The sequence below is a fragment of the Sinohyriopsis cumingii genome, chromosome 14 (assembly GCF_028554795.1).
Source record: "Sinohyriopsis cumingii isolate HCF-2022 chromosome 14, ASM2855479v2, whole genome shotgun sequence".
Taxonomy (NCBI): domain Eukaryota; kingdom Metazoa; phylum Mollusca; class Bivalvia; order Unionida; family Unionidae; genus Sinohyriopsis; species Sinohyriopsis cumingii.
In genome coordinates, this window is record NC_142974.1 from 114,257,603 (window position 1) to 114,329,691 (window position 72,089).

Consider the following 72,089-nt stretch of genomic DNA (forward strand, 5'->3'; position numbering starts at 1 on the left):
TTCCTTTCATTATGTCCACGCTATTTAGGAGAATATATAAATACAGTACATATACGATTGTACTTATCTACCCTACTATAAATACAGTATTACTTACAAGACACGCACACATCTGTCCTACAATAAATACAATTATTCATAAAACACTTGCTCAACTGCACTACAATAAATACAGTAATGCATACCAAACATGTACACACCTACCCAACAATAAATACAATTATTCATAACACACGTGCTCAACTGCACTACCATAAAAACAGTAATGCATACGAAACATGTACGCACCTACCCAACAATAAATACAATAATTCATAAAACACGTGCTCAACTGCACTACTATAAATACAGTAATGTATACGAAACATGTACACATCTACCCTACTATAAATACAGTATTACTTACTAGACACGCACACATCTGTCCTACAATAAATACAATTATTCATAAAACACTTGCTCAACTGCACTACTATAAATACAGTAATGCATACGAAACATGTACACACCTACCCAACAATAAATACAATTATTCATAACACACGTGCTCAACTGCACTACCATTAATACAGTAATGCATACGAAACTGTATGCACCTACCCAACAATAAACACAATTATTCATAAAACACGTGCTCAACTTCACTAGCATAAATACAGTAATGCATATGAAACACGTATACATCTACCATGCAGTAAGTACATTAATTCATTAAACATGTACTCATCCACATTACTATATAGACATTAATGCACAGGAAACACACTACACTATATTACTCTAAATACATTCATGCATACAAAAAACATACACTTCTACCCAACAATAAGTGCAATTATTCATAAAACGTTTACTCATCTACACTACTATAAAAACAGTAATGTAGACGAAGCATGTATTCATATTCCTTATACCTTACAATATATTCTTCCTTAAATACACTAACGCATATGAAACACGTATTAATTTACTCTACAATAAATACAGCAATACATACTACCCTATTGACGACGTAAACATTACGGTTGTTAAAGAATTTGATAAAGTAACTAGATATAAACGAATTACAACTTTTGAATGAAATTGTGCCAAACCGAATGGGGTAAAAACATTCTACGCAAACGGTCTTACGCCTAAAGAAAACCGTCTTACCCTTAAAGAAAACAGTCTTACGCCAAATAAAGTGAGTATAAGTATCTTAGTTTGATAACATAAGTATATTAAACTTGACAATAATGGGTTTCATATGAATCAATTGACTATACAACACATTAACTTTAATGCAAATCATTTATTTTCTATCCACCTTTCTGACATTAGGCATTACATGCGTTGGAAGGGGCTTCCCAAGAGACACTATGAAACCTAACAATTTTAATCTGCATTAAGATATATATTGTTGTGTATAAGTATAGGCCGCAAAACGAAATATTGTCATATAGTTACAATTCTCACTATTGTACATTAATACCGTCATATCAAGATTTGAAATTTCACCATTGCCCGGTCTAAATTCGCAGGTCAGTGTCACAAAGGATAACTAGAAAAATATCTATCTTGAACTGCAACGGTTACAATGCACCTAATGTTTCCCGTTTTTTCTTTAGACATTAGTTATTTCTTATCTGAGTCTCACGAGCACGGGAAGTCGGATGCAATAGTCGTTCGTGTGAATCTGAACACATTTACATTGCTGCATGTAAACGACGAAAGTTAATGTTTGTTATGATGGAACGAAACTGCATTATATTCAGAAGACAAAATCATGTATATCGTCTAAAATATGCAGCTTATTAAAAGTTCCGAGTTGATATATATATATATATATATATATATCTGTGTGTGTTAAGAGAGAGATATAGAGATTTGTTCGAATATGTGTTTGTAATTTCATAATGAAAAGACATGACCATTTATCATCAGCTTTGTTGCTGCCTTTACAGTGAAAGATAATCAACTAAAAAAGCAGTTTTGACTCCATTGGGATTTGTTAGCTACATTCGACAACTGCGCATGGACAACAAAAGTATATGAATTATATATGGATAACAACTCTACTGCTTACAGCCTGAGCGAGACAGGGGGAGTTACATTATATCGTCCTAAATGACTGGTGGGGTTTTTAAATTCTGATTGGCACGTTTTGGTGTGTGTTGTGCTTCCTTTGTGTATCGAGCGCTGTAACTGGTTGACTAAATCTAAACGATCAGGTCAAATATAAATTGGTATTGAAACTGATGACCGAACTATATCTACCACTTTGCAGATGACGGTTGGATGATCTCAGTCAAGAACAAACGCGATGATTTGTCTGCGGTATTATATTCTCCTCTTTAATTTAGGGTGCTTTCTCTTTGGTAGCTCATATGCCAATTGCATGGAATTCATTGCTGAGAAACGTCAACGTGAGGGTATTATGGCGAAGCTCACGCCCATTACTGTTGACGGGTGTGTAGAAGTATGTGAGCACATAAACACTTGCTATGCTGTTAATTACTTCAGGCTGAATGCTACTTGCCAACTTCTAAATCAGACTATGCCAGAATCCAAACTAATCAAGGCGACCAAATGTTTTTATAAGGCTGTCAGAAGTCCGCCACAGGTAAGCATTCCAAAATTATTATTTCCGTATTATTTATTTTAGAGAGAGAAACTTCTGATATTTTAATTATTTCGTCGTTTGGATGAATTTCTGCTACTGTGATTAAGAAAAATATTCTTGTAAAGAATTCCTATTTCAACACCTCTCTTGGAGTTCTCAAAAGATAAGTGAAAGCTGTTTATGCAATGTTCACCAAATCAAAATTGAAAATGCTCATGCGAATGACACAGGAGAGGAAATTTTAATTCGTATATGCTAAAGTCATACAGCTTTACATATGATGCAAAGAGTGATTCGAAATAAGTCTGGAGAACATAAACCTCTGACTAGACCATCAAATTGTGTTTCAGTTAATGACAAGTTTCAGCATTAACGACACCTTGTTCTTTAGTTCAACTTCCAAGAATATATGTGTTTTGTATTTCCATGCTTTGGATCAAAACCCGCCTAACTTGTATTATATAACTAAAGGCTTATATTATGTTATAATGTATGTTTGGTTGAACATAAGATAGGTTTCGCATAATTTAGTTTTACCTTATGTTCAAGCAGATTTGTTACATTGAAGACCTAATACATGTTCTTAAAACTGTGCAAAATGCAGCTTTACGTCTATATTGCTAAAACAGCGTTATTGTGTATTAATTAGCCGACATGATCAACTCAAGTGGTGCAAGACCGTGCTCAATACAAATTATTCACCAGCCATACAGCTGGCGTCTATTAGACCTCAATGTCCGCCAAACATACCATTATGACTCTTAATTCCTACCACTTATACTGGCGAAGGTATTAGTCAGTGGTATCTGGGCACCATGTGGCACCAGTTTGGCTTTGCGCGAGGCGACATTTGATAATAACTAAAGTCCCAAATTTTATATCATAAATTGGTCATGATGGAAAAGTACGAATATGGCCTATTACAATGACAATATGACTGTCAGTAGCTTACAATAATATCGAACCTGGGTATCGTTAATATCAGCTGGTTTTCCAAAATTAGCGATTTTAAAAACTGAAAAATACTGAGAGAAAAAAAAGCAGTTAACAAGATAAACCTTAAGTAAACAAAATGTCCGCATTTTTGCAATACATTTCAATGTACTATACTTTAATCGATTATCATACTTGTCAAATGCGTTAAATACGTCCAAATATGCATTATTTCACAATTCACTGATCTGTTTCAGTACTTAAGCTCATTCCTTTAAATATTAACACAATACTTGCTTCGAAATTCAATTAGGCAAAACTTAAAATGGTTGATGTAGAATCAAACCTGAGCAAACTCTTGATTTAATTTGGATAGCAGGAATAACATTGCTACATCATCGACTGAAAGATAGACGATGATTCAAATGAGTATAGAAGTTCGTAATGCATTATATTATCTCCTATACAACCAGCGATTTCGGAAATAAGGTCATTGCCACTTGATGACAATGAATGAATCAAGTGAAGACATTTAACGTATTGCAATGTACAAATATAGCAATTATATTCAGTTTTTATAACAAACTGCATTACTTAACTTTTTCATAGAATGCATCTCTCTCCCTCGCTTTATCTCTCTCTCTCACTATATGTATGTATGTATGTATGTATGTATGTATGTATGTATCTATGTACGTACGAATGTATGTATGTATGTATGTAGGTAGGTAGGTATGTAGGTAGGTAGGTAGTAGGTATATATATATATATATATATATATATATATATATATATATATATATATATATATATATATATATATATATATATATCATACATCAATTATCTTCAGACATATGCTCATTAATAATATATCATTTAGCCATCTATCATGGAAATAAATTCTGAATAATCCCTTATTTGATGCAATTAAGCCATTATTTAAAACGAAAATACGTACCTCTACCTAGCTCTCTAGAACAAAGTATTTATTAAATGTATGCTTGTCTTCTATAAATATAAAACATTATTTCAGATATATCCAAGCCATGACATCTACCTGTCTCTATATTATAATTATCATAACAATTATGGTACTAAGGACAGGTAAGACATGTCCGGTGATGTAACCAATCCATGGTTCACTCATGGAATAAAAAATAAATAAATGCAGTGAAAATATAACTCACTCTAAGATGATGTGATAAAGCAGAATTATAAAGATCAATTAGAATGACACATACCATAAATGCCACCTTGTTTTGCTTTTAAAATTGTTTAATATGCAGATAATCGTTTTACTACAGGAATCCACTGAAAATGACCCCTGCTACAGGAAAACGTGTCCTTGGGATGAAATATGCATGCACAACAAATCGTCTAATTCGGCCGAATGTTACCCTTGTAAGTAAATACACAAACATGCATATATCTAAGTATGCAATGAGTGAAGAATATGTCAGCCTGTCCGTCTATATTATCCAAATAAAACTACTTTATATCACATATAAGTGTTTTCACCGACATAATGATTGAATAATGCATACAGGGATCGGACCCCTAATGAATTACAATATAATTTAGCATCAACACATTAAAACATAAACTTATGTTTTTCATTCAACAAGCTAGAGAATTGTATAGTAATATAAAACAGGTGGACTGCAATAATTTGTTCTAAGTTGTGCCGTTAAACAGATACATTTCCTGGTCTGCACATACTACTATAGATTCAGAACAAGAGTTCAATATAGTTTGATCAGCGTAAAATTAAATACAAAACAGCCAAATAAAAACTAACATTTGATTGCAAAATCTATCTATCTATCTATCTATCTATATATATATATATATATATATATCTACGGAAATGTATGAAACTGTTAATGGAAACAAAATAATTTCATTTACTAGCCCTTTGTTGCATCTGAAACTATGTAATACATCTATTCACCGACTAGTGGACTGATCAATGGCTTCAAAATAAATATTTGTTCGGCACCTTTATTTAACAAAGGTTTATATATTGACATAGTTTTCTATCGGAGGGCTCTCAATCCCTGCTCATCTTTAGAATTTTCTTTTCAACCTTATGTGGCGTATCGGTACACAGTCGTTGTGCATGTTATTAGAAGGGGATTATACAACACTGGTACTTGAAAAACCACAAGCATGCACTGCACGTTTTCTGTCATGCAATTATATGTGTACCATGCCTTACGAATAATATTTTTCGGAGCCTCTGTGATGCCTCAGTGCATACCCCAGACCACCGGTAGTACAATATTTTAGTTCGCAGGATGATAAATGGTTTGCACTAATGTTTTCTAAACGAATGGGGTTGATATTTGTGATGAGGATGGCATCTAGTGTATGATACTGCGTGAATCCGTTATTAAGACATCTAGGCATAACAATGGGGCTTGTAACTTGAGTGTGAAGTAGAGCTTATTGCCTATCGTCTGCGCTGTATTTCCTGGTAAGTTCGACACTGGAGATTATAAAAGAGCTTATAGCAAGTGTTTTTCGTAATTGTTTGGTTGGCATGGTAATGGCCGTCGATGTTAAAATGGACCTCGTTTACAGTTTAGTCGGCCCTCGATTTAGTCTTCCTCTACCCCATCAATAAGGCAGAGGTGTGGCCAACAAGGCATTCTCTGCTTGCGATTCATTTATTCCGCGTCGACTGTTCTGCGCCATACGTTCACTAGAGTCATCTCCATCGTGTGTGAAGTCTGTCAGGAGATATGTAGCTTCAAATCATGTTAAGAACACATCACAAGTCAATTGTGGAGTGCAGAGCTTAATGCATACAGGAAAGTCTTCGGTATTTCTGCTATCATCGGTAACCAAGAAAAGATACTTTTTTACAATCAGCATGAGTATGCATGACAAAACAAAATTGTACTGTTAAACCCCAAGGAGGAACAACATATGACTTCCCAACAAAATCTAGGAACTGAGTAAACATGTGCTTCTAGCCCAAAACTCTTCAAGAAATGTGTATGAAAAACTAAAATGTTTTGTATGTTCCCATCAAATTAGGGAATTACAGGTATGCGTTTCTGGACCAGTACTCCCTAGTAATTATTAGTTCTACTGAGACTGTTTTGTGCCGCGAGAAATTCTGAAAGATACGCGTATTCGCAAAAGATGCTGTAACGAAATTATTTTAGCAGCGCCGTCTGTGGCATCGGTTACAATAGACATGCCTCCAGCAAGTGTTATAATTTATGTGCCTTTATTAGGTAACGCAGTCGTGATTCGCGCCAAGCTACACAATATGGCCAACAGTGATAGCTGCGGTATATCCAAAAACAGAATTAACGACTACACACATTCGTTTTTATTTTTTTATTACCTCGGTTCTCTTGGTGATTTCGTCTCGCAGTTGTTTTTCCTCTTTTAATAGTTTTTTCTTTTCTGTATCTTTCAGGGTCTATGAGAGTTCTTCTGCAAAGAAAGTAATCCCCATTTACAATTGCTGGACATGGTGGCTGTTATGTGCTATACACATTTGCACTTCTTACCAAATATTGTATATGCTGGTCCATGCAATCATAGCCAGTATATACTTGCATTTTACTATTATCTTGTTTCTTTAGGTAATTTCATCACGCATCTGTTTTTCGTCTTGAAATAGTTGTTTTCCTCGGTAATATCAAAGTTTTATCATAGTTTCGTCTGCAAATAAATGTGATCGCGAAGTACAATTATTAGTGGCCTTCATTTGCTATGCTAATTTGCACTTCTAACCAATTATTATAGTCGCTAGTACAACTGTAATGCAATAATATAGAGGATTTACATGGATGAATATTTCTGGTGTTTGTGATTTCTTAGGGCATGCCACTGACTAATATACGGCCTTTCTGATTTCCGAAAGGACCTTTCTTGTCATCAAGCAAACTCTCTTAAACAGACAAGTGCGAATGTGTTGAATAATATTCATGATTTTTCTCTTCTTACCTGGGTAATGCTGGCGATACAAAATCAACGCGTATTACAACCAGGTGTATATATTGGTGAACTCAACTTCATCATTCTAGAAACAATCCTTTAGTCTTTTAATCAACGGTACTGCATTCTCTAATGTTGTGATTTCACTTGCAAATGTCGTTACTCTTAGGACAAGAAAACATTATGATATGTAGACGAATTTCCATGTCAAAATTGCCTTTTCAGCTATTAAATCAGGTCGTTACGTGTCTCTATATGCATTAGCCTCGTAAACGTGACAGACCTTCAGGCCATAGTAGGCCGCCGCAAGTCGCGTAAGGTTTTCTTCGGCGTAGGATCTTGAGTCCCGAAGTAAATGGCAGCGCGCGCAAGACCCATTTCATGGCATAGTACTGATCAATGCTATCATCATTCATCTTTTTTACTGGTCGGATCTGGATCCGGTCACAGTTAACTGGGATACCTCTGGTTTATTGGTGTGAATGGTCAAATCCAGCCAGCTACCTGAATTAATGTGCCTTGCAGAGATAAACGTCATAAAACTAATTAGTATATCATTTGTTCATATCGCAGGGCTTGAAGATAAGGTCCTCTTCTACATCTGTGAGACGTAATCCGAGCTGCATGCAAAAGGTAACCGCAGAAAAGTCTTTCCCGCCTGGGCGTCTCGCAGAAAATTCCAGGAAGCAAATGCAATATTTGTTTCAATGGTTGCGCTATGCTGATGCCCAAGGCAGTCGAACGAAATGATCCCTTATGCATCTTGCGATTAGTCTCTGAGAAAGTAGAACTGGTTCGAGCGTAGGGTGGTTTGCAACAAAATGATATGTCAACACAGAAACTTTCATACAATAAATTAAATTTCATGTTCTCCACAAGAACATATGCTCCTTGCAATGTAGATATACTTCTCTCCAAAGTATGTGATGCAAAAATGATTCAGATCAAACAAACAAAAGATGGCACATAGCATTCAGATCAGCATTATTTATATTACGAAATCAATTTAATATCAATAATCCTACATCTTTATGAGAAACCTTAGATGATATACACAAACACACAGAGACATATATATATATATATATATATATATATATATATATATATATATATATATATATAGATAGATATAGAGAGAGAGAGACAGACAGACAGAGAGAGAGACACACACACAGAGGGAGAGACAGAAACACAGAGAGAAAAAGAGAGACACAGAGGGAGAGACAGAGAGAGAGAATATATGTATAGTATGTGCGATGTATCAATTATTGCTACTAATCTAGGCTCTTAGAAAAAGTAACACTTTTTAATATTTAACAAATAGATGTTTTCCTATAATATCAAATGAGAAAAGAGAAAGGAGAACTTACAATTGTATGAATCAAATCCAAAAATAATCTGAGAACTGAAGAAGAAAAAAGTCCTAGTATATCATTGATACAGGGTACATACTGTACGTATATTTTATTTATATCACATACTGTACGTATATTTTATTTATATCAAATAAAAATACATATATGTGCACTTTGAACGAAGCTTAAGATTAATCTTAGGCAAACGGTGTATTTTTGCCGTGTGAATGATCTCCCCACACTTCGGATGTTTCCCCTACAAAAATGTAGTTCTATGCATTTCGTTGCTATTAACAGTCACATTTCCATATTGATAAGTTGATTGTTTTCTTTTCTGAGTTTATATTTTTATTCACATTGATTAAAGGAATATAAAACACACTTATGATCTAAATATGAAAGATGATTTTAATGAAAAAGAGAAGAGCACTACAACACATCGTTAGCTACGCCATTCACATGAACGCTGCCATTCACGTACCGGAGCGTGGACATTAGTGTGGACTAGAATCTAAGCGATATGATGAAGAGGTAATTAAAATATTATAATATATTTATAGTTGATGTAAGACATTATTATATTTTAAAAACAGTAATACAGACCATAAAACTCTCTCTGTCTCTCTCTGTCTCCCTTGGTAGGTTTGACTTAAAAAACGGTCTGTCTGTCTGTCTTTCTCTCTCATCATTTAGTTGGGTTGACTTAACTTTTACCATCATTCATAAGTCCAGATACATCGTGGCATGACAAGCAAAAATTCTGCACGCTCATTTTTTCGTGGATTATCGCCCTTATCTTACTGCGATGGTCCGGAAAGAAAGATGCAAGCGCAGAGAGAGAGAGAGAGAGAGAGAGAGAGAGAGAGAGAGAGAGAAGAGGCGGCCTTTGGACATTTTCATATTTAATTAATAATAATCGTTTTGTAACATTACGAAAGGTTTAAGAAACAACAACAACATCAACTAAACATTAAAGACATTACATTATATGTACCGCGTAACCGATACATGTACCGGATAATGTCAACAGGGTTAGCAACATTGTATCATTAATGATATAATTACTATAGATACATACGAGCCATATTTGTGTACGTTAATTGGTGTAAGTTAAATTTCAAGCTTTTTAATCGAACCTAAATTCTTGTTTTCTCTCACTTCACCTTTCTGCGTATTTTGTGCCTTATTCTTTAGATGGGAGAGGAACGGAAAGCACAAATGGCTCCGATGAAATTGTGTCCATATTAAATTAATTTAAGAAACGTGGATTATTAATACTTTTTATCCTTATTTTCATACGTCACTAACGATTAATGAGTGGACAGCACACAGTTGCATGGGCGCCGTTGCAAAAATGTTTATATTTGCACATTATTGCACCATGGGGAGATCACGATTTGATATACCATTAATATGTTATTTTCATTGAATGTGGTATAAATATCTGGCGATGATTCATTGCCAAATTATGTATATTGCCTCTAATGGCACCAGCCTGCCGGATACATAATTAGAGTAGGGATCAAATAAAGGAGTTCCACATACTGTACCCCTTTACTGCGTGTTGTATGGTGCACTGCGAAGGTTAGTATCATATCTAGTTCCATTTCAAGTAGGACTAATTAAAAGTCTTCCTGATAGTGTGATATAACGTGCCTGTGTAATACATGAATATCCCATGCTTATTCGGGTAATTCGGTTCGTACGTTTCGCACGTGTCTTCTTCTTCGACATTGTTATGCCCTTCACTTTCGTAGTAGAGTATGTTTCACATGTATAACACAATTCCGTTATCCATTAATGGATGTGCACGGTTCCAGAAAAAAATCATCGAAACCTATGAAGTTTCTACCAAGACTGCACTGTCCTTTGATTCCAGGTATATATTCTTTTTCAGTTCTTATCAATGGTTGAAACATTTTTTCTAACAATGCTGGATTCGCTCATACATGCCTTGAAAATTCGATGTTTTACACTGAATTGCTTCTGCGAATCTATATGATTCTCATAACCTGAATTTATGTCTTTACTGCAGTATCCAAATGCGAGAGCTTTACCACTGATATTATAAAACAACACAATACATTACACCGTCTGATTGAGAAGGTCACAAAACTTCATACATGTCTCTGTGTAGCACTATGTTTCAAACTATCCTTACTGCTACTACAGACGCATTGGCTATACTAACAGGCCTTGCTATTTCATCCAGGGAAGACGTCACAAATTGAATTTCAGGAGGCGACTGGGATAAGCCTTTGAACAGTTACATTGTCTTGACCCGTGGGCTAGGTCAATCCCAATTCTTCTTTGTCTGCTTTCAAAATAGACACCAACAAATTATAATTGGGTTGAACCATACGTGCGATAAGTTTCGCACATAAAGCTCCAATATAATGAACGCCCTTCCATCCTTTTCTCCATTACCTCCGCCAGGATGTCATCAGGCTTCGTGGTCCACTTCTAAGATGCTTAAGCTTCTATAAGTCTTGCAACGCATTTGGGGTCCCATTTGTTGACTATGCCGATTACTGCTGCCTCGCGTTGGCAGACCTAGTCAGACAAGCTTATTACTCTTCGTGATAGAGATAAACTATCCCATGTATGTAATGCAAAAAGGTATTCAAAGCAAAGAAATAATCGAAATCATACCACTTGAAAATCAGCATTAGTTACTTTACTAAGCAGACAGAATGCTGCAAATGGTCACAATGTGGATGCAAGATTTGCACGAAAACGAATTTGAAGATTACAGATATAAAACAAGGTTTAATATCGACATAAATTAATTATGTATCATAACCCGTACTCAGTTTGGTTTTGGATGTAAATATAAAACATCTGATCACATGCTTATACTTACTTTTAACGATTTGACTCCTTCGCTAATCAACTAAAATGATTTTGACACAGCAAGTGTCAGATATATGTTCTATATACCATGCAATATTGTATTCTGAACAGTTAATATGATATCAAAAGACCTCCTTAACTTGTAGCATCATATACAATAGTTGTAATAATCCTTACAATTGAACATGTAGGAATTTAACAAGATGATTTTCATGTCCAAAACTGTTGATTTGCTAGTTTATTGCGAAGGGTGATGGGATCATTTATCTCTTATTATTTATGAGTAAACGTAATAAACGTATATTGGTATGCAAACACCAATACCTTAATTTTAACTCAACAAAGGGGTTAGCACAATTAACGTCATCAAACTGGAAACATACATTTCTTTTTTGGGCACTTGCCATTCAATTTAATACAGCAAATTTAGTTTTAGAACACCAGTTCACATTTACCGTATAAACATAAAAAATATACAACCACACCGAGCGACGAAAGTAGTCAATTGATGTGTAGCTTCTCTTTTCCATTTTGTGTATGGTGAACGAAATTTAGACGTTAAGGCAATGATAATATGCAGTATTCTGTGGAAAAGCTAAATATTCAAAACTATAAATCCACTTAGATATTAATTTCTTGCACATCCTCATTACTTGCATACATGAATAGTATCTGGAACCTTTAAGCCTTTTTCTTGCTGATGGAGACAAATAAGAAAACAGAGAAACCTGGATATATACATATTCATAAGTTTTATATTTTTCACGCTCAATCGTCTAGGTATTCTATGTCTCAGATATGTTTCATTTTTAGTTGCCACGACCACAATATTTATATCATTTCAGAACACCATTAATGTACTGCCTATGTTTGTAATATTCATAAGATTATTCGAGTCTAGTCGCAAAAGCATTACAGAATCCAACAGTCACGTGTCTACCATAGGGTAGCTGGACCTTGACAACTATTACTTGTGGTATGTTATCAATCCATTTCACTACCTGACTACAGCGTTATTCAAATTGAATTCCCATTGCATAATGTTGCTCCAATTACATTATTTGAAAATCTATTTTGACGCCATGTGAACTTTGAACGTCATATATGGGTCATGCACACATATACTTATCCGTTGTTCCGTGAAGAAACAACTACATCACAACACTATGTTTTGTGTCTGTATTTTCTTGGTGTGAGCAGTATATTCTTGCTTTGCTAGCTTAAACTGAAATTAATCATTCTCATTTAAACGTTCTTTTAAAAACATAGTATAGGAAAATAATTATGAAATTTTTATTTCAAAAGATTTGTACAAAACGAAACAAAGACACAAGATGTTTGTGAATGTAATCTGCAATTCCGTTTTGCCTAAATAGAAGTTATCGGTTTTGAATAAAGCAGATAATTTTCAGTGTTTTTCCAAAAGCATGGAATGACATTTTAATCCTGTGTTAGCACTTTTTTGAGCTGTCATAAAAGTAAATTCTTCCGAAGACGTGGTAATAAATTAGTGTTTATTTGATATTAATGCTAAATATGCTTTAAATGACTTGAATTGCTTCATAGAATTTCTCAGAAATTTAATTAGAAACGATAAGAAGTGTTCGGCAAATTTCAAGTTGATATTAACTTGCAATTGGAGTGGCGTTTAGAGAAATACGAGTATGACATATGTGGAAACGTTTGATCATAACATTATATAAATGAAGAACTTTGAGGAAATGTCTGTTATTTGACGGGTTTTTTTTGAGAAACCATACATGTCACACATAATGGCACAAATGGCAACAATGAGGAAACAACTTGAGCAAAAAACGAATTTGACAGATCGCAGATATGGTACACGATTTAATATCCATCGTAAGAACACCTATCTAAATTCAAGAATCAATCTGGTTTGAATGTAAACGTAAAACACCTGATCGTATATTTCTACTGACGTCCAAAGGTTTAAAATAATTATGTAACTTACGACGTCTAAATGTTCAAAATAGTTATGTAACTTAAAATAAGTATGTGCCTTACTAAACAATAAAAACAAACTATAAAAGCCCTTCTTACAGCGTTATTTTATATACACTTTGCAATGATGATATTTTGAACAGTGGACAGTTTACAAAGACCTCCTTAATATGTATCTAAAAGAAAACGAGTTTTATTAAGCCTTAACATGGAATGGTACGTTCCCAACACATTCAGAAGTGTAGTATGGATGCGCTTCGGTTGTTCAAACTCTGTTCAATAAATATAAAAATAAGTGTTTAAGGAGTTCCGATTCGTCTTATATATCTGTACTCATTTCTAAATCTACTAAATTTATATTGTGTGCATACACTGTTTTGTTACTTTTAGCAGTCAAAGCAGTTCGCAAAACAACTTTACAAACTTTAAAATCTATACAATCAGATGGCACTTGACAAGGCATGTAAATAAAATAAATTTCAATAAACAAGACTTCGTATTCCACTGCAGTTAAAACCAAAGCAAGAATATATGGAAAATACCAAACTAGGAGGATTATACAAATCAAGTGTAAATTAGAAAATAACATTTATATCGATAATGACTCGTGTTATTATGTTAAATTTAAGAACCCACATCTGCACACTGTATGTTAGATAAAAAGTTCCACACAATTTCTCCTTACTGCATTTTTCGTGATGACGTGCTCAGGTCAGTATTATGTATGATTTAATTTTAATTTGATCAAAGTGACCCTTCTCCTACAGGTCTGACAACATGCCTTTGCAATACATAAACTTGGACCTACTCATTGAACCACATACCTTCATGTCCGATATATTTGGGTAGATGTTGCATGTTTTCCAGCACTTGTGATCAGTTAGGTTTCGCATATAATTCGCAGTTACCCCAAATGGAAGTCATCTGTTGTTAACAGAGCACGGAAACCGCACTGTTTGTACAAATCCATAAACTGACTGTTCATTTCAGTGTTTACAGCAATTGAATCAATTTTTGTCATCAATGGGTTTAGTTGTTTGTGAATTATTCAGCCGTCTTGCGAATTAAAAAGCATTGTACGATCTTCCCTCACATGAGAAACGTACGAAAACTAAACACATAAACAGGCACAAAAAACTCATAATTCCGGACTGTGTATATTTTTTTTTAAATTTTTGATTTATAATTCTTTATTTTAATAATTTTTTTTAAAATTTTTTTTAATTTTTTATTATAAAAAATAATGTTTTTCTAATTTCATGTTGTTTGTTTTTGTAATAAGATTATTATGTTTCTTATCTTATAGGTGTTGTTTCAAGTTGTAAAGCACTTAGAGCTTCTAAAGATTAGGCGCTATACAAAGTCATCATTATAATGATAATAATAATAATGATAATAATAATAATAATAATAATAATTATTATTATTATTATTATTATTATTATTATTTATGTTGAATAATTGTCCAGAATTAACTCTCCTTAGTTAGGTCAATACTGATTTAAAGAAAATAAACGGAGAATACACTCGAGTGTATCGTCAGTGGAATTCACGTCGTCGTTATAGAAGCAATCCTCTGGTGTTTTCGTGCATGGTACTGCATTCTGTAACATGCTTGTTTCACTTGCAAATGCCTTAACTCTGTGTTCAGGAACACATTCTGTTATGCAGACACCTTTGCTTGTAAAACGTAAGTGTCCACCTTTTAGCTATTATATCTGGTACGCTTATGCATCCATATGCACAGACATCGTTGTCTTGACAGGTCCTCAGGTCATAGTTGAGCGCTCACGGTCTTCTACTTCGTGCTTTGAGTACCCAAAAAAGGCAGCGTGCAACACGCCTATATAATGACCACAGCATATTAGTGGTCGATGCTATCATCATGTACCTTTTCGAATGGCCAGACTTGGACTCGGTCAGCATTAACTGGGATAACGAACGTTTCTTTCAGCTGTGGGCAACCTACCCCAGCTACCTGAAAAAATGCGACTGGCAGAGATAGACATCGTTAGCGATAAAAGCATCCTGGTGGCTCATCTCGCAGTGCGTGACGATAAGTTCCTCTTACACATCTGCGATACTTCAACACAGAAGCGTGTGAAGCGTAAATGTTTCCACGCCTTTGCCGGCTGGCCGTCACAGAGAGAATTTAAAGAAGCAAATGCAACATTCGTTGCTGCCGTTTTAAACAGTGATAATACGTAAATCGCACCATAGACATATTGTATTATAATCACTCATGTACTTAAGAACACGGACATTGGTATGTTGTAATTATTTAACAAACTGCTCTAGATGAAGTTGCTAAACTTCACAAATCAAATAGTTGAACCATCGTCACTCTGTTGTCACCAGTGTTGACAGGTACATCATTATACAGTTACGTATGTTGTCTCTAAGGTCATAACCTTCCAGACACCCATGTAAGTTTTGAGTAAGATAAGAAAATCCACACACATCACCCTTACTGTGCGTTTTCTGGTGATATGCTAAGTCAGTAACATATATCGTTTACTTATAATTTGAACTCAGTCAAATTCTTCCTTAAACTGTGATAAGGTGGCTGTCAAATGAATACAATTATCCCTGCTTATTCGAGTACACCCGTTCTTAAGCTTAGTGTGTGTGTTGTTCTTGCAAGTTGTTCAGTTCTTAAATTTCAATGCAAACTTCCAGGCAATACGTTACAAATTGGGTTCATGGCTGAAACACGTCTCCGATGAGCTTTGTTGAGCTGTCTTGAGTTGACGCCTGGGCGAAGTCCGTGCTTCTTTACCTCTCGTCTTAATAGCCTCGACAAATTAGACCCTGAGCGTACCATACCTGAGGTAGCATGTCATTTGCACACAAAAAGCTTAAATACGATGGATTCTCTTGTATGCGTTCCCCCATGACCTCTGAACGGTTGCCACATTGTTTTGTTGTCGACTTCAGATGTGCTTCAGCTTCTATCAGTCTTGTAACGCATTTGAGTCCCATTCTTTGTCTTTGCTGGTTCTCTGTTGGTTCTTGTTGGATGACTTACACAGATACTTGTAATGCTCCTTGTAATCGAGTTAAACTTCCTCTGGTCTGCATTGCAAAAGGACTTCAGAGCAGAAATAATGAGCTAAAGCACATACCATTTAAAACGAAACTACTTGACTTACTAAGAACATAGAATGCTGCAAACGTTCACAATGTGGATGCAAGATATGTTCCTGAAAGATTTGAAAGATTGGACATGCATAACAAGATTGAATATCAATCATAAAGTGTAATAATTTTATTTTGGACGTAAATATAAAACATCTGTTGATATGTTTCTACTCATTTCTATTGCTTCAGAAATATTTATGTATATTAGGATATGTATATGATTTCGTTTCTGAACAACCAAAAAATATTTGATAACAGTAGTTGTCAGATAATTTTTCTATTAAATTGGAAATATGGTATTCTGAACAGTGGGCAGCGTCCAACATACTTCCGTAGCATGTATCAAATAAATTATAGCAATCCTTAGAATTGAATGATCCGATACCAGCACATGTAGCATTACAGAACAGATGTTTTACATGGTCAAAACTGTTTAATAAGTATGTCCATAATTGGCTAATTAATTTCGATGGGTCATTTATCTGTTAGTAGTCATTATCCTAAGGAATAAACTTAGAATGTATATGCAAACATAATAAACGTACTTTTACAAGACGTTCGCAAATTAACTAGGAGCATGGTATAGAACAAATAATTTATTTTGAATTTTCATTCCAAACCAACGCAATACAAACTCACATTACTTAGCCGTATTAAATATTAATTATATAATATGAAATTTAAATTTTGAAACGGCGATAGAACATCCATCATTATACAATTACGTATGTTGTTTCTAGCAAGCAGAGAGTCAGGTTCCTGTGCATGTCTTGAGTCAGTTAAAAAAATCAATACTCATGACCCTGTAATGCCTGTTTTGTGATGACTTGATCAGGTCAGTATCATCTATGTTCTGACTGTAAACTAAACTCTTTCATAAAGGTGCGATTACATGCATATGTTATATGTAAAACAGACCCAGCTGATTGAAGAACTCACGTTCATCAGCGCCAATTAATCGAAGTTTATGGACGTTGACCAGCTATTGAGATCAAGTAGTTATTGCATGTAATCCTCAGTTCCGATATGTCTAACTCGATGTTGTGTTCAAAGCACTGAGATTGTAAGGTTTGTATCAATGCATAACCAATTCTTATTGGCGTGCACATTGAATGAGCTCTTATAAAATTATTAGTTGTTTGCCCTTGGTGGTGGTGAGGCAATATGTGATCTTCACATAAAACGCTGTAGTACGAAGGAATTTGTCTCATCTTTGCCACCGAGTCCTCTGACAAACCGTTATCGGCTATGTAGCACAATTACACCATGCTTCCGCCTCCTTTGCACATGCACGTCGATGTTGGCCGAGTTTACGCTCATTTTGATTTTCTACCTGCGCTTGAATGTATGCGTGAAACCATAGCTTTATTAATGCTATATACAAAAATACGTACTTCCTAGTTTCATGTTAGGAAGATAACGTCGAGACAAAAAAATGACAAAGTCACGTTACAGTTAAGTTGACTTTAGTTACTTTACTAAACTAACGTAGAAAGAATAATCCAACAGCTTTTATAAGAAACTTAGATGATTTACAGAGTGTTGCAATGATGATACAAGATGACCAAACTAGAAATTATTTTAAAAGATCTTAAATCGAGTTCAAGGTTTACTATGAACTTAGAAAACCAGAAATTGTAATCAAATTAGTTTTGGACGTAAATTCAAAACATCTCGTCACAGCTGAGTATTTCCGTCGCATTTTTAAAATATTTGTCAGAAACAAACTATGTGTATCCCTCCTTTGCTAAATTAAAATATCCTCAGCATTTATCATATGCTCTCTTTCTGGATGTAGTTTGTTGATGAACGTTTTGAAAAGCTAACACAAGACCTCCTCAGCATGTATAAAAAAACAAACGAGTTGCCACCGTATGGAATGATGCGTTCCCAGTAAGCATGCGTTTCAGTTCAAAATATGTTAATAATTTATTAATAATTTGCTAATAATTTCTAGTACATCATGTGATTAATTATCTATTAGTATACATGACCAAAAAATATTAACGTATAATTGGTATGCAAACACTATAGAACTACTTTCAACTAGTCAAATCTGTCTCACTACGGCGTCTGACGTCAACTTATCCTTCAACATCTGAAATGCTCTCTCACAAGAGTCTGTCTAAATAGGCTTCGTCAGAGACTTCTTCCTTGTCAAGTTCGTCAACGGACTATCAATATAGCTGAAGTTTGCGATATCCATACGATAATAGCCCGCAAGTCTAAAAAAGATATCACGTCTGTCTTCGTAGTTGGACGTGCGGCGCTAAGAAGTTGGTCAACTTTAGCACTGTCTGGGGTTAATGTGTCTTCACTGAGTGTTTGTTTTAGAAAAGTCAATCTCCGAAATCCTATGTGACATTTATATGGTCTAGCAGTGAGCCCTGTCTGTCTAAGTCGTTCCAGAACGTTTCCCAGTAAGACCAAGCAGGTGTCACCAATAACAAATAGTCCATGAGATTTAAAACTCCACTCTCTCTTATAGCTTCTAGCAGTTTCTCATCATTCGGGTGGAAATGCTGGGTCCATTATGGACCCCGGACTGCATGACCAGCCATAGGAATATCTCATCTGTTGTTGCAAAGGCAACCTTTGGAATGTCTTCACTACGAACTGGAATTTGCCAGTATCCCTTGGACAAGTCTATTTGAGAGAAGTGGTGATTACCATCCTTCTTCTGGACCAACACAACCGGTGAACCGTATGCACATTTGGCTGGTTTAATGTCCCATAAGTCAAGCATAGTTCTAATTTTGTCCCGAACAGTTTCTAACTTCGCACGAGGTAGTGGATAGGGTTTAAGTTTCACAGGCGTTTCCTCCAGCAACGTCAAAACTGAGTTCTTCCAAATCCGTCATTATGGGTCTTTCTGTCAAGACACTTGAGTAGTCTTGGAGTATCTTCTCCACCCTTCACGTTGTTCTGACGGTAATGTAACGTAACTGACGTATGTTTCATCCCTCGTCAAAGGACACCTAGTAAGTACTTCCGACAATCTTCGGATTCTTCAGTCACAACTGTTCAACCACGACCTCAGTGGGTGTCTCCCTTTCACGATAGTGTTTAAGAAGGTTAACGGGGTACTTCTCTTTATCGCCTTCCCTGACATGTTAGTTATATCCACCCTTCCTCTCCGTTACAACGAAGGGTACCCTCCAGCGGACTTGGAGTTTGTTGTGCTCCATCGCTGAACAACATCAACTTATCACCCACTTCAAACTTCCGTTCTTTCGCCTTTTTGTCGTAGTAAGATTCAAAATCCATCCAGCTTTTCACGGAGATCAACAACATACGGATGCCTTGTCCGTACTTTCTCCGATGCCATTTGATCCGGTCATACCTGTTTCTATACAGCCATGGATTCGCTCACTGTCCTCTTATAAACTAGTTCGAAGCAAGCTATCAATCCCATTCCTTGGGCGACCTTCTCACAACTTCTTCGGAGCTGGGTAGTAGACAGGTACCTAATGGAAAGTAACCGGATCACTTCTTCCACCTGGCTAACAAACTACGTCTTTTTGTCAGTTAGTATCTCTTCAGTTACACCAGCTCTGGACCAAACTCCTAACAAAGCCTCAGCCACCGTTACTGAATCAATGTTCTTCACCGCAACGGCCTCCGGGTGTCGAGCAGAATAATCAACAATCGTAAACACATAACAATTACCACTTCCTGGCGCAGACTTTATCGGACCTATCAAGTCTATCACCCTCGAGAAAAGTTCATCAGAGGGGTGGTTCCTAATGTCACTGGTTGATGTGAGGCCTTAGGTGCCACCAGTCGACATTTGTTACACGAAAGACAAACGTCCTTGCATCCCCATTCACACCTGGCCAGTAGAATTACCTCTCTAACCTATATCTCGTCTTTGCCACGACCATATCACTACCACATAGACTCTCATGTGCTAGCCTAAGCACGTCTTTTCTCTATGATCGATGTACATTAACTTGCTTATACCTCTCGGATCCCATCCTGGTGTATCAATGAAAGATAACCAGTTTCAGCACGAATTCTACTTCTACGTCTGGCAAGGTCCGAACGGACTCCTTCTTTGGATACCCGCGCAACCTGTTACGGGTAGCATCTTCCGATTGACGTCTCCTTAATCTTCCTCTTGGAGTCTCCTTAATTCATCCAGGTAGCAAAGTATCTATGGGCGAAGTTGAGGGGTTCAGCGGCTTTGACCTTAACTTTGCTTCATAGACCTCGTCTATATGGACACCACGTGTCCAGGTGTACACGTCATACGATTTGGTTGTGGCAACACATTCCTACATCCAAGACTTGCGTCGTGCGTCGTGCGACACTCCTGACAAGCACGATGTTTGAACAAATGTAGATGTAGACAACCGGGAGAGAATTTTGTCTTATAAGCTAATTGGACTTCCATTGTCTCACCCACCTATATAATCAGCAGATTTGACAAAGTTGCTATCCACCAAGGCTGGTGTCATGTACCACAGTAGCATTATCTCTATTTACCGTAGCTTTATTAGACCATTATAATAGTTTACACCGTTGACCAGTGCATGGGATCACTGCATTTATTGTGGGACGATATGTCCTGCAACATGTGAGAATATGGCTAGGTGTGTTGCATTCGTAGCATACCACTTCAGCTTTCTTAGCAGGGGTACCCTTACCAACCCCTGGGTCTTTCCTAGGACACGGAACTGATCATCCCTTAGCTTCCCACCATTTTGACCATTCCGCTTATGAGGTGTCAAACCGTTAGTTCTTATACGGTCATTGACTCTTGGTTCTTCGTCGATCCCTGCAACCCCCAGTTGGTTAGACGATAATGTGCACTCTCATATCGCTCAGCCATAATATGATATATTATAAGATAGCAAAATCACACTACGCTACAAATACGATCAGGTCTTTCCGATACGTACTGAGGACCATGTTCGTTCAAGATCTCCTCCCGTATGCATTCATAAGTGAGCGCGGTGCCTGTTATTTGAATCCATCTATCTAAAATCAGAAGTAGGTGAATATAAAATCGGGCGCTTCTCTCCGTTGTTCCGTTGGACAACTCTCTAAAAGGTCTGTTAAATCTTTAAGCCGACAGGACGTAGTGTCCTGATATCGATTTCTTGAGGATGACGTAGTCATCTCCTTCAGTCGGTGCCATATTATGAAAGACACCCTTCCTTGACAGCTCGTGCAAAAATGATGATATATTAATATCCCACTGGTCACTGGGTATATGATGGATTAAAGCTAACTTTTGAAACTGAGGTAAAAAGTTATCGATAATTTTGTCTCTGTCGTTAAACATCGGTATTGTTATCTGGACGATACGTCTATCCTCTAATTTTTCGCTTGTGGGTCCTGAATGTTCAATCAGTTCTTCACACCTCCTAGATTCCGTTTCCATCCTTAGTCTCTCCATGTCTATCGTATGTTCTCTCTCCATGGCTATTTATTCGGCCTGCAATCTGGCTAACTCGATTTCTTTTTCTCTTTCTTTTCCATCAGCTTGCCTAATTATATCTTTCTCTGCCTCCTGCATTCTCTGTATTACCAGAGACTCCGCTCTAGAAATTAATCTAATTGGGTCCTTACAAAACCTATTTCGTCTTTACAAATAGACTTAAACTCTTTGACTGACTATTAGTTGCTATTCTAGTCTACCAGTCTACTCACCTGTATCACCAACCAATTTACTGATGTTAAGTATTTACTATCTCTTACTGCCTTACAAGAAACAGCTTCCTGAAGGATATTTACCCATATTAATTTCCAATAATATCTTAACCTACGGATTTGCTTACATAAAACTCTAATGCAAAATATCAACATCTGACAGTACAAAATTCAGCATTTCTCTCAAAATTTAGCATTTCTCTCAAAATGCAGCTTACTAGCAGCAACAATGTGCAATTATCCCTCGGCACTTTCTTAAATATCTCTTCTCGCAAGTGTGACTAAAGGCAACACTTCTTGCTGAATTACTTTAATTCACACAACAATCATGCTATCAAGACAGGTACGGAATCTTAATTTTTTGCAATGTCATACAATACATTAAAATATATCAAACAATGGCATGTACTAACTACATAATTAATTCCTTGCTTTCATAATAACCAAATTTATCACTGTTATAGGACTCTACGTTCTATCCAATATCCTACTCAGCACCTGTCACTCACACCGTTCAAACTAATCCCGGACGATAGAACCCACTTTGTAACGTCTCCCTCTTAGTAATAAGGGTGGTTAGTTTGATTAGACTGACGTTATCTAGAGGATGACTTCCCTCGATGTTATAGTGAATAAGAATATAATTTCAACAGAGAACAGAGCAAGAATATTGTGAAGAACTAAAACAAAACAAGCCCCTTTAGAGAAGACAAATAACACATTTAATCAAAGCAAATTAATAACAGCATATCCAATTCAATCTAAATTATGTCAACATAATTTAATAGCAGTGTCCAGTTTGGATTATACATTTCAAAATACAAAACAAAGACTACGGAAAAATGGTAATACATTTTAAACACAAAACCACATGCTTTGCATAAGACTTGTACTTGTAAAAGTACAACACTTTGTCGGAGTAAACAACATCATATGATGCATCTCGTGATAGATAGAACAAGCCTGCACCCGTTAAGAGGTTCATAACAGGGTCAAAAGAGCGAATCTGGCTTCTCCTACATTGCATAGTCAGAATGGACGTATATTTAATACATTTACATCAATAGCTTTTGTTGCCAAAAGTATCATGTCATTGAGCTCTCTCAGTGTTATTAATTTGTGGCTGATTACAGAAAGATAAGGTAAGATTATATAATTAAACCTTCTACAGGGAAATATATATTTACATCTCAAAAGAGACCTCTTACCATTTTAAATGTTTCTTAATACTTTGAATTCCTGACTTGTTATTTATATATTATACACACCCTTCATTAAAATTAAAAGTTTTTAATTATAAAGTGCGTAATGACTAATGACTAATATGCATTACACAGAAGACTTAAGTACAGTATGGGCAAATGACACTTTAAGTGCATTACAGGTTCATTTACTTTCTTTATTTTGAGAGTTACTGTAAATTCATATTTCATTTCAACTGAGATGACATAATTTCCCCTGACTAATTTCTTTCCTTTTGGCCTACTTTTAAAACACATGGAAAAATGTTCACAGACCTTAGATAAACTTAGCCACCAAATGTATTAATATATATAATCGTTCAGATAAATATTTATATATGGTCTAGCTTTTAAAAGATTTAACAAAGTTAGAATTAACGGAGTGATCCATCGAGCCTAATAAAAATATAGATGTTTCCTGTCACATGTGATTGTAATTACCTGATCTAATTTTGCTTCTGATACAATCTTGCGTCATATAATAATAATAATAATAATAATAATAATAATAATAATAATAACAATAATGAAGGAAACTATAATAGCGCATGTTTTATATATATATATATATATATATATATATATATATATATATATATATATATATATATATATATATATATATATATATATTCGTGTTATCGTCTCATTGCTCTAACTCGTCGATCTATTCGGAAATAACATTACTCAGTGGCTCATGTTATATTGTTACGTGTCGATATATATGTCTCAGAGTGTTTATAATGGTCACTCTTAGCCTTTAGGAGTTTACCTAAATTGTAAGAAATTGATCCATTTTGGCAACAAAAAACATTCTTGCATTTATCTCTAATATTGTTCGTGCGATTAATATATATGTTTGGTATTAAGGGTGTATTGTTATGTTTGAATAGTATGCAAAACTCCACCTGCATTACCATGGGCAGTAAATGAGACAGTAGAAGTGGAGGTCGGACAGACCTACACCTACAGATGCCAGGATGGTCTACTCGCGAAAGGAGACCACACTCCGACAGTCACGTGTCTACAGGATGGTCAGTGGACAGCGACGCAGCTTATCTGTGGTAACGTCAGAATGCATTTTATCATATAAATACAGTTTTGTTAAGTTTTAAAAATATTATTGCCAAATATTGTATAATAGCATTTGTTGATGTGAAACAACCCCCAAAGAACATCATAAAATGGCATTGGCGAATGCACAATGTCTGAGGTATCTGAGTTTACTGACGAGAATATCGGTGTATTTTTATTTTTTGTCTTTTTGAATTAATATGTTCATGTTTCGTCGTGTCATGTATTAATGCACGTGACTTAATATATGCTAAGATATAAGCTTTCACATTGTTTCAACACTTATTCGTTAAATGTTCGAAATTGTTCAACTTTTTTCACACGTGGAAACCACTTGTGTAATAAGTTTTTTATATTCATATTCCCTATCAATAAATTTGACACAGAAGTGTGAAAACGTTAATGTTAGACTATTTGTAGCAAATTGCACAACACATAAAAGAAAGAAGATGTTGAACGAATGATTTGATTTGGGTTGTATAGGAATAACTTACGTACAATGTTATATTTAACTATAACAATGACATGCTAATACATTTGATTGTTTAATATTATACAAAATCCTTACGTATCACCTCTTGAGTAATGCAAAGTTATGCATGCATCTATGTATCTATCAATAGATGGACAGATGGATTGATGGGTGAATTACATTATCATAGTTTTTATAGGAACTACTCTTATTAAATAAAACAGAACTGAAGCTTGAGTTGTAAGGCATTATCTGACTTGAATATCTTTAAAACGCGAATACTTTATGCAATAGATAACGATGTGTAATGTACATCAATGTTTCAAAGTCTCTTATAAACGTTAGTTGTAACCCAAGTTTCGACTCGAACGTGTAAGCCCACTACTCTCATAGCAATTTATATTGGTACTATCACTCTGGTTTTGTTGTAATATGTTCGCTTGACTTTATTATTTTGAAGCCAACATAATTTAGATGGTCTAAGTCTGTTATAACGATTGTTTCATTGCTTTAATATCCTGGTTGCTGAATTGTTCATCATCTTTCATATACTTCATATCTTAAAAGCACTAATATGAGATACCGCTTTTAATCAGTGAATATTTAATACATGGGTGATTGCATTATATTGTATGCAATTCCAAACAGATTCAGAAACGCTTGTGTCTTTACCTCTCTTACACATTTACAACCCTTTAAATGTACAGTATATTATAAGACTGAAATAATTTTCAAGAGGAATACGAAATGAAGGTGATACCTTGAGTAGTAATGACAATATCCATATACCAGTAGGATTGAAACCCGCATCATGCTAGCCACTGAGCCTAGTCGTCTCCAAACAATGATCGGTTTAAATTCCCCGTTCGTTGAATGTTTAGGTATTGCATACACACACACACACACACACACACACACACACATACACACGCATGCATACATACATACATACATACATACATGCATACATACATTATCAGTGCACACGTCGTTGAAAAAACTGTAATAATAGACATCACTATAAATTATCACAATGCAGAAATCATAGCAATATGACTGAAACATTGTTAAAGCTACGTTAAAAATCGAAATTACACACACACTCACATACATACATACATACATACATACATACATACATACATACATACATGCATGCATACATACATACATACATACATACATACATACATACATACATGCATACATACATACATACACACATGCATAGATAAATACAAAGATACATACATACATACATACATACATACAGACATACAAAGACACATACATACATACATACATACATACATACATACATACATACATACATACATACATACATACGTACGTACGTACATACCTACCTACCTACCCACCTACCTACCTACCTACATACATACGTGATCTTGTTCCACCAATTTTACTCGCCGCCATGTATATCAAATCATGTGCTGCTCAATGGCTTTATTTAAATGGCAAAATATACTGGTGGTAATAGTGGCTACAACAGCGATGAAATGACACGATGGCGATTTGTGGCTCCTTGCATCCATGTGAAAACCAACGAGTCATGTTGCAACCAATGTGGATCTCTACAGTTTTGTATTTTACTTAGGGTTAACTTTTTAAAGAAGAAAATCTCCCCGGGTTCCCTCACTGGTTTTACTGGTTGTTTAAAATAAACTTCGGGTATATTAGATATTGTTTAAAGATCCCTTAATTCGCATTGTTTTGGTATATGAGAGATGAGTGTAACGTAGGTTATAGAGTATACAGCTTGGCATTACTTTAGACGTGCGCCTCAAATAACTGCTAGCTCCATGTGGTCATTTTCACTTCCTGGACTTCATATATAAACTGTTACAAAAAGAAGCTAGTATTGTCTAGTCCCGCAAAATGAATTGTGTCTATTTTAATAACTGCTAAGGATTGTGTACTTTAAACTAATTCAGACTAATTTTTTAGCACAATGGAGATGTCAGTTTAGTTAGTTGTGTGCTTAGTTCATATACAATTTCCACAATTACAATATCTAAAGAAATTTCAGCCATAGTTCTCGAAATTAACATAGAGATAAACCGAGATTATGTCCAGTGTGCCGGTTGCAAATGTAAACAACTTCACCTTACACCCGCTACTCTCTCAGAAGTGCATAATATATGTAGAACGCCCATAATGAATTGAAAAGGATTATTTTAACCTACCGAATATCGCTGTGATCGATAATAATATCGACAGCCTGTAAAACTGCCATCGCCGCCATAGTTCGGGACAGTGAGCAAGATAAACTTAGTCTGCGAAGTACTGACCCCGCGCTTGAATCCCGAGAAAACCTTGATTGTAGGATCATTGCCCTTGAGAATAAATATAAAAACTAAAGTCAACAAAGCGCTTTGATGTTGGTCTGCCTGTGCTTTACTTCCGCAAGCTACTAATGTACTTATATTAGTAAAAGATTAGGCCACAATATTGTGACAATATAAATATGTACAGGTACACATACATACTCGTAGTACAAGTACACATACATACTCGTAGTACAGGTACACATACATACTCGCAGTACAGGTACACATACATACTCGTTGCACATCACAATCGGTAAAGTGTACGAATACATGGAATAACCATGTTTGAGCAATGCACCAACCAACATTGTTCAACAGTCGCAAATAAACGTCATGGGAAACTTTAGGTATCCATGCGACAGTAAGCCTAAAAAGGAATACATGGGGCTATACCCCAAAATTTATTCGATCATAGTTTGAGGCTCAAAAAGATTAGAATGTATAAATGTATCCCAAGCATGATTTTGCTTTCAAAAAGGATCTCTTCGATGATATGTATCTGGACAATGTTTTAGCAAGGATGTGGACGGACAATCACATCGAATCCTTTCCCGTCAAATAAACAGCGTCTGAGTGTGTGTCGTTCCCCCTGGATACTAAACGGTGTATTATCCCACTTATGCGTCCAGAAGACAATACATCTTTGAGGAAGTTCCGTATTACTAGGAACGGCTTCCAAATCCTCTCGCACACATAATCTGATTGGTGTCTTTGATATCCGTTCGCTAAGCGGGCTATAATAGTATTTACATTCTTGCCTTGGAAAGTCTATTCGGATGGAGATTTTGGATGTATTTATGGCCATACCAGGTCAGTAAAATGATGTTGTTTGCCTTCTAACGCAAGCTGTGCATAATAGTACCGAATGCAACCCTTTTCCGAATGGTTCTAAATGAGGTGATGGTAAAATTCTAAGATGCTTAAGCTTCTATAAGTCTTGCAACGCATTTGGGGTCCCATTTGTTGACTATGCCGATTACTGCTGCCTCGCGTTGGCAGACCTAGTCAGACAAGCTTATTGCTCTTCGTGATAGAGATAACCTATCCCATGTATGTAATGCAAAAAGGTATTCAAAGCAAAGAAATAATCGAAATCATACCACTTGAAAATCAGCATTAGTTACTTTACTAAGCAGACAGAATGCTGCAAATGGTCACAATGTGGATGCAAGATTTGCACGAAAACGAATTTGAAGATTACAGATATAAAACAAGGTTTAATATCGACATAAATTAATTATGTATCATAACCCGTACCCAGTTTGGTTTTGGATGTAAATATAAAACATCTGATCACATGCTTATACTTACTTTTAACGATTTGACTCCTTCGCTAATCAACTAAAATGATTTTGACACAGCAAGTGTCAGATATATGTTCTATATACCATGCAATATTGTATTCTGAACAGTTAATATGATATCAAAAGACCTCCTTAACTTGTAGCATCATATACAATAGTTGTAATAATCCTTACAATTGAACATGTAGGAATTTAACAAGATGATTTTCATGTCCAAAACTGTTGATTTGCTAGTTTATTGCGAAGGGTGATGGGATCATTTATCTCTTATTATTTATGAGTAAACGTAATAAACGTATATTGGTATGCAAACACCAATACCTTAATTTTAACTCACAAAGGGGTTAGCACAATTAATGTCATCAAACTGGAAACATGCATTTCTTTTTTGGGCACTTACCATTCAATTTAAGACAGCAAATTTAGTTTTTGAACACCAGTTCACATTTACCGTATAAACATAAAAAATATACAACCACACCGAGCGACGAAAGTAGTCAATTGTTGTGTAGCTTCTCTTTTCAATTTTGTGTATGGTGAACGAAATTTAGAAGTTAAGGCAATGATAATATGCAGTATTCTGTTGAAAAGCTAAATATTCAAAACTATAAGTCCACTTAGATATTAATTTCTTGCACATCCTCATTACTTGCATACATGAATAGTATCTGGAACCTTTAAGCATTTTACTTGCTGATGGAGATAAATAAGAAATCAGAGAATACCTGGATATAGACATATTCATAAGTTTTATATTTCTCACGCTCATTCTCTGTCTCAGATATGTTTCATTTTTATTTGCTACGACCACAATATTTATATCATTTCAGAATACCATTAATGTACTGCCTATGTTTGTAATATTCATAAGATTATTCGAGTCTAGTCGCAAAACCATTACATAATCCAACAGTCACGTGGATACTATAGGGTAGCTGGACCTCAACAACTATTACTTGTGGTATGTTATCAATCCATTTCACTACCTGACTACAGCGTTATTCAAATTAAATTCCCATTGCATAATGTTGCGTCAATTACATTATTTGAAAATCTATTTTGACGCCATGTGAACTTTGAACGTCATATATGGGTCATGCACACATATACTTATCCGTTGTTCCGTGAAGAAACAACTACATCACAACACTATGTTTTGTGTCTGTATTTTCTTGGTGTGAGCAGTATATTCTTGCTTTGCTAGCTTAAACTGAAATTAATCATTCTCATTTAAACCTTCTTTTAAAAACATAGTATAGGAAAATAATTATGAAATTTTTTATTTCAAAAGGTTTGTACAAAACGAAACAAAGACACTTTCTTAGTATCCTTTCTAAAGCAGAAACGTGCTCGTGTACATTTTAAACAATGACACAACTAGCCCAGAAGATTTTTTCTAGCTTCATATAAATTCACATGAATGGGCCGTATTTTCTGTTAGCTGCATAACACCAAATTTAAGTTTTAAACGGTGATTTAATGCTAAAATAACATAACCCATGAAAATCTGAAACCATCGACACCCTTTTTCTGCCTGTTGTATGATGATATTTTATCATCAGGACACTGTCATATATGTTTTAAATGTAATTGTGACCTAAATAAACGTTGTCCTTAAGGTGTTAACATGCCTTTGAATTAAAACAAATTTACTTGCTTGCTGAGGCACCTACATTCGTTAGCTTGGTGTAAAGGTAAACATTGCATGTTGTCAAGCTCCTGAGATCAAGATGTTTGTGAATGTAATCCGCAATTCCGTTATGCCTAAATAGAAATCATCGGTTTTGAACAAAGCAGATAATTTTCAGTGTTTTTCCAAATGCATGGAGTGACATTTTAATCCAGTGTTAGCACCTTTTGAGCTGTCATAAAAGTCAATTCTTCCGAAGACGTGGGAGTAAATTGGTGTTTATTTGATATTAATGCTAAATATGCTTTAAAATACTTGAATTGATTCAGAGAATTTCTTCAGAAATTAAATTAGAAACGATAAGAAGTGTTCGGCAAATTTCAAGTTGATATTAACTTGCAATCGGAGTGGCGTTTCGAGAAACACGAGTATGACATATGTGGAAACGTTTGATCATAACATTATATAAATGAAGAACTTTGAGGAAATGTCTGTTATTTGACGGGTGTTTTTGAGAAACCATATATGTCACACATAATGGCACAAACGGCAACAATGAGGAAACAACTTGAGCAAAAGAAACGAATTTGACAGATCGCAGATATGGTACACGATTTAATATATATCATAAGAACAACCTATCTAAATTCAAGAATCAATCTGGTTTGAATGTAAACGTAAAACACCTGATCGTTTATTTCTACTGACGTCCAAAGGTTTAAAATAATTATGTAATTACGACGTCTATGAGTTTAAAATAGTTATGTAACTTAAAATAAGTACGTGCCTTACTAAACAATAAAAACAAACTATAAAAGCCCTTCTTACAGCGTTATTTTATATACACTTTGCAATGATGGCATTTTGAACAGTGGACAGTTTACAAAGACCTCCTCAATATGTATTTAAAACAAAACGAGTTGTATTAAGCCTTAACATGGAATGGTACGTTCCCATCACATTGAGAAGTGTAGTATGGATGCGCTTCGGTTCAAACTCTGTTCGATAAATATATAAATAAGTGTTTAATGAGTTCCGATTCGTCTTATATATCTGTACTCATTTCTAAATCTACTAAATTTATATTGTGTGCATACACTGTTTTGTTACTTTTAGCAGTCAAAGCAGTTTGCAAAACAACTTTACAAACTTTAAAATCTATACAATCAGATGGCACTTGACAAGGCATGTAAATAAAATAAATTTCAATAAACAAGACTTCGTATTCCACTGCAGTTAAAACCAAAGCAAGAATATATGGAAAATACCAAACTAGGAGGATTATACAAATCAAGTGTAAATACGAAAATAACATTTATATCAATAATGGCTCGTGTTATTATGTTAAATTTTTCTTTATTTGCTTTGCAACCGTCAATCGATGTTATGAGCACCAAACCATTCACCCTCATAACAAAACAAAGAAGAAAGAAAACCGTTAGATAAAATGTTCCACACAATTTCTCCTTACTGCATTTTTCGTGATGACGTGCTCAGGTCAGTATTATATATGATTTAGTTTTAATTTGATCAAAGTGACCCTTCTCCTACAGGTCTGATAACATGCCTTTGCAATACATAAACTTGGACCTACTCATTGAACCACATACCTTCATCTGCGAAATATTTGGGTAGATGTTGCGCATTTTCCAGCACTTGTGATCAAGTAGGTTTCGCATATAATTCGCAGTTACCCCAAATGGAAGTCATCTGTTGTTAACAGAGCACGGAAACCACACTGTTTGTACAGATTCATACACTGACCTTTCATTTCAGAGTTAGCACCAATTGAATCAATTTTTGTCATCAATGGGATTTGTTGTTTGTGAATTATTCAGCCGTCTTGCGATTTAAAAAGCATTGTACGATCTTCCCTCACATGAGAAACGTAAGAAAACTAAACACATAAACAGGCAAAAAAACACATAACTCCAGACTGTGTATATTTTTTTTAAAAAATTTGATTTATAATTCTTTATTTTTTTTAATTTGTTGTTAATTTTTTTTTTTTTAAATAGTGTTTTTCTAATTTCATGTTGTTTGTTTTTGTAATAATATTATTATGTTTCTTATCCTATAGGTGTTGTCTCAAGTTGTAAAGCGCTTAGAGCTTCTAAAGATTAGGCGCTATACAAAGTCCTCATTATCATTATTATTATTATTATTATTATTATTATTATTATTAGTATATGTTGAATAATTGTCCAGAATTAACTCTTCTTAGTTGGGTCAATACTGATTTAAAGAAAATCAACGGAGAATACACCCGGGTGTATTGTCAGTGGAATTCACGTCATCGTTATAGAAGCAATCCTCTGGTGTGTTTGTGCATGGTACTGCATTCTGTAACATGCTTGTTTCACGTGCAAATGCCAGAACTCTGTGTTCAGGAACACATTCTGTTATGCAGACACCTTTGCTTGTAAAACTTAAGTGTCAACCTTTTAGCTATAATATCTGGTACGCTTATGCATCCATATGCACAGACATCGTTGTCTTGACAGGTCCTCAGGTCATAGTTGAGCGCCGTATTACGCTCATGGTCTTCTCGTACTTCGTGCTTTGAGTACCCAAAAAGGCAGAGTGTACAATACCTATGTAATGACCACAGCATATTAGTGGTCGATGCTATCATCATGTAATTTTTCGAATGGCCAGACTTGGACTCGGTCAGCATTAACTGGGATAACGAACGTTTCTTTCAGCTGTGGGCAACCTACCCCAGCTACCTGAATTTGTGCGACTTGCAGAGATAGACATCGTTAACGAAAAAAGCATCCTGGTTGCTCATATCGCAGTGCGTGACGATAAGTTCCTCTTACACATCTGCGATACTTCAACACAGAAGCGTGTGAAGCGTAAATGTTTCCACGCCTTTGCGGGCTGTCCGTCGCAGAGAGAATTTAAAGAAGCAAATGCAACAGTCGTTGCTGCCGTTTTAAACAATGATAGAACGTCCATCGCACCATAGACATATTGTATTATAGTCACACAGGTACTTAAGCACACGGACATTGGTATGTTGAAATCATTTAACAACCTGCTCTAGATGAAGTTGCTAAACTTCACAAATCAATAGCTGAACCATCGTCACTCTGTTGTCACCAGTGTTGACAGGTACATCATTATACAGTTACGTATGTTGTCTCTAAGGTCATAACCTTCCAGACACCTATGTAAGTTTTGAGTAAGATAAGAAAATCAACACACATCACCCTTACTGTGCGTTTTCAGGTGATATGCTAAGTCAGTAACATATATCGTTTACTTATAATTTGAACTCAGTCAAATTCTTCCTTAAACTGTGATAAGGTGGCTGTCAAATGAATACAATTATCCCTGCTTATTCGAGTACACCCGTTCTTAAGCTTAGTGTGTGTGTTGTTCTTGCAAGGTGTTCAGTTCTTAAAATTTCGATGCAAACTTCCAGGCAATATGTCGCAAATTGGGTTCGTGGCTGAAATACGTCTCCGATGAGCTGTGTTGAGTTGACGCCTGGGCGAAGTCCGTGCTTCTTTACCTGTCGTCTTAATAGCCTCGACAAGTTAGACCCTGAGCGTACCATACCTGAGGTAGCATGTCATTTGCACACAGAAAGATCAAATACGTTGTATTCTCTTGTATGCGTTCCCCCATGACTTCTACACGGTTGCCACATAGTTTTGTTGTCGACTTCAGATGTGCTTCAGCTTCCATCTGTCTTGTAACGCATTTGAGTCCCATTCTTTGTCTTTGCTGGTTCTCTGTTGGTTCTTCTTGGATGACTTACACGGATACATGTAATGCTCCTTGTAATCGAGTTAAACTTCCTCTAGTCTGCATTGCAAAAGGACTTCAGAGCAAAAATAATGAGCGAAAGCACATACCATTTAAAACGAAATTACATAACTTACTAAGAACACAGAATGTTGCAAACGGTCACAATGTGGATGCAATATATGTTCCTGAAAGATCTGAAAGATTGGACATGCATAACAAGGTTGAATATTAATCATAAAGTGTAATAATTTTATTTTGGACGTAAATAAGAAACATATGTTCATATGTTTCTACTCATTTCATTTGCTTCTGAAATATTTATGTAAATTGGGATATGTATATGATTTCGTTTCTGAACAACCAAAAATTATTTTGATAACAGTACTTGTCAGATACTTTTTCTATTAAATTGGAAATATGGTATTCTGAACAGTGGGCAGCGTCCAACACACTTCCGTAGCATGTATCAAACAAATTATATTAATCGTTAGAATTGAATGATCCGATACCAGCACATGTAGCATTACAGAACGGATGTTTTCCATGGTCAAAACTATTTAATAAGTATGTCCAATATTTGCTAATTAATTTCGATGGGACATTTATCTGTCAGTAGTCATTACCATAAAAAATGAACTTAGAATGTATATGCAAACATAATAAACGTACTTTTACAAGACGTTCGCAAATTAACTAGAAGCATGGTATAGAACAAATAATTTATTTTGAATTTTCATTCCAAACCAACGCAATACAAACTCACATTACTTAGCCGTATTAAATATTAATTATATAATATGAAATTTAAATTTTGAAACGGTGATAGAACATCCATCATTATACAATTACGTATGTTGTTTCTAGCAAGCAGAGAGTCAGGCTCCTGTGCATCTCTTGAGTCAGTTAAAAAAATACACATTCATGACCCTGTAATGCCTGTTTTGTGATGACTTGATCAGGTCAGTATCATCTATGTTCTGATTGTAAACTAAACTCTTTCATAAAGGTGCGATTACATGCATGTGTTATATGTAAAACAGACCCAGCTGACTGAAGAACTCACGTTCTTCTGCGCCAAATAATGGAAGTTTCTGGACGTTGTCCAGCTATTGAGATCTAGTAGTTATTGCATGTAATCCTCAATTCCGATATGTCTAACTCGATGTTGTGTTCAAAGCACTGAGATTGTAAGGATTGTATCAATGGATAACCAATTCTTATTGGCGTGCACATTGAATGAACTCTAATAAAATTATTAGTTGTTTGCCCTTGGTGGTGGCGAGGCAATATGTGATCTCCACATAAAACGCTGTAGTACGAAGGAATTTGTCTCATCTTTGCCACCGAGTCATCTGACAAACCGTTATCGGCTATGTAGTAGAATTACACCATGCTTCCGCCTCCTTTGCGCATGCCACGTCAATGTTGGCCGAGTTTACTCATTTTGATTTTCTACCGGCGCTTGAATGTATGCGTGAAACCATAGTTTATTAATGCTATATACATACAATACGTACTTCCTAGTTTCATGTTCAGAAGATAACTTCGAGACAAAACAAATGGCAAAGTCATTTTACAGTTAAGTTGACTTTAGTTACTTTACTAAACTAATGTAGAAAGAATAATCCAACAGCTTTTATAAGAAACTTAGATGATTTACAGAGTGTTGCAAGATGACCAAACTAGAAACTATTTTGAAAGATCTTAAGTCGAGTTCAAGGTTTAATATGAAAACCAGAAATTGTAATCAAATTCAAAACATCTCGTCACAGCTGAGTATTTCCGTCGTAATTTTAAAAAGTTTGTCAGAAACAAACTATGTGTATCCCTCCTTTGCTAAATTAAAATATCCTCAGCATTTATCATATGCTCTCTTTCTGGATGTAGTTTGTTGATGAACGTTTTGAAAAGCTAACACAAGACCTCCTCAGCATGGATAAAAAAGCAAACGAGTTGCCACCGTATGGAATGATGCGTTCCCAGTAAGCATGCCTTTCAGTTCAAAATATGTTAATAATTTGCTAATAATTTGCTAATAATTTTCAGTGTATCATGTGATTAATTATCTATTAGTACACATGACCAAAAAATAATAACGGATAATTGGTATGTAAACACTATATAACTACTTTCAACTAGTCAAATCTGTCTCACTACGGCGTCTGACGTCAACTTATCCTTCAACATCTGAAATGCTCTCTCACAAGAGCCTGTCTAAATAGGCTTCGTCGGAGACTTCTTCCTTGTCAAGTTCGTCAACGGACTAGCAATATAGCTGACGTTTGCGATATGCATACGATAATAGCCCGCAAGTCTAAAAAAGATATCACGTCTGTCTTCGTAGTTGGACGTGCGGCGCTAAGAAGTTGGTCGACTTTAGCACTGTCTGGGGTTAATGTGTCTTCACTGAGTGTTTGGTTTAGAAAAGTCAATCTCCGAAATCCTGTGTGACATTTATATGGTCTAGCAGTGAGCCCTGTATAAGTCGTTCCAGAACGTTTCCCAGTAAGACCAAGCAGGTGTCACTAATGACAAATTGTCCATGAGATTTAAAACTCCGCTCCCTCTTATAGCTGCTATCAGTTTCTCATCATTCGGGTGGAATGCTGGGTCCATTATGGACCCCGGACTGCATGACTAGCCATAGGAATATCTCATCTGTTGTTGCAAAGGCAACCTTTGGAATGTCTTCACTACGAACTGGAATTTGCCAATACCCCTTGGACAAGTCTATTTGAGAGAAATATTTGGCATTTGTTACTCCGGCAAATATGAACTCAGGATCCGATACCATATCGACCTGCAATTATGTGATCCTGTTTAATTTCCAATAGTCGACGCAAACGTGGTAATCACCACCCTTCTTCTGGACCAACACAACCGGTGAACCGTATGCACATTTGGCTGGTTTAATGTCCCATAAGTCAAGCATAGTTCTAATTTTGTCCCGAACAGTTTCTAACTTCGCACGAGGTATGGATAGGGTTTAAGTTTCACAGGCGTTTCCTCCAGCAACGTCAAAACTGAGTTCTTCCAAATCCGTCATTATGGGTCTTTCTGTCAAGACACTTGAGTAGTCTTGGAGTATCTTCTCCACCCCTTCACGTTGTTCTGACGGTAATGTTACGTAACTGACGTATGTTTCATCCCTCGTCAAAGGACACCTAGTAAGCACTTCCGACAATCTTCGGATTCTTCAGTCACAACTGTTCAACCACGACCTCAGTGGGTGTCTCCCTTTCACGATAGTGTTTAAGAAGGTTAACGGGTTACTTCTCTTTATCGCCTTCCCTGACATGTTAGTTATATCCACCCTTCCTCTCCGTTACAACGAAGGGTACCCTCCAGCGGACTTGGAGTTTGTTGTGCTCCATCGCTGAACAACATCACCTTATCACCCACTTCAAAGTTCCGTTCTTTCGCCTTTTTGTCGTAGTAAGACTCAAAATCCATCCAGCTTTTCACGGAGATCAACAGCATACGGATGCCTTGTCCGTACTTTCTCCGATGCCATTTGATCCGGTCATACCTGTTTCTATACAGCCATGGATCCGCTCACTGTCCTCTCATAAACTAGTTCCAAGCAAGCTATCAATCCCATTCCTTGGGCGACCTTCTCACAACTTTTTCGGAGCTGGGTAGTAAACAGGTACCTAATGGAAAGTAACCGGATCACTTCTTCCACCTGGCTAACAAACTACGTCCCTTTGTCAGTTAGTATCTCTTCAGTTACACCAACTCTGGACCAAACTCCTAACAAAGCCTCAGCCACCGTTACTGAATCAATGTTCTTCACCGCAACGGCCTCCGGGTGTCGAGCAGAATAATCAACAATCGTAAACACATAACAATTACCACTTCCTGACGCAGACTTTATCGGACCTATCAAGTCTATCACCCTCGAGAAAAGTTCATCAGAGGGGTGGTTCCTAATGTCACTGGGTGATGTGAGGCCTTAGGTGCCACCAGTCGACACTTGTTACACGAAAGACAAACGTCCTTGCATCCCCATTCACACCTGGCCAGTAGAATTACCTCTCTAACCTATATCTCGTCTTTGCCACGACCATATCACTACCAAATAGACTCTCATGTGCTAGCCTAAGCACGTCTTTTCTCTATGATCGATGTACATTAACTTGCTTATACCTCTCGGTTCCCATCCTGGTGTATCAATACAAGATAACCAGTTTCAGCACGAATTCTGCTTCTACGTTTGGCAAGGTCCGAAAGGACTCCTTTGGATACCCGCGCAACCTGTTACGGGTAGCATCTTCCTCTTGAAGTCTCCTTAATCTTCCTCTTGGAGTCTCCTTAATTCATCCAGGTAGCAAAGTATCTATGGGCGAAGTCGAGGGATTCAGTGGCTTTGACCTTAACTTTGCTTCTTAGACCTCGTCTATATGGACCCCACGTGTCCAGGTGTACACGTCATACGATTTGGCTGTGGCAACACATTCCTACATCCAAGACTTGCGTCGTGCGTCGTGCGACACTCCTGACAAGCACGATGTTTGAACAAATGTAGATGTAGACAACCGGGAGAGAATTATGTCTTATAAGATAATTGGACTTCCATTGTCTCACCTATATAATCAGCAGATTTGACAAAGCTGCTATCCACCAAAGCTGGTGTCATGTACCACGGTAGCATTATCTCTATTTACCGTAGCTTTATTAGAATGGTCTAATAGTTTACACCGTTAACCTGTGCATGGGGTCACTGTATTTATTGTGGGACGATATGTCCTGGAATATGTGAGTATATGGCTAGGTGTGTTGCATTCGTAGCATACCACTTCAGTTTTCTTAGCAGGGGTACCCTTACCAACCCCTGGGTCTTTCCTAGGACACGGAACTGATCACGGCTGCAGTTATAATCCCTTAGCTTCCCACCATTTTGACCATTCCGCTTATGAGGTGTCAAACCGTTAGTTCTTATACGGCCATTGACTCTTGGTTCTTCGTGGTTGTTAGACGATAATGTGCACTCTCATATCGCTCAGTCATAATATGATATATTCTAAGATAGCAAAATCACACTACGCTACAAATACGATCAGGTCTTTCCGATACGTACTGAGGACCATGTTCGTTCAAGATCTCCTCCCGTATGCATTCATAAGTGAGCGCGGTGCCTGTTATTTGAATCCATCTATCTAAAATCAGAAGTAGGTGAATACAAAATCGGGTGCGTGTCTCCGTTGTTCCCTTAGACAACTCTCTAAAAGGTCTGTAAAATCTTTATGCCGACAGGACGTAGTGTCTTAATATCGATTTCTTGAGGATGACGTAGTCATCTCCTTCAGTCGGTGCCATATTATGAAAGACACCCTTCCTTGACAGCTCCGTGCAAAGATGCTGATATATTAATATCCCACTGGTCATTATGTATATGATGGATTAAAGCTAACTTTTAAAACTGAGTTAAAAAGTTAACGATAATTTTGTCTCTGTCGTTAAACATCGGTATTGTTATCTGGACGATACGTCTATCCTCTAATTTTTCGCTTGTGGGTCCTGAATGTTCAATCAGTTCTTCACCCCTCCTAGATTCTTTTTCCATCCTTAGTCTCTCCATGTCTATCGTATGTTCTCTCTCCATGGCTATTTATTCGGCCTGCAATCTGGCTAACTCGATTTCTCTTTCTCTTTCTTTTCCATCAGCTTGCCTTATTATGTCTTTCTCTGCCTCCTGCATTCTCTGTATTACCAGAGACTCCGCTCTAGAAAATAACCTAATTGGGTCCTTACAAAACCTATTTCGTCTTTACAAATAGACTTAAACTCTTTGACTGACTATTAGTTGCTATTTTAGTCTACTAGTCTACTCACCTGTATCACCAACCAATTTACTGATGTTAAGTATTTACTATCTCTTACTGCCTTACAAGAAACAGCTTCCTGAAGAATACTGACCCATATTGATTTCCAATAATATCTTAACTACGGATTTGCTTACATAAAACTTTAATGCAAAATATCAACATCTGACAGTACAAAATTCAGCATTTCTCTCAAAATTCAGCATTTCTCTCAAAATGCAGCTTACTAGCAGCAACAATGTGCAATTATCCCTCGGCACTTTCTTAAATATCTCTTCTCGCAAGTGTGACTAAAGGCAACACTTCTTTCTGAATTACTTTAATTCACACAACAATCATGCTGTCAAGACAGGTACGGAATCTTAATTTTTTGCAATGTCATACAATACATTAAAACATATCAAACAATGGCATGTACTAACTACATAATTAATTCCTTGCTTTCATAATAACCAAATTTATCACTGTTATAGGACTCTACGTTCTATCCAATATCCTACTCAGCACCTGTCACTCACACCGTTCAAACTAATCCCGGACGATAGAACCCACTTTGTAACGTCTCCCTCTTAGTAATAGGGGTGGTTAGTTTGATTAGACTGACGTTATCTAGAGGATGACTTCCCTCGATGTTATAGTGAATAAGAATATAATTTCAACAGAGAACAGAGCAAGAATATTGTGAAGAACTAAAACAAAACAAGCTCCTTTAGAGAAGACAAATAACACATTTAATCAAAGCAAATTAATAACAGCATATCCAATTCAATCTAAATTATGTCAACATAATTTAATAGCAGTGTCCAGTTTGGATTATACATTTCAAAATACAAAACAAAGACTACGGAAAAATGGTAATACATTTTAAACACAAAACCACATGCTTTGCATAAGACTTGTACTTGTAAAAGTACAACACTTTGTCGGAGTAAACAACATCATATGATGCATCTCGTGATAGATAGAACAAGCCTGCACCCGTTAAGAGGTTCATAACAGGGTCAAAAGAGCGAATCTGGCTTCTCCTACATTGCATAGTCAGAATGGACGTATATTTAATACATTTACATCAATAGCTTTTGTTGCCAAAAGTATCATGTCATTGAGCTCTCTCAGTGTTATTAATTTGTGGCTGATTACTTAGCCACCAAATGTATTAATATATATAATCGTTCAGATAAATATTTATATATGGTCTAGCTTTTAAAAGATTTAACAAAGTTAGAATTAACGGAGTGATCCGTCGAGCCTAATAAAAATATAGATGTTTCCTGTCACATGTGATTGTAATTACCTGATCTAATTTTGCTTCTGATACAATCCTGCGTCATATAATAATAATAATAATAATAATAATAACAATAATGAAGGAAACTATAATAGCGCATGTTTTATATATATATATATATATTGGTATTATCGTCTCATTGCTCTAACTCGTCGATCTATTCGGAAATAACATTACTCAGTGGCTCATGTTATATTGTTACGTGTCGATATATATGTCTCAGAGTGTTTATAATGGTCACTCTTAGCCTTTAGGAGTTTACCTAAATTGTAAGAAATTGATCCATTTTGGCAACAAAAAACATTCTTGCATTTATCTCTAATATTGTTCGTGCGATTAATATATATGTTTGGTATTAAGGGTGTATTGTTATGTTTGAATAGTATGCAAAACTCCACCTGCATTACCATGGGCAGTAAATGAGACAGTAGAAGTGGAGGTCGGACAGACCTACACCTACAGATGCCAGGATGGTCTACTCGCGAAAGGAGACCACACTCCGACAGTCACGTGTCTACAGGATGGTCAGTGGACAGCGACGCAGCTTATCTGTGGTAACGTCAGAATGCATTTTATCATATAAATACAGTTTTGTTAAGTTTTAAAAATATTATTGCCAAATATTGTATAATAGCATTTGTTGATGTGAAACAACCCCCAAAGAACATCATAAAATGGCATTGGCGAATGCACAATGTCTGAGGTATCTGAGTTTACTGACGAGAATATCGGTGTATTTTTATTTTTTGTCTTTTTGAATTAATATGTTCATGTTTCGTCGTGTCATGTATTAATGCACGTGACTTAATATATGCTAAGATATAAGCTTTCACATTGTTTCAACACTTATTCGTTAAATGTTCGAAATTGTTCAACTTTTTTCACACGTGGAAACCACTTGTGTAATAAGTTTTTTATATTCATATTCCCTATCAATAAATTTGACACAGAAGTGTGAAAACGTTAATGTTAGACTATTTGTAGCAAATTGCACAACACATAAAAGAAAGAAGATGTTGAACGAATGATTTGATTTGGGTTGTATAGGAATAACTTACGTACAATGTTATATTTAACTATAACAATGACATGCTAATACATTTGATTGTTTAATATTATACAAAATCCTTACGTATCACCTCTTGAGTAATGCAAAGTTATGCATGCATCTATGTATCTATCAATAGATGGACAGATGGATTGATGGGTGAATTACATTATCATAGTTTTTATAGGAACTACTCTTATTAAATAAAACAGAACTGAAGCTTGAGTTGTAAGGCATTATCTGACTTGAATATCTTTAAAACGCGAATACTTTATGCAATAGATAACGATGTGTAATGTACATCAATGTTTCAAAGTCTCTTATAAACGTTAGTTGTAACCCAAGTTTCGACTCGAACGTGTAAACCCACTACTCTCATAGCAATTTATATTGGTACTATCACTCTGGTTTTGTTGTAATATGTTCGCTTGACTTTATTATTTTGAAGCCAACATAATTTAGATGGTCTAAGTCTGTTATAACGATTGTTTCATTGCTTTAATATCCTGGTTGCTGAATTGTTCATCATCTTTCATATACTTCATATCTTAAAAGCACTAATATGAGATACCGCTTTTAATCAGTGAATATTTAATACATGGGTGATTGCATTATATTGTATGCAATTCCAAACAGATTCAGAAACGCTTGTGTCTTTACCTCTCTTACACATTTACAACCCTTTAAATGTACAGTATATTATAAGACTGAAATAATTTTCAAGAGGAATACGAAATGAAGGTGACACCTTGAGTAGTAATGACAATATCCATATACCAGTAGGATTCAAACCCGCATCATGCTAGCCACTGAGCCTAGTCGTCTCCAAACAATGATCGGTTTAAATTCCCCGTTCGTTGAATGTTTAGGTATTGCATACATACATACATACGCACACACACACACACACACACACACACACACACACACGCATGCATACATACATACATACATACATGCATACATACATTATCAGTGCACACGTCGTTGAAAAAACAATGTAATAATAGACATCACTATAAACTATCACAATGCAGAAATCATAGCAATATGACTGAAACATTGTTAAAGCTACGTTAAAAATCGAAATTACACACACACTCACATACATACATACATACATGCATACATACATACATACATACATACATACATACATACATACATACATGCATGCATACATACATACATACATACATACACACATAAATACAAAGATACATACATACATACATACATACATACATACATACATACAAAGACACATACATACATACATACATACATACATACGTACGTACGTACGTACGTACATACCTACCTACCTACCCACCTACCTACCTACCTACATACATACGTGATCTTGTTCCAGCAATTTTACTCGCCGCCATGTATATCAAATCATGTGCTGCTCAATGGCTTTATTTAAATGGCAAAATATACTGGTGGTAATAGTGGCTACAACAGCGATGAAATGACACGATGGCGATTTGTGGCTCCTTGCATCCATGTGAAAACCAACGAGTCATGTTGCAACCAATGTGGATCTCTACAGTTTTGTATTTTACTTAGGGTTAACCTTTTAAAGAAGAAAATCTCCCCGGGTTCCCTCACTGGTTTTACTGGTTGTTTAAAATAAACTTCGGGTATATTAGATATTGTTTAAAGATCCCTTAATTCGCATTGTTTTGGTATATGAGAGATGAGTGTAACATAGGTTATAGAGTATACAGCTTGGCATTACTTTAGACGTGCGCCTCAAATAACTGCTAGCTCCATGTGGTCATTTTCACTTCCTGGACTTCATATATAAACTGTTACAAAAAGAAGCTAGTATTGTCTAGTCCAGCAAAATGAATTGTGTCTATTTTAATAACTGCTAAGGATTGTGTACTTTAAACTAATTCAGACTAATTTTTAGCACAAGGGAGATGTCAGTTTAGTTAGTTGTGTGCTTAGTTCATATACAATTTCCACAATTACAATATCTAAAGAAATTTCAGCTATAGTTCTCGAAATTAACATAGAGATAAACCGAGATTATGTCCAGTGTGCCGGTTGCAAATGTAAACAACTTCACCTTACACCCGCTACTCTCTCAGAAGTGCATAATATATGTAGAACGCCCATAATGAATTGAAAAGGATTATTTTAACCTACCGAATATCGCTGTGATCGATAATAATATCGACAGCCTGTAAAACTGCCATCGCCGCCATAGTTCGGGACAGTGAGCAAGATAAACTTAGTCTGCGAAGTACTGACCCCGCGCTTGAATCCCGAGAAAACCTTGATTGTAGGATCATTGCCCTTGAGAATAAATATAAAAACTAAAGTCAACAAAGCGCTTTGATGTTGGTCTGCCTGTGCTTTACTTCCGCAAGCTACTAATGTACTTATATTAGTAAAAGATTAGGCCACAATATTGTGACAATATAAATATGTACAGGTACACATACATACTCGTAGTACAAGTACACATACATACTCGTAGTACAGGTACACATACATACTCGCAGTACAGGTACACATACATACTCGTTGCACATCACAATCGGTAAAGTGTACGAATACATGGAATAACCATGTTTGAGCAATGCACCAACCAACATTGTTCAACAGTCGCAAATAAACGTCATGGGAAACTTTAGGTATCCATGCGACAGTAAGCCTAAAAAGGAATACATGGGGCTATACCCCAAAATTTATTCGATCATAGTTTGAGGCTCAAAAAGATTAGAATGTATAAATGTATCCCAAGCATGATTTTGCTTTCAAAAAGGATCTCTTCGATGATATGTATCTGGACAATGTTTTAGCAAGGATGTGGACGGACAATCACATCGAATCCTTTCCCGTCAAATAAACAGCGTCTGAGTGTGTGTCGTTCCCCCTGGATACTAAACGGTGTATTACCCCACTTATGCGTCCAGAAGACAATACATCTTTGAGGAAGTTCCGTATTACTAGGAACGGCTTCCAAATCCTCTCGCACACATAATCTGATTGGTGTCTTTGATATCCGTTCGCTAAGCGGGCTATAATAGTATTTACATTCTTGCCTTGGAAAGTCTATTCGGATGGAGATTTTGGATGTATTTATGGCCATACCAGGTCAGTAAAATGATGTTGTTTGCCTTCTAACGCAAGCTGTGCATAATAGTACCGAATGCAACCCTTTTCCGAATGGTTCTAAATGAGGTGATGGTAAAATTCTAAGATGCTTAAGCTTCTATAAGTCTTGCAACGCATTTGGGGTCCCATTTGTTGTCTATGCCGATTACTGCTGCCTCGCGTTGGCAGACCTAGTCAGACAAGCTTATTGCTCTTCGTGATAGAGATAACCTATCCCATGTATGTAATGCAAAAAGGTATTCAAAGCAAAGAAATAATCGAAATCATACCACTTGAAAATCAGCATTAGTTACTTTACTAAGCAGACAGAATGCTGCAAATGGTCACAATGTGGATGCAAGATTTGCACGAAAACGAATTTGAAGATTACAGATATAAAACAAGGTTTAATATCGACATAAATTAATTATGTATCATAACCCGTACTCAGTTTGGTTTTGGATGTAAATATAAAACATCTGATCACATGCTTATACTTACTTTTAACGATTTGACTCCTTCGCTAATCAACTAAAATGATTTTGACACAGCAAGTGTCAGATATATGTTCTATATACCATGCAATATTGTATTCTGAACAGTTAATATGATATCAAAAGACCTCCTTAACTTGTAGCATCATATACAATAGTTGTAATAATCCTTACAATTGAACATGTAGGAATTTAACAAGATGATTTTCATGTCCAAAACTGTTGATTTGCTAGTTTATTGCGAAGGGTGATGGGATCATTTATCTCTTATTATTTATGAGTAAACGTAATAAACGTATATTGGTATGCAAACACCAATACCTTAATTTTAACTCACAAAGGGGTTAGCACAATTAATGTCATCAAACTGGAAACATGCATTTCTTTTTTGGGCACTTACCATTCAATTTAAGACAGCAAATTTAGTTTTTGAACACCAGTTCACATTTACCGTATAAACATAAAAAATATACAACCACACCGAGCGACGAAAGTAGTCAATTGTTGTGTAGCTTCTCTTTTCAATTTTGTGTATGGTGAACGAAATTTAGAAGTTAAGGCAATGATAATATGCAGTATTCTGTTGAAAAGCTAAATATTCAAAACTATAAGTCCACTTAGATATTAATTTCTTGCACATCCTCATTACTTGCATACATGAATAGTATCTGGAACCTTTAAGCATTTTACTTGCTGATGGAGATAAATAAGAAATCAGAGAATACCTGGATATAGACATATTCATAAGTTTTATATTTCTCACGCTCATTCTCTGTCTCAGATATGTTTCATTTTTATTTGCTACGACCACAATATTTATATCATTTCAGAATACCATTAATGTACTGCCTATGTTTGTAATATTCATAAGATTATTCGAGTCTAGTCGCAAAACCATTACATAATCCAACAGTCACGTGGATACTATAGGGTAGCTGGACCTCAACAACTATTACTTGTGGTATGTTATCAATCCATTTCACTACCTGACTACAGCGTTATTCAAATTAAATTCCCATTGCATAATGTTGCGTCAATTACATTATTTGAAAATCTATTTTGACGCCATGTGAACTTTGAACGTCATATATGGGTCATGCACACATATACTTATCCGTTGTTCCGTGAAGAAACAACTACATCACAACACTATGTTTTGTGTCTGTATTTTCTTGGTGTGAGCAGTATATTCTTGCTTTGCTAGCTTAAACTGAAATTAATCATTCTCATTTAAACCTTCTTTTAAAAACATAGTATAGGAAAATAATTATGAAATTTTTTATTTCAAAAGGTTTGTACAAAACGAAACAAAGACACTTTCTTAGTATCCTTTCTAAAGCAGAAACGTGCTCGTGTACATTTTAAACAATGACACAACTAGCCCAGAAGATTTTTTCTAGCTTCATATAAATTCACATGAATGGGCCGTATTTTCTGTTAGCTGCATAACACCAAATTTAAGTTTTAAACGGTGATATAATGCTAAAATAACATAACCCATGAAAATCTGAAACCATCGACACCCCTTTTCTGCCTGTTGTATGATGATATTTTATCATCAGGACACTGTCATATATGTTTTAAATGTAATTGTGACCTAAATAAACGTTGTCCTTAAGGTGTTAACATGCCTTTGAATTAAAACAAATTTACTTGCTTGCTGAGGCACCTACATTCGTTAGCTTGGTGTAAAGGTAAACATTGCATGTTGTCAAGCTCCTGAGATCAAGATGTTTGTGAATGTAATCCGCAATTCCGTTATGCCTAAATAGAAATCATCGGTTTTGAACAAAGCAGATAATTTTCAGTGTTTTTCCAAATGCATGGAGTGACATTTTAATCCAGTGTTAGCACCTTTTGAGCTGTCATAAAAGTCAATTCTTCCGAAGACGTGGGAGTAAATTGGTGTTTATTTGATATTAATGCTAAATATGCTTTAAAATACTTGAATTGATTCAGAGAATTTCTTCAGAAATTAAATTAGAAACGATAAGAAGTGTTCGGCAAATTTCAAGTTGATATTAACTTGCAATCGGAGTGGCGTTTCGAGAAACACGAGTATGACATATGTGGAAACGTTTGATCATAACATTATATAAATGAAGAACTTTGAGGAAATGTCTGTTATTTGACGGGTGTTTTTGAGAAACCATATATGTCACACATAATGGCACAAACGGCAACAATGAGGAAACAACTTGAGCAAAAGAAACGAATTTGACAGATCGCAGATATGGTACACGATTTAATATATATCATAAGAACAACCTATCTAAATTCAAGAATCGATCTGATTTGAATGTAAACGTAAAACACCTGATCGTTTATTTCTACTGACGTCCAAAGGTTTAAAATAATTATGTAATTACGACGTCTAAGAGTTTAAAATAGTTATGTAACTTAAAATAAGTACGTGCCTTACTAAACAATAAAAACAAACTATAAAAGCCCTTCTTACAGCGTTATTTTATATACACTTTGCAATGATGGCATTTTGAACAGTGGACAGTTTACAAAGACCTCCTCAATATGTATTTAAAACAAAACGAGTTGTATTAAGCCTTAACATGGAATGGTACGTTCCCATCACATTGAGAAGTGTAGTATGGATGCGCTTTGGTTCAAACTCTGTTCGATAAATATATAAATAAGTGTTTAATGAGTTCCGATTCGTCTTATATATCTGTACTCATTTCTAAATCTACTAAATTTATATTGTGTGCATACACTGTTTTGTTACTTTTAGCAGTCAAAGCAGTTTGCAAAACAACTTTACAAACTTTAAAATCTATACAATCAGATGGCACTTGACAAGGCATGTAAATAAAATAAATTTCAATAAACAAGACTTCGTATTCCACTGCAGTTAAAACCAAAGCAAGAATATATGGAAAATACCAAACTAGGAGGATTATACAAATCAAGTGTAAATACGAAAATAACATTTATATCAATAATGGCTCGTGTTATTATGTTAAATTTTTCTTTATTTGCTTTGCAACCGTCAATCGATGTTATGAGCACCAAACCATTCACCCTCATAACAAAACAAAGAAGAAAGAAAACCGTTAGATAAAATGTTCCACACAATTTCTCCTTACTGCATTTTTCGTGATGACGTGCTCAGGTCAGTATTATATATGATTTAGTTTTAATTTGATCAAAGTGACCCTTCTCCTACAGGTCTGATAACATGCCTTTGCAATACATAAACTTGGACCTACTCATTGAACCACATACCTTCATCTGCGAAATATTTGGGTAGATGTTGCGCATTTTCCAGCACTTGTGATCAAGTAGGTTTCGCATATAATTCGCAGTTACCCCAAATGGAAGTCATCTGTTGTTAACAGAGCACGGAAACCACACTGTTTGTACAGATTCATACACTGACCTTTCATTTCAGTGTTAGCACCAATTGAATCAATTTTTGTCATCAATGGGATTTGTTGTTTGTGAATTATTCAGCCGTCTTGCGATTTAAAAAGCATTGTACGATCTTCCCTCACATGAGAAACGTAAGAAAACTAAACACATAAACAGGCAAAAAAACACATAACTCCAGACTGTGTATATTTTTTTTTAAAAATTTGATTTATAATTCTTTATTTTTTTTAATTTGTTGTTAAATTTTTTTTTTTTAAATAGTGTTTTTCTAATTTCATGTTCTTTGTTTTTGTAATAATATTATTATGTTTCTTATCCTATAGGTGTTGTCTCAAGTTGTAAAGCGCTTAGAGCTTCTAAAGATTAGGCGCTATACAAAGTCCTCATTATCATTATTATTATTATTATTATTATTATTATTATTATTATTATTATTATTATTATATGTTGAATAATTGTCCAGAATTAACTCTTCTTAGTTGGGTCAATACTGATTTAAAGAAAATCAACGGAGAATACACCCGGGTGTATTGTCAGTGGAATTCACGTCATCGTTATAGAAGCAATCCTCTGGTGTGTTTGTGCATGGTACTGCATTCTGTAACATGCTTGTTTCACGTGCAAATGCCAGAACTCTGTGTTCAGGAACACATTCTGTTATGCAGACACCTTTGCTTGTAAAACTTAAGTGTCAACCTTTTAGCTATAATATCTGGTACGCTTATGCATCCATATGCACAGACATCGTTGTCTTGACAGGTCCTCAGGTCATAGTTGAGCGCCGTATTACGCTCATGGTCTTCTCGTACTTCGTGCTTTGAGTACCCAAAAAGGCAGAGTGTACAATACCTATGTAATGACCACAGCATATTAGTGGTCGATGCTATCATCATGTAATTTTTCGAATGGCCAGACTTGGACTCGGTCAGCATTAACTGGGATAACGAACGTTTCTTTCAGCTGTGGGCAACCTACCCCAGCTACCTGAATTTGTGCGACTTGCAGAGATAGACATCGTTAACGAAAAAAGCATCCTGGTTGCTCATATCGCAGTGCGTGACGATAAGTTCCTCTTACACATCTGCGATACTTCAACACAGAAGCGTGTGAAGCGTAAATGTTTCCACGCCTTTGCGGGCTGTCCGTCGCAGAGAGAATTTAAAGAAGCATATGCAACAGTCGTTGCTGCCGTTTTAAACAATGATAGAACGTCCATCGCACCATAGACATATTGTATTATAGTCACACAGGTACTTAAGCACACGGACATTGGTATGTTGAAATCATTTAACAACCTGCTCTAGATGAAGTTGCTAAACTTCACAAATCAATAGTTGAACCATCGTCACTCTGTTGTCACCAGTGTTGACAGGTACATCATTATACAGTTACGTATGTTGTCTCTAAGGTCATAACCTTCCAGACACCTATGTAAGTTTTGAGTAAGATAAGAAAATCAACACACATCACCCTTACTGTGCGTTTTCAGGTGATATGCTAAGTCAGTAACATATATCGTTTACTTATAATTTGAACTCAGTCAAATTCTTCCTTAAACTGTGATAAGGTGGCTGTCAAATGAATACAATTATCCCTGCTTATTCGAGTACACCCGTTTTTAAGCTTAGTGTGTGTGTTGTTCTTGCAAGGTGTTCAGTTCTTAAAATTTCGATGCAAACTTCCAGGCAATATGTCGCAAATTGGGTTCGTGGCTGAAATACGTCTCCGATGAGCTGTGTTGAGTTGACGCCTGGGCGAAGTCCGTGCTTCTTTACCTGTCGTCTTAATAGCCTCGACAAGTTAGACCCTGAGCGTACCATACCTGAGGTAGCATGTCATTTGCACACAGAAAGATCAAATACGTTGTATTCTCTTGTATGCGTTCCCCCATGACCTCTACACGGTTGCCACATAGTTTTGTTGTCGACTTCAGATATGCTTCAGCTTCCATCTGTCTTGTAACGCATTTGAGTCCCATTCTTTGTCTTTGCTGGTTCTCTGTTGGTTCTTCTTGGATGACTTACACGGATACATGTAATGCTCCTTGTAATCGAGTTAAACTTCCTCTAGTCTGCATTGCAAAAGGACTTCAGAGCAAAAATAATGAGCGAAAGCACATACCATTTAAAACGAAATTACATAACTTACTAAGAACACAGAATGTTGCAAACGGTCACAATGTGGATGCAAGATATGTTCCTGAAAGATCTGAAAGATTGGACATGCATAACAAGGTTGAATATTAATCATAAAGTGTAATAATTTTATTTTGGACGTAAATAAGAAACATATGTTCATATGTTTCTACTCATTTCATTTGCTTCTGAAATATTTATGTAAATTGGGATATGTACATGATTTCGTTTCTGAACAACCAAAAATTATTTTGATAACAGTAATTGTCAGATACTTTTTCTATTAAATTGGAAATGTGGTATTCTGAACAGTGGGCAGCGTCCAACACACTTCCGTAGCATGTATCAAACAAATTATATTAATCGTTAGAATTGAATGATCCGATACCAGCACATGTAGCATTACAGAACGGATGTTTTCCATGGTCAAAACTATTTAATAAGTATGTCCAATATTTGCTAATTAATTTCGATGGGACATTTATCTGTCAGTAGTCATTACCATAAAAAATGAACTTAGAATGTATATGCAAACATAATAAACGTACTTTTACAAGACGTTCGCAAATTAACTAGGAGCATGGTATAGAACAAATAATTTATTTTGAATTTTCATTCCAAACCAACGCAATACAAACTCACATTACTTAGCCGTATTAAATATTAATTATATAATATGAAATTTAAATTTTGAAACGGTGATAGAACATCCATCATTATACAATTACGTATGTTGTTTCTAGCAAGCAGAGAGTCAGGCTCCTGTGCATCTCCTGAGTCAGTTAAAAAAATACACATTCATGACCCTGTAATGCCTGTTTTGTGATGACTTGATCAGGTCAGTATCATCTATGTTGTGATTGTAAACAAAACTCTTTCATAAAAGTGCGATTACATGCATGTGTTATATGTAAAACAGACCCAGCTGACTGAAGAACTCACGTTCTTCTGCGCCAAATAATGGAAGTTTCTGGACGTTGTCCAGCTATTGAGATCTAGTAGTTATTGCATGTAATCCTCAATTCCGATATGTCTAACTCGATGTTGTGTTCAAAGCACTGAGATTGTAAGGATTGTATCAATGGATAACCAATTCTTATTGGCGTGCACATTGAATGAACTCTAATAAAATTATTAGTTGTTTGCCCTTGGTGGTGGCGAGGCAATATGTGATCTCCACATAAAACGCTGTAGTACGAAGGAATTTGTCTCATCTTTGCCACCGAGTCATCTGACAAACCGTTATCGGCTATGTAGTAGAATTACACCATGCTTCCGCCTCCTTTGCGCATGCCACGTCAATGTTGGCCGAGTTTACTCATTTTGATTTTCTACCGGCGCTTGAATGTATGCGTGAAACCATAGTTTATTAATGCTATATACATACAATACGTACTTCCTAGTTTCATGTTCAGAAGATAACTTCGAGACAAAACAAATGGCAAAGTCATTTTACAGTTAAGTTGACTTTAGTTACTTTACTAAACTAATGTAGAAAGAATAATCCAACAGCTTTTATAAGAAACTTAGATGATTTACAGCTTGTTGCAAGATGACCAAACTAGAAACTATTTTGAAAGATCTTAAGTCGAGTTCAAGGTTTAATATGAACTTAGAAAACCAGAAATTGTAATCAAATTCAAAACATCTCGTCACAGCTGAGTATTTCTGTCGTATTTTTAAAAAAATTGTCAGAAACAAACTATGTGTATCCCTCCTTTGCTAAATTAAAATATCCTCAGCATTTATCATATGCTCTCTTTCTGGATGTAGTTTGTTGATGAACGTTTTGAAAAGCTAACACAAGACCTCCTCAGCATGGATAAAAAAGCAAACGAGTTGCCACCGTATGGAATGATGCGTTCCCAGTAAGCATGCCTTTCAGTTCAAAATATGTTAATAATTTGCTAATAATTTGCTAATAATTTCCAGTGTATCATGTGATTAATTATCTATTAGTACACATGACCAAAAAATAATAACGGATAATTGGTATGTAAACACTATATAACTACTTTCAACTAGTCAAATCTGTCTCACTACGGCGTCTGACGTCAACTTATCCTTCAACATCTGAAATGCTCTCTCACAAGAGCCTGTCTAAATAGGCTTCGTCGGAGACTTCTTCCTTGTCAAGTTCGTCAACGGACTAGCAATATAGCTGACGTTTGCGATATGCATACGATAATAGCCCGCAAGTCTAAAAAAGATATCACGTCTGTCTTCGTAGTTGGACGTGCGGCGCTAAGAAGTTGGTCGACTTTAGCACTGTCTGGGGTTAATGTGTCTTCACTGAGTGTTTGGTTTAGAAAAGTCAATCTCCGAAATCCTGTGTGACATTTATATGGTCTAGCAGTGAGCCCTGTCTGTCTAGGTCGTTCCAGAACGTTTCCCAGTAAGACCAAGCAGGTGTCACTAATGACAAATTGTCCATGAGATTTAAAACTCCGCTCCCTCTTATAGCTTCTATCAGTTTCTCATCATTCGGGTGGAATGCTGGGTCCATTATGGACCCCGGACTGCATGACTAGCCATAGGAATATCTCATCTGTTGTTGCAAAGGCAACCTTTGGAATGTCTTCACTACGAACTGGAATTTGCCAATACCCCTTGGACAAGTCTATTTGAGAGAAATATTTGGCATTTGTTACTCCGGCAAATATGAACTCAGGATCCGATACCATATCGACCTGCAATTATGTGATCCTGTTTAATTTCCAATAGTCGACGCAAACGTGGTAATCACCACCCTTCTTCTGGACCAACACAACCGGTGAACCGTATGCACATTTGGCTGGTTTAATGTCCCATAAGTCAAGCATAGTTCTAATTTTGTCCCGAACAGTTTCTAACTTCGCACGAGGTATGGATAGGGTTTAAGTTTCACAGGCGTTTCCTCCAGCAACGTCAAAACTGAGTTCTTCCAAATCCGTCATTATGGGTCTTTCTGTCAAGACACTTGAGTAGTCTTGGAGTATCTTCTCCACCCCTTCACGTTGTTCTGACGGTAATGTTACGTAACTGACGTATGTTTCATCCCTCGTCAAAGGACACCTAGTAAGCACTTCCGACAATCTTCGGATTCTTCAGTCACAACTGTTCAACCACGACCTCAGTGGGTGTCTCCCTTTCACGATAGTGTTTAAGAAGGTTAACGGGTTACTTCTCTTTATCGCCTTCCCTGACATGTTAGTTATATCCACCCTTCCTCTCCGTTACAACGAAGGGTACCCTCCAGCGGACTTGGAGTTTGTTGTGCTCCATCGCTGAACAACATCACCTTATCACCCACTTCAAAGTTCCGTTCTTTCGCCTTTTTGTCGTAGTAAGACTCAAAATCCATCCAGCTTTTCACGGAGATCAACAGCATACGGATGCCTTGTCCGTACTTTCTCCGATGCCATTTGATCCGGTCATACCTGTTTCTATACAGCCATGGATCCGCTCACTGTCCTCTCATAAACTAGTTCCAAGCAAGCTATCAATCCCATTCCTTGGGCGACCTTCTCACAACTTTTTCGGAGCTGGGTAGTAAACAGGTACCTAATGGAAAGTAACCGGATCACTTCTTCCACCTGGCTAACAAACTACGTCCCTTTGTCAGTTAGTATCTCTTCAGTTACACCAACTCTGGACCAAACTCCTAACAAAGCCTCAGCCACCGTTACTGAATCAATGTTCTTCACCGCAACGGCCTCCGGGTGTCGAGCAGAATAATCAACAATCGTAAACACATAACAATTACCACTTCCTGACGCAGACTTTATCGGACCTATCAAGTCTATCACCCTCGAGAAAAGTTCATCAGAGGGGTGGTTCCTAATGTCACTGGGTGATGTGAGGCCTTAGGTGCCACCAGTCGACACTTGTTACACGAAAGACAAACGTCCTTGCATCCCCATTCACACCTGGCCAGTAGAATTACCTCTCTAACCTATATCTCGTCTTTGCCACGACCATATCACTACCAAATAGACTCTCATGTGCTAGCCTAAGCACGTCTTTTCTCTATGATCGATGTACATTAACTTGCTTATACCTCTCGGTTCCCATCCTGGTGTATCAATACAAGATAACCAGTTTCAGCACGAATTCTGCTTCTACGTTTGGCAAGGTCCGAAAGGACTCCTTTGGATACCCGCGCAACCTGTTACGGGTAGCATCTTCCTCTTGAAGTCTCCTTAATCTTCCTCTTGGAGTCTCCTTAATTCATCCAGGTAGCAAAGTATCTATGGGCGAAGTCGAGGGATTCAGTGGCTTTGACCTTAACTTTGCTTCTTAGACCTCGTCTATATGGACCCCACGTGTCCAGGTGTACACGTCATACGATTTGGCTGTGGCAACACATTCCTACATCCAAGACTTGCGTCGTGCGTCGTGCGACACTCCTGACAAGCACGATGTTTGAACAAATGTAGATGTAGACAACCGGGAGAGAATTATGTCTTATAAGATAATTGGACTTCCATTGTCTCACCTATATAATCAGCAGATTTGACAAAGCTGCTATCCACCAAAGCTGGTGTCATGTACCACGGTAGCATTATCTCTATTTACCGTAGCTTTATTAGAATGGTCTAATAGTTTACACCGTTAACCTGTGCATGGGGTCACTGTATTTATTGTGGGACGATATGTCCTGGAATATGTGAGTATATGGCTAGGTGTGTTGCATTCGTAGCATACCACTTCAGCTTTCTTAGCAGGGGTACCCTTACCAACCCCTGGGTCTTTCCTAGGACACGGAACTGATTACGGCTGCAGTTATAATCCCTTAGCTTCCCACCATTTTGACCATTCCGCTTATGAGGTGTCAAACCGTTAGTTCTTATACGGCCATTGACTCTTGGTTCTTCGTGGTTGTTAGACGATAATGTGCACTCTCATATCGCTCAGTCATAATATGATATATTCTAAGATAGCAAAATCACACTACGCTACAAATACGATCAGGTCTTTCCGATACGTACTGAGGACCATGTTCGTTCAAGATCTCCTCCCGTATGCATTCATAAGTGAGCGCGGTGCCTGTTATTTGAATCCATCTATCTAAAATCAGAAGTAGGTGAATATAAAATCGGGCGCGTGTCTCCGTTGTTCCCTTAGACAACTCTCTAAAAGGTCTGTAAAATCTTTATGCCGACAGGACGTAGTGTCTTAATATCGATTTCTTGAGGATGACGTAGTCATCTCCTTCAGTCGGTGCCATATTATGAAAGACACCCTTCCTTGACAGCTCCGTGCAAAGATGCTGATATATTAATATCCCACTGGTCATTATGTATATGATGGATTAAAGCTAACGTTTAAAACTGAGTTAAAAAGTTAACGATAATTTTGTCTCTGTCGTTAAACATCGGTATTGTTATCTGGACGATACGTCTATCCTCTAATTTTTCGCTTGTGGGTCCTGAATGTTCAATCAGTTCTTCACCCCTCCTAGATTCTTTTTCCATCCTTAGTCTCTCCATGTCTATCGTATGTTCTCTCTCCATGGCTATTTATTCGGCCTGCAATCTGGCTAACTCGATTTCTCTTTCTCTTTCTTTTCCATCAGCTTGCCTTATTATGTCTTTCTCTGCCTCCTGCATTCTCTGTATTACCAGAGACTCCGCTCTAGAAAATAACCTAATTGGGTCCTTACAAAACCTATTTCGTCTTTACAAATAGACTTAAACTCTTTGACTGACTATTAGTTGCTATTTTAGTCTACTAGTCTACTCACCTGTATCACCAACCAATTTACTGATGTTAAGTATTTACTATCTCTTACTGCCTTACAAGAAACAGCTTCCTGAAGAATACTGACCCATATTGATTTCCAATAATATCTTAACTACGGATTTGCTTACATAAAACTTTAATGCAAAATATCAACATCTGACAGTACAAAATTCAGCATTTCTCTCAAAATTCAGCATTTCTCTCAAAATGCAGCTTACTAGCAGCAACAATGTGCAATTATCCCTCGGCACTTTCTTAAATATCTCTTCTCGCAAGTGTGACTAAAGGCAACACTTCTTTCTGAATTACTTTAATTCACACAACAATCATGCTATCAAGACAGGTACGGAATCTTAATTTTTTGCAATGTCATACAATACATTAAAACATATCAAACAATGGCATGTACTAACTACATAATTAATTCCTTGCTTTCATAATAACCAAATTTATCACTGTTATAGGACTCTACGTTCTATCCAATATCCTACTCAGCACCTGTCACTCACACCGTTCAAACTAATCCCGGACGATAGAACCCACTTTGTAACGTCTCCCTCTTAGTAATAAGGGTGGTTAGTTTGATTAGACTGACGTTATCTAGAGGATGACTTCCCTCGATGTTATAGTGAATAAGAATATAATTTCAACAGAGAACAGAGCAAGAATATTGTGAAGAACTAAAACAAAACAAGCTCCTTTAGAGAAGACAAATAACACATTTAATCAAAGCAAATTAATAACAGCATATCCAATTCAATCTAAATTATGTCAACATAATTTAATAGCAGTGTCCAGTTTGGATTATACATTTCAAAATACAAAACAAAGACTACGGAAAAATGGTAATACATTTTGAACACAAAACCACATGCTTTGCATAAGACTTGTACTTGTAAAAGTACAACACTTTGTCGGAGTAAACAACATCATATGATGCATCTCGTGATAGATAGAACAAGCCTGCACCCGTTAAGAGGTTCATAACAGGGTCAAAAGAGCGAATCTGGCTTCTCCTACATTGCATAGTCAGAATGGACGTATATTTAATACATTTACATCAATAGCTTTTGTTGCCAAAAGTATCATGTCATTGAGCTCTCTCAGTGTTATTAATTTGTGGCTGATTACAGAAAGATAAGGTAAGATTATATAATTAAACCTTCTACAGGGAAATATATATTTACATCTCAAAAGAGACCTCTTACCATTTTAAATGTTTCTTAATACTTTGAATTCCTGACTTGTTATTCATATAATATACACACCCTTCATTAAAATTAAAAGTTTAATTATAAAGTGCGTAATGACTAATATGCATTACACAGAAGACTTACGAACAGTATGGGCAGATGACACTTTAAGCGCATTACAGGTTCATTTACTTTCTATATTTTGAGAGTTACTGTAAATTCATATTTCATTTCAACTGAGATGACATAATTTCCCTTGACTAATTTCTTTCCTTTTGGCCTACTTTTAAAACACATGGAAAGATGCTCACAGACCTTAGATAAACTTAGCCACCAAATGTATTAATATATATAATCGTTCAGATAAATATTTATATATGGTCTAGCTTTTAAAAGATTTAACAAAGTTAGAATTAACGGAGTGATCCGTCGAGCCTAATAAAAATATAGATGTTTCCTTTCACATCTGATTGTAATTACCTGCTCTAATTTTGCTTCTGATACAATCTTGCGTCATATGATAATAATAATAATAATAATAATAATAATAATAATAATAATAATAATAATGAAGGAAACTATAATAGCGCATGTTATATATATATATATATATATATATATATATATATATATATATATATATATATATATATATATATCTTCGTATTATCGTCTCATTGCTCTGACTCGTCGATCTATTCGGAAATAACGTTACTCAGTGGCTCATATTATATTGTTATGTGTCAATATATATGTCTCAGAGTGTTTATAATGGTCACTCTTAACCTTTAGGAGTTTACCTAAATTGTAAGAAATTGATCCGACGTGAATAATTTTGGCAACAAAAAACATTCCTGCATGGATTTCTAATATGGTTCGTGCGATTAATGTATATGTTTGGTATTAATGGTGTATTTTTTGTGTTTGAGCAGTATGCAAAACTCCACCTGCATTACCATGGACAGTAAATGAGACATTAGAAGTGGAGGTCGGACAGACTTACACCTACAGATGCCAGGATGGTCTATTCGTGAAAGGAGACAAGGCCCCGACGATCACGTGTCTACAGGATGGTCATTGGACAGAGACACAGCTTACTTGTGGTAACTTAAGAATGCATTGTATCAGACAAGCACAGGCTTGTTCAGTTGAATAAATATTAATGCCAATCATTGTGTAAATACAGTTTTTGACGTGAAAAAAGAACACCATAAAACGTCATAATGCAAAATAACAATGTCTGATGTATCCGAGTTCACTGACGAGTCTGTCTTTCTCATATATTTGTGTTAAATAAATATCTGTATAATTCGTCTTTGATCTACGTATTCTTTAATTTGAATTAATATAAACTAATATATATGAAAATCTTCACATTGTTTGAATCTCCTATTCATCAAATGTCCCAAATTGTTCGACTTTTTCACATGTGGAAGCCACTCATGTCAGAAGGTCTATACATCCCTATTCTCCGTCAAAACATATGGCATAGAAGTGTGAAAACTGCGATCCTAGACTATTTGTAGCAAAATGTTCTACAAATAAAAGAGCAAAAGATATTGAAAAATAATATATGATTTGGGATGGAAAATACTAACCTATATAAAATGTTTAGACTAAACTACAAACATTTATCCTAATAAATGTCCTTGTAAAATGTTAGAAGACAGCCATACCTATATTATCGTTAGCAATGACAAATTCTGTACCTATGTGTATGTGTGAACGCACGTATATATGGATGGATAAAACAGAACTGAAACTTCCGTTGAAGATATTCTTCTGACTTGATTTTTTTGAAAAGCGAATACATGATTGTGTATATCTCTAACATTCATAACATTATTAAGTATGGATCCGTACTGAATGTGTATTTTCATATTTGAACAGCATGTAAAACAGTGCCATTTATACCATGGACAATAAATGAGACAGTAGAAGTGGAGGTCGGACAGAACTACACCTACATATGTATAGATGGTCTATTCGGGACAATTAATCAGAATCCGACAATAACGTGTCTGGTAGATGGTACTTGGACGCCTACAAATTTTACTTGTGGTAATTAAAAATTGCTTTATCTTCATATGATCATAGTGTTGTCCAAATTACTGAGCGTCATAACATCGTATAAGTCAAGATCTGATATCATTTGTGTATTAAAAAACAGGAAATGGAAGTTTACGAAATGCTAGAAACATGTTGATATCAACATGTGTACTAAAACCAAAATTAATGGTTCAAGTCATATACAAAATTAACTTCGTTTTGAACATTTTCAACACAACATAAATTTCATAATAACATTAGCATATAATGAAACAGTAATGTACAAATTCTGACAAACAAATAATGCAAATTGAAAATACATAACACTGACCCTTCTTAAACACTCTTAATCTTTTACATGTATTTTAAACCACTGACTAACTAATTTTGTACAATAATAATATCATGCATGTCTTTTGACGGCTAATTGACTTTCATACAAATTGGCAATGTCTCGTTTCCTATAAACCATGACTGTAACGTCGCCTTCTTTGTAAGAGGGTTGGTTAATTTTATTTGGCTGGCGTTATCTATAGGATAACCTCCCTCCCTGTTATAGCTCGGTGGGAGGGAAAACGAATACAATTTTAACAGAGAAACGAGTAACAATATTGGGAAGAACTGAAGCAATATGAGCCCATTAGACATTAGAAATAAAACTTTATTAAAAACAAGTTAATAACGGCAATTCCAATTAATTCTAGATCATGTCAACAGAATTTAATAGTAGTGTCCAATTTGGATTTATTTCATCATAACAAGGAGTGCTGAAACAGCGCAATGTCCATGACTGATTTGCATCACCTTCGGTTGTTGACGTGCATCAATTTCTTCCTATTTCATCGACCTCCTTTTCTCTAGTCCTTTCATCGAATTCCTAGTCCTTTATTCGCACCTCGTCCTTCGTTTGTTACTCTCATTTCTGTCTTCAGACTATCCCGTCTCTCTCACAGAAAGCTGTTCCTTAATGCTCCTCTCTTTCAGAACTTGTGCGTCCTAGCACTAAACCCTGTCTTTTCCTACAAGACAAATGTCTAGTCCCTTTTTTGTTTAACGAGGAAATCACTATTTTATTTAGGGTTCCCAGGAATCAAGATTTTCTTCTCAGAAAGTTTAAGACTGAAGAGTTTCGACTAAGGTCGTCACATTAAATTCGCATTATTTCTAAAGTGTACGCCTTGATTTATGCTGGCCAATAGTAGGCAGTGGTTCCTAACGTTTCTCCAAGACAATCATTTATTTCGTCAGTTTTTCAGACAGCATATAATCTGTCAAGTACGGCATATCAGTTTCCCTTTGAAATGATAATTTCACGTGTTCCTATCAATCGTTATGATTGGTAGCTCAAATGTTTACATTCGCATGACAGTGTAGCAATGCCACTGGTCAAATCTCACTCAGTCATACAATTTAGCCTTTCAATATTTAACACTGACTCGTGGGAGACAATAAGAAAGGTCAAAGCAACCATTCATAGACCTTTCTGGCTAAAATGCGAAAAGAATTAATGCTCGATATCGATACATTCAACTTTATTATTCAATACAGTTCAAAATTCGACACATCACAATGACTTTTGTTTAAACTTCGTGCCATTTTTCTTTTGCAAGAAACGAGATTACTTAATTACTGGTTTATTTAAATTGGATTGACGAAACGTTTATTAAGACTCTCATCAGTGCCTCAAGAAATTAGAAGATGCCATTATAATCAGAAATGTGTAGAGTATTCAGCACAAGCAAACTACACTCTAGCGAGCTAGAGTGTATTGATTCGACACATGCACAAATTCAGACATTTAAAAAAGCCTGCGTCTGAATAGCTTCTCAAGTGTAGCATGTCTAATTCATATAAAAAACAAACTCCCCGATCCTTTGTACCTCAATCAACGTTTTGGTTTAAGAGTATATCTAGTTATTTCAGGTTTTAAGCATCCTAGAAAAGTATATAAATATTGTGACATATAGCTTCAGACAGATTTATAATGCAGGCAGACTACAATGTGTTGATGCTTATACAGTTCTAAATACAACAACAACAAAAAGACTACGGCAAAATGGTAGTAACGGTTAGATAAAAAAATCACATGCTTTCCATAAAGGTTGTTCTTGTAAAAGTACAACAAATTGTCCGAGTAAACAATATCACTGGATGCATCTCGTTGTGGATACGGCAAGCCTGCATCCGTTAAAAGGTTTATAGCAATGGCAAAAGAGCGAATATGGCCTAACTTACTTTGCATAATTAGAATAGACGTAAATTTAATACATTTACAGCAACATATTTTGGATTCCTGACATATTATTTAGATATTTTACAAATCCTTCATTAAAATTAAAAGTTTAATTTTAAATTGCATAGTTACGAAGATGTATTACACAGAAGACTTATTCGTACAGTATGGTCAGCTGAAACTTTAAGCGCATTAAAAGTCCAATTATTTTCTTTATTTTGAGAGTTTCTGTAAATTAATATTTCATTTCACCTGAGATGACAATTTCCTCTGACTAATTTCTTTCTTTTTTGGCATAATTGTAAAGCACAAGGAAAATGCTCACAGACCTCAGATACACTTAGCCACCAAATTTGTTAATATATATAATCGTCAAGATAAATATTTATATATGGTCTAGCTTTTAAAAGATTTAACAAAGTTATAATTGACGGAGTGAGCAGTCGAGCCAACAAAAATATACATGTTTCGTTTCATAACTGATTGTAATCACCTACTCTAATTTTCGTTCAGATACAGTCTTGCGTTATACAACAATAATAATACTATCAATAATAATAATAACAATAATAATGAATGAATGAATGAATGAAACTAGAATAGCACATGTTGTAGATATATACTTCTTATCGTCTCACTGGCCTGACTCGTCGATCTATTCGTAAATACATTACTCAGTGGCTCATATTATATTGTTACGTGTCGATATATATGTCTCAGAGTGTTTATAATGGTCACTTTTAACCTTTAGGAGTTTACCTAAATTGTATGAAATTGATCCGACGTGAATAATTTTGGCAACAAAAAACATTCTTGCATTGATCTCTAATATTGTTCGTGCGATTAATATATATGTTTGGTATTAAGAGTGTATTTTTATGTTTGAATAGTATGCAAAACTCCACCTGCATTACCATGGGCAGTAAATGAGACAGTAGAAGTGGAGGTCGGACAGACCTACACCTACAAATGCCAGGATGGTCTATTCGCGAAAGGAGACCAGACTCCTACAGTCACGTGTCTACAGGATGGTCATTGGACAGCGACGCAGCTTATCTGTGGTAACGTCAGAACGCATTTTATCATATAAACACAGTTTTGTTAAGTTTTATAAATATTATTGCCAAATATTGTATAATTCACATTGTTTAAACACTTATTCGTCAAATGTTCGAAATTGTTCAACTTTTTTCACAAGTGGAAACCACTTGTGTAATAAGTTTTATATATTCATATTCCCTATCAATAAATTTCACATAGAAGTGTGAAAACGTTAATGTTAGACTATTTGTAGCAAATTGCACAACATATAAAAGAAAGAAGATGTTGAACGAATGATTTGATTTGGGTTGTATAAGAATAACTTACGTACAATGTTAGATTTAACTATAACAATGACATGCTAATACATTTGATTGTTTAATATTATACAAAATCCTTACGTATCACCTCTTGAGTAATGCAAAGTTATGCATGCATCTATGTATCTATCAATAGATGGATAGATGGATTGATGGGTGAATTATATTATCATAGTTTTTATAGGAACTACTATTATTAAATAAAACAGAACTGAAGCTTGAGTTGTAAGGTATTCTTCTGATTTGAATATACTTAAAACGCGAATACTTTATGCAATAGATAACGATGTGTAATATACATCGATGTTTCAAAGTCTCTTATAAACGTTAGTTGTAACCCAAGTTTCGACTCGAACATGTAAGCCCACTACTCTCATAGCAATTTATATTGGTACTATCACTCTGGTTTTGTTGTAATATGTTCGCTTGACTTTATTATTTTGAAGCCAACATAATTTAGATGGTCTAAGTCTTTTATAACGATTGTATCATTGCTTTAATATCCTGGTTGCTTAATTGTTCATCATCTTTCATATACTTCATATCTTAAAAGCACTAATATGAGATACCGCTTATAATCAATGAATATTTAATACATGGGTGATTGCATTATATTGTATGCAATTCCAAACAGATTCAGAAACGCTTGTGTCTTTACCTCTCTTACGCATTTACATCCCTTTAAATGTGCAGTATATTATAAGACTGAAATAATTTTCAAGATGAATACGAAATGAAGGTGATACCTTGAGTAGTAATGACAATATCCATATACCAGTAGGATTCAAACCCGCATCATGCTAGCCACTGAGCCTAGTCGTCTCCAAACAATGATCGGTTTAAAATCCCCATTCGTTGAATGTTTAGGTATTGCATACATACATACATACATACATACATACATACATACATACATACATTATCAGTGCGCACGTCGTTGAGAAAACTGTGTAATAATAGACATCACTATAAACTATCACAATGCAGAAATCGTAGCAATATGACTGAAACATTGTTAAAGCTACGTTAAAAATCCAAATCACACACACACAGACACTCACATACATACATGCATACCTACCTACCTACCTACCTACATACATACATGCATACATACATACATACGTGATCTTGTTCCTCCAATTTTACTAGCCGCCATGTATATCAAATCATGTGCTGCACAATGGCTTTATTTAAATGGCAAAATATACTGGTGGTAATAGTGGCTACAACAGCGATGAAATGACACGATGGCGATTTGTGGCTCCTTGCATCCATGTGAAAACCAACGAGTCATGTTTCAACCGATGTGGATCTCTACAGTTTTGTATCTTACTAAGGGTTAACTTTTTAAGAAAGAAAATATCCCCGGGTTCCCTCACTGGTTTTACTGGTTGCTTAAAATAAACAACGGGTATATTAGATATTGTCTAAAGATCCCTTAATTCACAGTGCTTTGGTATATGAGAGATGAGTGTAACATAGGTTATAGAGTATACAGCTTGGCATTACTTCAGACGTGCGCCTCAAATAACTGCTAGCTGCTACTGGTCATTTTCACTTCCTGGACTTCATATATAAACTGTTACAAAAAGAAGCTAGCATTGTCTAGTCCAGCAAAATGAATTGTGTCTATTTTAATAACTGCTAAGGATTGTGTACTTTAAACTAATTCAGACTAATTTTTTAGCACAAGGGAGATGTCAGTTTAGTTAGTTGTGTGCTTAGTTCATATACAATTTCCACAATTACAATATCTAAAGAAGTTTCAGCCATAGTTCTCGAAATTAACATAGAGATAAACCAAGATTATCTCCAGTGTGCCGGTTGCAAATGTAAACAACTTCACCTTACACCCGCTACTCTCTCAGAAGTGCATAATATATGTAGAGCGCCCCATAATGAATTGAAAAGGATTATTTTAACCTACCGAATATCGCTGTGATCGGTAATAATATCGACAGCCTGTAAAACTGCCATCGCCGCCATAGTTCGGGACAGTGAGCAAGATAAACTTAGTCTGCGAAGTACTGACCCCGCGCTTGAATCCCGAGAAAACCTTGATGGTAGGATCATTGCCCTTGAGAATAAATATAAAAACTAAAGTCAACAAAGAGCTTTGATGTTGGTCTGCCTGTGCTTTACTTCCGCAAACTACTAATGTAGTTATATCAGTACAAGATTAAGCCACAATATTGTGACAATATAAGTATGTGCAGGTACACATACATACTCGTAGTACAGGTACACATACATACCCGTAGTACAGGTACACATACATACTCGTTGCACATCACGATCGGTAAAGTGTACGAATACATGGAATAACCACGTTTGAGCAATGCATTTGCCACCAACTAAAATTGTTTAACAGTCGCAAATAAACGTCATGGGAAACTTTAGGTATCCATGCGATCGTAAGCCTAATAAGGAATACATGTACAGGTACACAGACACGTTGCACATCACAATCGGTAAAGTGTACGAATACATGAAAAAACCATGTCTGAATAATGCATTGTTTAACAGTCGCAAACAAACGTCGTGGGAAACTTTAGGTATCCATGTGATATTACCCCTAATAAGGAATACACGGGACTATACCCCAAAATTTATTCAATCGTAGTTGGAGGCTCAAAAAAAATTAAAATGTATAAATGTATCCAAAGCATAATTTTGCTTTCAAAAAGTATCTCTTTCATGATATGTTTATGGACAATTTTTAGTAACGATGTGGACGGACAATCACGTCGAATCCTTTCCCGTCAAATAAACGGCGTCTGAGTGTATATCGTTCTCCCTGGATACTAAACGGTGTATTATCCCACTTATGCGCCCAGAAGACAATACATCTTTAAGGAAGTTCCGTATTACTAGGAACGACTTCCAAATCCTTTCGCACACATGATCTGACTGGTGACTTTGATGTCCGTTCGCTAAACGGGCGCTAATAGTATTTACATTCTTGCCTTGTAAAGTCCATTCGGATCGAGATTTTGGATGTAAAGATGTACCATACCAGGTCATTAAATTGATGATGTTTGCCTTCTAACTCAATCTGTGCATAATGGTACCGAATGCAACCCTTTTCTGAGTGGTTGTAAATGAGGTGATTGTACAATTCTTTTAGGACCAACGGTGACTGTCTTCTAACTGATTGTCTCATTAGAGTTTAACCAAATCTTGCTTTTATTTCATATTTCAGCTTGGATATTACCTTAGGAAACAGTGTCATCTAATAGAGTGAACATGGTTCAGGAGTCATTATATACCTTGCGTTTACTGTTCCACTATAGTCTGATCATGTTGTATATTAGCATGTCATGCACCTTTATTCTCACCAAAAGCACAGCAACGGCTCCAGGAAATTAGTTGGCCTAATCCACCTGAATAAGACAATGACATGTTAACAGTTTAATCGCGTCTGTCACACGAACCGACTGTTTAGACTTTGGTTCTCTGGTCAGTTTTTGATCCAACCATTTTCGACTCCCCTCTTGAAGAAGTTCAAAACTAAATATTTTGCCACGTCGAGGTGTATAGTTTGAAGTAGTGCATTAAGTAGAGGCCGATAAGGTCTAAAGATCTAAAATCGAGTTCTGAGGCACCGTTCTGTTCGTTTCCCACGTGCCTCATGTTTTGGCGGTAAAACAGAGCCACCTCTTGTACGTTAGGAATATGTTCTGGACCAGCTCCTCGTGGACGTTGAGGCGGGGCTGTTTCCCAGCTAATCAAGTATCCTGGTATTTTGCTTCTAAATGTTTAGGCGTGTACCATCTATTAGGGCGACAAATATTGGATGAGTAGAGTGATTACCTTTAGTTGTCAGCGACATCAAGCAGCAGAGGGGGCGAATCGGACATTTTGTCCAATCGTCATTTGGTTTAATTAATACTTTCTGCACTCAGCGATCCAGCGTCGTCAGCGCCTGGTAAAAAAAAAAACGACGTCGTCGTCGGGGGGTAAATCGAACGTCATTTAGTTTAATATACTTTCTGCACTCAGCGATCCAGCGTCGTCAGCGTCGGGTAAAAAAGCTCGACGACCGCGTTGATGTCATCGCCCCCTCTGCTGCTAAGGAGTTATTTACAATGAAAATCTTTATGATCTTACAAACAGAGTGATCACTAACTCCTCCTCTTGTAGATCAATTAGGTTATTTGACTGATCGGTAAGTCTGAAATTAATTCTCGTTAAAAACCGATTATGGCATCGCATATAGACCGGATTAATCGGACTCTCAATAATTAAAAATCCCGGAGGGGCTGTTGGTGAAAATGAATAAAGGATATACCCCTGTTGAGCCTGATTTGATTGCTTGGTATCCACCTGGTAACTTCCTTCGATAGCATCACACACTAGATTGATTGCTATCACCGATGCAATATTTACGTTGTATGGAGCAATATGCCTACCACCCTCTCCGTTATCGTGTCTGAGGATAGTTGATGGACCGAGAAAATCATTAAGAGATTTTTTTAGTTCTGGCGCGTTGTATCCTGGAAGCTTTAAATTGGGTAAATCGGCTTCTGTGATATTATACTCGGTTAGGAATTTTTGTTTATTATCATCGCTGTTAGCAGATATTGTTTTAACGATTCGTTCATTGATATATTCCATGTCTGATATGAGTTGATTTAACACCTCAACGTGTTTTCGTGCTTTTGTTTTCCGTAGCTGTTCTAGTTGTGATTGGTAATCACGATTAATCTCGGTAAAAGCACCAGCGATATCATTTAAATTAACTGTGACTATGGCGGACGATTCAGGAGTTTCCTTATACGGAAAATACCATTGCATGGTATTCCTGTCTTGAAATATAAACCTGCTGGGTTATAACGTGTTTATTATAATAGACAAATCATCTCGATAACTGGGATTAATTTCATGATACGATTGCGCATTCGTGTGCAAGTCCGCGGCGATTTCATGAGGTGGATTCTCAGGCCATCCTAGTATGGTTCTTATTGAACTGTTATAAATATCAACCATATACCCGGGTGTGCTTATTTCAATCGTCGACGATAACGTCGGTTCATGAACCGTAATAGCTATTTTTGATTCTTTTGTGGTAATCGATTTTATCCTGCGTTGAAATTCTTTATTGATTTGTTCTATTTGGTATGACCCAGTTGGTATTGTAACCTCCTTCCAGTCTGGGGTCCCATCGGGTTTATTTGTCCATGCAAAAACCAGCCAGTTATTAGGTTGTTGTCCGTTAAATGCATCCGCTCGGATATTAGGCCAACTGTGATATACTCGCAATTTTGCCAGCGCTATTTCCTTCACTGGAACCGATGATGGGAAGTTCACACTAAATTCTGGCTTCGTTGACGTTATTGATATCATACTTGTTTGTACCGGAGTGGTGTTCTCCGCGATCTGTTGAAGTAATTGAAACCCTTCGGGGTTCAGCGACATTATTATTCGCTGTTTTTAGTGTTCAATTTCAACACCGAATATTAACAACTTGCATGTTTTCAGGAGAATGTTTATAACCCATTGAAGTGGTTTCAGCGACGTGGTTTCCAGCTTCCAGTTGAAAATCCTCGATTTTTGACATCGCGGAGTCATACAACTGGACCATCGTGGAGAATTCAACATCGGATATGAACGAATTATCAATCGACAACGAGATCAACCCGGATAATTTCGAGTACGCGTCGGATACTATTTGATGTTTTACTGTATACTCGTTGAGTTTTTTCTGAGAACACGATGATATCTTTTCAGTGATTGCGTTGGCAACTCCAGCAATTGTTGTCGCCGCGGAGATAGCGATTGGAACAGCGATCGGGGCCATCATGGTCACCGTGGATAAAATGACACCGGTACCAGCTACTATACCGGACACCGAGTACACGGCCACGTCGATGGTGGTTATTTTTCGACGGTATTTTTTTATTTTTACACGGTATTGTTCGGAAAGCGTTTTCAAGTTCGCGGAGAATTCTTTTACGGTATCGAATCGATATTGATGTGACGTCGGTGATACCTCTGATTCAATTACCTTGGTGGTCAATTTTATTTTTAAAGAACTAGTGTTTTCAATTACTTACTTAGATCCACTACAAATTCCACATACCATGTGATGTTTGCCCTGGCTAAATTTCTATCAACGGCATAAATTGTAAACCGTTCAGTTGCATCCTTGTCAATGATTGTTGATATTGTACTGTTAAACCCGGATGAACTCGACGATGATATATTAAATTGCATCATTGAAACCAGTGTCAATCGATAAATGCCCTTAACAGTTGCGGTAATATTTACTACATTATGCGTAGAAGCTGTCCAAGTGAATGATCCATGCCGAATTGTGTATACTGTGTTGATGGCGTTCTCATGAGGGATTTTTATTTTTTCAAATTGCTCTGTCATTCTCGGTAGTCCGTCTTTAATCGCTGCAACATCAGTTTTGATCGTTCCTATTTCCCCTGTATGCGCGTCTATACTTTTCTTGTTCGTTGCAGCATCAGTTTTGATTATTCCTATTTCCCGTGTATTCTCGGTCATACTTTTTTTGTTCGCTGCAACATTAGTTTTGATCGTTCCTATTTCCTGTGTATGCGCGTCTATATTCCCTTTGTTCGCTGTAACCTTAGTAATGAGTATATTTATTTCCTGTGTAGACGCGTTTACACTCCTTCTGTTCGTTGCAACATCAGTTTTGATCGTTCTTATTTCCCCTGTATGCGCATCTATATTCCCTTTGTTCGCTGCAACATCAGTTTTGATCGTTCTTATTTCCTGTGTATGCGCGTCTATATTCCCTTTGTTCGCTGCAACATCAGTTTTGATCGCTCCTATTTCCCCCCAATACGTGTCTACATTTTTTTTGTTCGCTGCAACATTAGTTTTGATCGTTCCTATTTCCAGTGTATGCGCGTCTATATTCCCTTTGTTCGCTGCAACATCAGTTTTGATCGTTCTTATTTCCCCTGTATGCGCGTCTATATTCCCTTTGTTCGCTGCAACATCAGTTTTGATCGTTCTTATTTCCCCTGTATGCGCGTCTATATTCCCTTTGTTCGCTGCAACATCAGTTTTGATTGTTTTTATTTCCTGTCCATACGCAGTGATATCATTTATAGTTGTTGTAATTTCATCCAGCTTGGTATTTTTTTTACCAAAGAATTTATCAACGTTGTCATCGATCCTGTTAACATTTTTTCGTAACGTGTAAAATTGGCCCGACAGCGTTGTAAACTCCAAAATAGTATTTTTTATCCCTGCAAGATTCGGTTCGGTTACCGTCGGGGTCCCAAAAAAACTAGCGGTAGTGAGTTGTATATCGGTGACAGACTTTTGTATCCCCTCGAACTGATTTGCTTGCGCGTTAAATCTATCATAGAAATTTTTTAACGAATTCGACATGGATATATAATTGTCGCCCAATGTATTTATTTTTCCATTTATCGTCAAGATGGATTCACCTGATTTAAGTCGTCCGTCGCTGGAATACAGCGCTATACTGTTTTCAGCGATATCGCTCTTCCGTGTTAAAACGTCATCCAGCGACACATTACTGTATTTCAATTTACCCTGGCGATCTTTAAATACAACTATTTCACCTGGGTCAACACTTGTTAGGTTCAACGTCTCAGCGATTTCATCCTCAATTAGTTTTTTTATGTCATCGGTGGGGGACGTTATGGGTTCTTTCAGCGCCGAAACCGGTCGTCCCCAGATATCAATCATTGTTATCTAATGTAATTGTCTCTAAATTTCCCACTAGTGTATTCGTTTACAACCACATGAGATGGTTTCCGCGATGATGAAATCGATGCGAGTACGTTCAATACCTCACGGCCACATATCGGTGGGTCACTTAATTGCTGTGTTGGCAGCGTGGAATAAAAAACCGGGGCTGAACACGCCCGGATATACCGCATGAACTCGTTTGGCGGGGCTAACCCGTATGAATCAAAATAGACGAT

At 36.2% G+C, this 72,089-nt stretch overlaps 1 protein-coding gene across 1 annotated transcript; it reads left to right on the plus strand.

Moving 5' to 3' along the window:
- The first annotated feature begins 2,146 nt into the window (after positions 1–2,146).
- LOC149784638 (uncharacterized) lies at positions 2,147–41,994 on the plus strand. Its single transcript, XM_089933020.1, has 4 exons — positions 2,147–2,602; positions 4,843–4,939; positions 24,602–24,772; positions 41,795–41,994. Exons 1-4 carry the CDS (start codon positions 2,303–2,305, stop codon positions 41,992–41,994), a joined length of 768 nt encoding a protein of 255 aa, XP_089789146.1. The 5' UTR covers positions 2,147–2,302.
- Positions 41,995–72,089: the final 30,095 nt, after the last annotated feature.

Bases quoted from the DNA above. Each gene is read 5' to 3' on its own strand.
- LOC149784638 (XM_089933020.1), top strand. From the start codon at position 2,303: ATGATTTGTCTGCGGTATTATATTCTCCTCTTTAATTTAGGGTGCTTT. The intron at 4,940-24,601 runs GTAAGTAAATAC...ATGTTTGAATAG, and splicing joins TTCGGCCGAATGTTACCCTT to TATGCAAAACTCCACCTGCA. The intron at 24,773-41,794 runs GTAACGTCAGAA...ATGTTTGAATAG, and splicing joins AGCGACGCAGCTTATCTGTG to TATGCAAAACTCCACCTGCA.